This window comes from Sceloporus undulatus, chromosome 6 (genome assembly GCF_019175285.1).
Source record: "Sceloporus undulatus isolate JIND9_A2432 ecotype Alabama chromosome 6, SceUnd_v1.1, whole genome shotgun sequence".
Lineage (NCBI taxonomy): Eukaryota > Metazoa > Chordata > Lepidosauria > Squamata > Phrynosomatidae > Sceloporus > Sceloporus undulatus.
In genome coordinates, this window is record NC_056527.1 from 167677248 (window position 1) to 167747242 (window position 69995).

The 69995-nt window shown below is 44.4% G+C and overlaps 4 protein-coding genes across 7 annotated transcripts in view; 3 read left to right on the plus strand and 1 right to left on the minus strand.

The window, feature by feature from the left end:
- Positions 1-2073: 2073 nt before the first annotated feature.
- Positions 2074-7758, plus strand: INTS14 (integrator complex subunit 14). 2 transcript variants are annotated; one of them, XM_042472569.1, is made up of 12 exons: positions 2074-2204; positions 3266-3530; positions 3866-3973; positions 4151-4306; positions 4509-4627; positions 4784-4926; positions 5219-5311; positions 5406-5550; positions 5943-6076; positions 6391-6509; positions 6875-6940; positions 7393-7758. In XM_042472569.1, the coding sequence occupies exons 2-12, from the start codon at positions 3309-3311 to the stop codon at positions 7642-7644; spliced, it is 1557 nt and encodes a 518-aa protein (XP_042328503.1). In that variant the 5' UTR covers positions 2074-2204; positions 3266-3308; the 3' UTR covers positions 7645-7758. The 2 variants fall into 2 exon arrangements, with proteins under 2 accessions (XP_042328503.1, XP_042328504.1); XM_042472570.1 differs by lacking the exon at positions 2074-2204 and having other exon boundaries at positions 5409-5550.
- Positions 7759-8700: 942 nt separating this feature from the next.
- Positions 8701-19590, minus strand: HACD3 (3-hydroxyacyl-CoA dehydratase 3). Its single transcript, XM_042472571.1, has 11 exons — positions 19268-19590; positions 18413-18455; positions 17071-17144; positions 14947-15111; positions 13772-13823; positions 13109-13219; positions 12409-12536; positions 11569-11681; positions 11253-11359; positions 10965-11096; positions 8701-10603 (listed from the first exon to the last, which is right to left on the minus strand). Exons 1-11 carry the CDS (start codon positions 19358-19360, stop codon positions 10527-10529), a joined length of 1095 nt encoding a protein of 364 aa, XP_042328505.1. The 5' UTR covers positions 19361-19590; the 3' UTR covers positions 8701-10526.
- Positions 19591-20718: 1128 nt separating this feature from the next.
- On the plus strand, positions 20719-35434 carry DPP8 (dipeptidyl peptidase 8). The gene is made up of 20 exons (XM_042472568.1): positions 20719-20890; positions 21890-22164; positions 23255-23367; positions 24117-24290; positions 24396-24564; positions 25162-25272; positions 26320-26448; positions 26668-26729; positions 26971-27071; positions 27542-27719; positions 28052-28211; positions 28906-28985; positions 29778-29930; positions 30271-30406; positions 30954-31099; positions 31417-31563; positions 32478-32630; positions 33146-33288; positions 34349-34460; positions 35056-35434. Exons 2-20 carry the CDS (start codon positions 21906-21908, stop codon positions 35179-35181), a joined length of 2652 nt encoding a protein of 883 aa, XP_042328502.1. The 5' UTR covers positions 20719-20890; positions 21890-21905; the 3' UTR covers positions 35182-35434.
- A 3475-nt stretch (positions 35435-38909) lies between these two features.
- IGDCC4 (immunoglobulin superfamily DCC subclass member 4) overlaps positions 38910-69995 on the plus strand; it is a 55002-nt gene continuing 23916 nt past the window's right edge. Inside the window, exons 1-4 of one of the 3 annotated variants that reach the window (XM_042474492.1) lie at positions 38910-39210; positions 67795-68127; positions 68510-68651; positions 69258-69391. In XM_042474492.1, the coding sequence (XP_042330426.1) occupies positions 39138-39210; positions 67795-68127; positions 68510-68651; positions 69258-69391 (682 nt within the window). In that variant the 5' untranslated portion in view covers positions 38910-39137. Of the gene's footprint in view, positions 39211-56108; positions 56444-67794; positions 68128-68509; positions 68652-69257; positions 69392-69995 lie in introns of those variants that run through there. The other 2 variants (XM_042474491.1, XM_042474493.1) reach the window with 2 other exon arrangements.

The following is a 69995-nucleotide window of genomic DNA, read 5'->3' on the forward strand; positions in this document are numbered from 1 at the left end:
GTGCTGGCCTGGTGGTGCAGTGGTTAAATGCCTGTACTGAAGCCATTCACCAAAACCACAAGGTTGTGAGTTCAAGACCAGCAAAGGCCCAAGCTCAACTCAGGAGGGAGCTAAAATGAGTACCCAGACGTTGGGGGCAAATTTGCTTACTTGGTAATAGCTTACTTGCTGTTCACTGCTATGAACTTTGGAATAGCAGTATAATAAAAACAAATATTATTATTATTATTACGTGAATACCGCAATAAAACCAGCAAAACCACAAAGCAGTGTCCCCTTCCCTCCCAGCAGACGAAGTTGCAATGCTTACATCTCTCAGGGCGTGAAGCATTCAACCTCGAAATCGAAATGGCTTCCGCGTTGACAGTGATCAGAAGCATCACTCCAATCCAGAGAATCAGATACAAAGAACGCCGTAGATTCCATGAAGATCCCTTCACTGAACCACAGCAAGTAAAGGACTTGGATTGGACTCTGACCCTTGCACATGACCAAGCCATAGCAAGAGCATGACTAACCACCCACTATAGTCTGCCATGGTTGACTGCCAAGGCAAACTGGACACACATCGACCTGACATTGACTTCAGCTGCAGCCCCCTGTGAGGTCATGCTGCCTGTCTCCCAAACCCATGGCAAGAAGGTTATTGTTGTTTGTTGTTTTATTCACTGCATGCATTTCTGCCCTGGCTTTTCTCCTAGACTTCTGAGCAGCTTCTTGGTTCTCCTGGGCTGGGCTCTGAAGTCACTTGACTCTCGTTCCAAAGGAGTACAAGGCAGCACTCTGGACATGCCTAGAGACTACTAGAGAAAAGACTTCTCTAGGCCTTTGTAGGTCTGAAAGCACAATACCATTACAGTGGCCATTCAAATGGAATTAAACTATGGCAATACTAAAAGTGAGCCATGATGACATGGTTTCTGCAGCGCAGATGCAACCCTGGTTGCGTTTTGAGTGTGCTTATATTATATATATATAATATGCATGTGTATGTATATAATATTTGTGTGTGTGTGTGTATATATATATATATGTTCTATATTTTAACATACACACACACATATATACACACACATACATTCATATATATAATATATCAACACACATTTATATGTGTGTGTGTGCATAAGTGTGTGCAGATATTTTTATAATATATGTATGTGTATAGATGTAAATATGTTGTGCATATATATAATATATATATATATACACACACATACATACACAAACACATACAGTTTATATATGTGCTGGTGGGTGCAATCGGCGAGGCCTCTGCTTCTCGCGCCTGAGGCAACAAATGTGGATTATACATCTGTGTACAATAACAATAACAACATGTAGTTTTATACAGCCATGTTTCTCCATAGCTCTTTCTTCTTCTTACCAATTTGTTGGTAACAGGGTTGCCTGATGAGCCAGTCTGGAGGCAGTTCTCTGCAGAAAGACAACTTGGGTGAATAATAAATAATAAGATTCCTAATACAGGGCGCCCTCTTGTGGGAGACGCAGGGCACTGCAGCCTCTAGATGATCCAGAGAGGCCCACTGTGCAGCAAAACATGTGTTGTGTGGGTGTAATTATTATGTATATTGTGTATATATATATCTATATCTATTTATATAAGGAGAGTGTGTATATATAATTTATGTGTATGTTGTGTGTGTCTCTCTCTCTATATATATGACTGTATATTATGTTATGTAGTGTATATATATAAAATATGTGTAATATTATGTATGTGTGTGTATATGTGTGTGTGTGGGTGTGTATATATAAATACATTTATATAGTTGTAGTTGTATGTATGGCATTGTCCTACATTTTATTTTACATTTGTCCCGGTTTGGAGGTTGACAGTTATGGGCAACCCTATCTGTGGAGGCCCAGGGTTTCATAGGCGGGACCTGCAGCACTTAAACCGGTGTCAAAGCGTATTATTCCTACAGTGTGGATGCCAAAATGCAAAATGCCCTGCCTTTACAGAGCCAGAGAGCCTTTCAGGCGCGCATGCGCAGTAGCAAGGGCTTGCTTGGCAGGGGCCTCTTCCTCGCCCGGAACCAAAGGCTCGCGGCGGCGGCGGGGAAGGCTTCCAGGGTGGGACCCCAAAATGGCGGATGCCCTCCAACCCGGAAGTGAAACCCATCCTTGGCCACAGAGAGGCGTCTGTCTCCAGAAATGGCGGCTTGGCGTTGAAGTATCTGGTTTGTAATCGCCCCAAAGAGAATGAAAGGGAAGCTGAGGAGTTTGAGACCAGTTTGAGGCCGCTTCAGCTTCAGGGAATGCTGGGAAATGTAGTTTTTGGTGCGAGAACATTGAGCCTTCTCTGTGTCACAATAAACTACAGTTCCCAGCATTCCCTAGCACTGAGCCCAGGGCAGTTGAAGCAGTCTCAAACTGTTAATAATAATAATATTATTAATATCAATAATAACAGTCTCAAACTGCTTAATAACGATAATAATAAACTGGGTTATTTCTGCATTGTGTTTTGGACCTTGGTTATATTTCTGTTTCCAGGTTAAAATAGGTGATGATGGTGGCTCTGCTGGTAGTTTCTTTCCACTTTTAACAACTGCCTAATGATTTAATTGCATTTTATTGTGGGTGGGAGGGTTAGGGATATTATAATAACAGTAATAATAATAATAATAATAATAAACTTTTATTGACATCCCACCTACTCCGATTAGGAACAAGGCGGTTTACAATAAAATGACAAAATATAAGGAAACTTGCAGTTATTGTATTTTATGGATGTTTAATGTAAGCCTCTTCAGCCGTTTTGAGAAGCAAGATACGAATAAACTGCCCCAAACTTATGTTTTTAGAGTTAATGTTGTGCATTGCCCTTCATGAATTGCATAAATAAATGAATATTACATTATATGTTCCATGTATGTAAGCCACCTCAATCCACTGGGAGAGGCGGGGTACAAATAAACATCCTATTATTATTAATGTTTATCTTCTGTATATTTTAACTACATGGGAGTTTGTAAATCTGCATCCTTGGGGACAAAGTGGGGTATTAATGAGGAGGAAGAGGATGGGGATGATAGTGGCAGCAGTAGCAGTAGTGTTTCTATTAGCAACTATATTATTATTATTATTATTATTATTATTATTATTATTATTATTTATGATTTATACCCTGCCTTTCTCCCAGTTCAGAGGTTCAAGGCAGCTATGAAGGAGAGGGATGGGTTTACGTATATGGCTACATTTTCCTACCTGATATTTATTCCCTTTTCCTCCTCTGCAGTCTTTCCCTCTTCTCCGCCTGACAGAACGAGGAAGAAGCCGCCATGCCGACTGTGGTGGTGATGGACGTCTCCCTCTCCATGACGCGGCCAGTCTCCGTTGAGGGCTCCGAGGAGTATCAGCGGAAACACCTCGCGGCCCACGGCCTGACCATGCTCTTTGAACACATGGCTACCAACTACAAACTAGAATTTACCGCTTTGATCGTGTTTTCCTCACTCTGGGAACTGATGGTTCCCTTCACAAGAGACTACAACACTCTCCAGGTACAAGATCTAAAAACAGAGATATGCGTAGGTTAATTGTTTTTTTAATATAGTGTGTATTTTGGCTTAGAGTTTGAAGGATCTGGCAACCACGATCTTGAATACTCATGGAGGGGTGACTTCCATTATTTCCAATTTGGTGCGCCCCTGTGGTGCCTGCCTGCACTAATCACATGTGCCCCATTCAAGCCTGTGGGGCTTGGATATGCATGAGCCTCCGTTTTTGCAGGGGGGGTCCCAAATGGATCCCCCATGAAAACGGAGGACCAACTGTAGTCTGAGTGCAGACAGCTTGCCTCTGACCCAGGCTAACGGTGTGTGATTTATGTTCACAGGAAGCCTTGAGTAATATGGACGACTATGACAAAACATGCCTGGAGTCAGCTCTGCTTGGGGTGTGCAACACTGTGCAACAGGAATGGGGAGCTGCCATTCCTTGCCAGGTAAGGTTTCTGGGTTCATGTCTTGGAAAGTTCTGTGGTGTTCTGCCACTGATAACTTCTGTAGACATGCTAAAATAAAAACCAGTTAGTCTTAAAGGTGCTGCTACATTTTTCCATACCTTCCTCCTCTTTACGTTGTGGAGGTAATCTCTGCCTCTCTTGTTCCTTCTTCCTTAGGTTGTCCTAGTCACTGATGGGAGCTTAGGCATTGGCAGGGGCTCCCTCCGCCACTCTTTGGCTACTCTCAGCCAGCGAAATGAAAGCAACCGTTTCCCATTGCCTTTTCCATTCCCATCAAAGCTGTATGTCATGTGCATGGCCAATCTAGAGGAGGTGAGTCCATTCCGGTGGGCTTGTTCTGCAAGAAGAAGTAGAGGGTTGACACTGTATTAGCATTTGGCTCGTGTTCAAACTGTTGGCTGGGATAGACAGGCTTCAGGTTTACAGGGATCATTTCAGCAGCCTAAATTTAGGTGGTAATGTGCATGTTTTAGTATGTTCTGCATTATGAAGAGGTGCTTCTTTCTACTTACAGCTCCAGAGCACAGATTCCTTAGACTGTCTTGAACGTCTTATAGACTTAAACAATGGGGAAGGACAGATTTTTACTATCGATGGACCTCTTTGCTTGAAGAATGTACAGTCCATGTTTGGGTGAGTAAACCTCTAATAAGCATCTCTATGATTACACTGTCTCCCTCCCCCCCTCCCAGTTTAAGAATCATCCAAATTACTCCCTCATGCAGTTCTTCAAAGGAGTTCACCTGAATTCATTAACTGTCTTGTCCTAATGATACATTTATGTTCCAGGAAGCTAATAGATGTAGCCTATACACCCTTCCATGCTGTTCTGAAATGTGGCCGCTTGTCTTCAGATGTGCAAGCCTTTCCAAGGCCAGAGCCCTTTGTGGTAGATGAGGAAATTGATCCAATTCCTAAAACAATTAATACAGGTAAACACTTGCTTCTTCTTTACTGCCTTCTGCACTAATACCAGTTTGTCTTGCCCTCTATGCTTTCATTCTTTGACTTTAAATCTCTCCATCTAAGAGTCTTCCTTCTGTCAGAGTGAGAAAGGAGAAACCTTTCCATTCTGTTTTGATCCAACTCCTTTACTTGCTGGAGCCCCAAAACATCTGGAAGGCACCAAGTTGCCTACTCTAATATTTTCAACTGAGTGTTCAAAGAGTGATTCCTTCTTCTTACTTTTTTTAAAAAAAATCTTACTGTTGGCTTTCTTTCTAGATCTGGAAATAGTTGGCTTCATTGACATAGCTGATATCTCCAGCCCCCCGGTCCTGTCTCGGCATTTGGTATTACCCATTGCTCTCAACAAAGGTGAGCCTTTCTGCTGTCCTCATACCCAGAAGCTATCACTCTCAAAATGAAGAGGGAGCGTACCCTGATAGCCTTCACTTCTCCTTCCTCCTAGAAGGTGATGAAGTGGGCCCAGGGATTGCAGATGATGTCGAAGATGAGAATTCGGCTAACCAGATAGCGGGCAAGATCCCCAACTTCTGTGTGTTGCTGCATGGGAGTCTGAAAGTGGAAGGCATGGTGGCCATTGTTCAGTTAGGGTATGGAGGGTGACATGGAGGGTGGAGGACGCACAGAGATGGCACTGAATGGAATTGTATTTTGGGCCAGAGATTTATAACAAGTTTGTTGAATATGAATAATAACCTCTGGGGTTAGAAATATTTGTCCATGGGGGTGTCCTCTAGACCCTCTGCCAGGAGGAGGATTCATTTCAGTTTAGAAGGCATACCTAGCAGAGGACCAATTTTATAACTAAATGATTTCAGTCAGAGGCTTGGAGAAGTAACAAAGAGGTTGCTCTGTTTATTCTAAGACAGAGAAGCCCAGCCTTTTCCCTTGAAGAAAGGCCAGCCCTGGATGGGAAAGGATAATCTCTTCTTAGCAAAAATGTCTGTCGTTGCTATGGGTGTTCTTTGCTCTCTCTTTTCAGGCCTGAATGGTATGGGATGCTTTATTCTCAAGCAGACAGCAAGAAGAAGTCAAATCTGATGATGTCTCTCTTTGAGCCAGGACCAGAGCCTCTCCCGTGGCTGGGGAAGATGGCCCAACTTGGCCCCATCTCAGGTAATGGCCGCTACCGTGTGAATGGATCCATTCAGATTTCCCCATCATTTCAGATATGAGTCAGATATGAGGCTCAATTATTAGAAGCTAATGACTAAAAGGTTTCCGTTCTTGGTTTAACAACTTCATTCCTTCCTTTCTAGACACAGTATGATTGATGTGTTTGATTTATGTAAAACAAATGAATGTGACACTTTTGTTTGGATATTCTTGGTGTGGAACTTTTTCTTAAAAATAATCTTTTAAAAAGGTGTAGTGTGTGGGAGAGAAAACATGAAAACTCTCATATATATCTACGATCTGTTTGCTTTTAGATGCTAAGGAGAACCCATATGGTGACGATGACAACAAGAGTCCCTTTCCCTTGCAACCCAAGAATAAACGCAGCTACGCACAGAATGTAACTGTGTGGATTAAACCAAATGGCCTCCAGGTCAGTAGATTGTTTAAAGACTTTGGCAGGATCTACCTTTTCTTGCATATAAAGTTGGGGCTGTGTGAGATTATCTCACATTGAATGTTGTCACAGCTCTACTGGTGTAAAATATGGTAGTTTGTCGCATTGGGGTTGCAGCATTTACATTAGTTTCCTGTTGTCTTCTGGCACCATTCCAAGTTTTGCATGGAAATGAAGTTGTTAGACAAGTGTGTGTCCCTTATTAAAAGTGCTGCTGTGGTGGAAAGGATTTCTTTTTGAGAGTGGGATATTCCAAGGCTTTGGGCTTTATTGGATTTCCTAAGTGGGGAAAGAAACTTCAGATTCCCCCCCCCCCACTTTTTTTTCTCCTCTCTCAACAGACAGATGTACAGAAGATACTTAGAAATGCAAGAAAGCTTCCTGAAAAGACACAGACCTTTTACAAGGTAAGGAACACTGTTTCTTACACTTTGAAGCAGGCAGTATGGCACTAAGGACTGGTCTATAGATCCTTTCTCAAAGGAAGCACAGTTCCAGCATGTGTATGCTTTGTTAAGAGTAAACTTCCAGACATACCCATTTATCTATTTAGAATATTTATACTCTGCTCTTCAGCCACATAGGCTGCCAGGCAATCACTCTTCTGGAAGACCTAGAGATTCCTAGAGAAGTGTTTACTCTAGGAATCTCTATATCAGCCTGTTTGACTCTATGATCCACTTCTGCAAGAAATTGACCATAGGATCACTCTGGAGGTCCTAGAGATGCCCAAAATTTCACCTGCTTGGATCTTCCCCACTGGTGCTGTACAGTATGTTTTTATGGCTTCTTTCTTCCATTTTCACATTAATGCTTGACTGGAGGATGTTCCTCTTCTTTGTCCTCTTGTCTTTTCTAGGAACTGAATCGCTTACGAAAGGCGGCCTTAGCCTTTGGATTTTTGGATCTCCTGAAAGGTGTGGCAGACATCCTCGAGAGGGAATGCACTCTTCTTCCCGACACCGCACACCCCGATGCCGCCTTCCAGCTGACGCATGCAGCTCAGCAGCTCAAAATGGCAAGCACTGGCAACTCAGAATATGCGACGTATGACCACAACATCACACCGCTGCAGACTGACTTCTCTGGCAGTGGGACCGAGCGGATGTGAGGCCCTTCAGTTGCCAAGCCCTCCCTCTAAAGACTTGACTTGTCCATCCCCATCCCCATGCTTGCTCAATGAGATTGGACTGGACTTTCTCATTAAATTTTACTACAGTTTGTATTTCACTTTCCTTATTGGCCCAATGATCTAAGAGAAAGTATTCACAGCGCATTAAAATCTAAACCTGGCAGCAGTGCAGGTTACATCCATCACATGATTCCAGAGGTTTGGAAAAGGATTGCCAAAAAGGTAGAAAAATTGAGCCAATGTACCTGTAAAGAAGAGTTTTCAGAAAAGAAATAATGTTGTAGCCAATGGCCATGATTGTGATTCTGGTTCCTGGCTCATGGGGAGGAAACCCTGCTGTTCTTCTCTGCGAATCACACAAATGAGTTATTCTGCGCCTGTGCTGTAAAGCTCAGAAACTTCTGGAATCATTAGGCAAAACTACAGTTATAGGTAAGCAACCTGTCCTTTCCTCGTCTCATAGAGTTTCAGAAGCACTATCTTAGGCTCCAGTTTAGGATCCTAGTTCTCCATCTTTAAATAGCTGGCAAATTTTGAACTTCTTGTTGATGCATTCTCTAGTCTTTCTCCACTGGCTACTTTAAGTTGACTTGGACTTATTGCAACCCTAGTTTTGCCCAAAAAAATTGCCCCCCAAATTAGCCCATAAAAAAGGGACTTCTGGATCCCCCAAGTTAGGGGTGTCAAGGGCCACATGAACTACCCTCTGCCCATCCTGTAGACTTATATTGTATCCAGTTCCTCAGCACCACTCTAATACGCAAATATTTAACTGCATTATACTGGATATGTAATAATTTACTACTACTCTATATACAATGAGTAGCATTCAGTATTACAGTTATTGATTCATAGTCACTCCCCTCTGTTCTGCATCATTCCTTGTTTTTTTGGCCTGCTGGCCATAACCAAATAAGCTTATGCAAAGTGTCTAATTCGTTCAATAGTTCACCTTGGTAGAATAGCCTCCATGAGCAGAAAGGAATTGTTTTCTGTTCACTCCATATTTGATTAATAAAAATAGAAAGCAACCCATTTGAAGAGACGTTTTAAAACCTTTATATTAGAAATCCACATTCTGTTTGCCTTTGAAAAGACCAGCAAATCCAGATTCACGACAAAAGTGCCCGCACCCTAGACAGTGTTTTGACAGAGAGAATAGCAACATAAAGGCTATGAGCTGTTTTGCTACTATTAAAAGTGTTCTCTCCAAGTATAGCAACCCAAACATACTGTTTTTACCCACCTGGAGTAAATGGAAAAATGAAATATCACTCCAAACCAGCTTGTAATGAATGATAAAGCAAATAGGTTATTTTTCTCCCATTCCCAGGAACAATGTTGGGGTGGGGAAATCTGCTTTGGATTTTAGTCTCAATGTAAATGGAGCCACCTATGGTGCTGTGGCTATTTTGTGGACTGAGTTCAGCACCTTCAATAGTTTCTTTAGACTGTAGTTCAGACTACAATCCAGAGCAGATATCCCATCAATATAGAGACCGTGAGCATTCCCAGAACCTTTGGAAGCCCAACAAGCCCTAGAAGCCGACCCAAAAGGACCTCTTATGCAAGAAGCAGAGGAGTGAATATTTTTGGGTGGACGGGGGAATGACAAAGGTCAAGTCCAAGTTCATGAGATAACAATCATAGTTGGAAGGGACCACAAAGGTCATCCAATCCAACCCCATCTCACTCCTCATGGGAGACTTTTGCTCCAATGCTGTCTTCTGCAGAGATACAGTAGTTCCCAAAACCAATGGGGCAAATGCATGGAGGGGTTTACAAGAATCTTATTGGGACACACTATTCGTAAAAACAGGACAGAAAAAAAAAACTAGCTTTTTTTCACTGCAGGGATAAAGAATGGAGGACAGAACTGAACAAATCGCCTGCCAATTGCTTATCCTTGGGGATGGGATCATGCAACTCTATCCATCCTAAGTGTTTTTGTAGCCTCTGGAGTTGCAATAAGAAGCTGGATCTTCTCTTTCTGCTGGAAAACAAGGTGCAGCCAGCTCTTGTTTTAACAAGGGAGGATCGTTTTGGAGAAATTCAGGTTTCATGGGTTGGAATAAAGTTAGAAGGGGGGGGTCTATGGAAATGACCCAAGAACCTCTAAAGTTGATCACCCCAACTTACAGGAACAAGGATTTTTGCCTGCAACCAACACTGGAAGATTTAAATTGGGTGCGAATCATGCAGTCTTGCAGATGGAGCTGGACTGCGACTCCAGCCAGCAAAGATGAATGCTGGGAGCTGAAGTCTGACAAACATTTAGAGGACTGCTAGATTCCCACCTTGGCTTAAAACTTACTTTCAGTCCCAGCTTTAGAAAAGCCACTGAATCAATGGTATCTTAGTATGTTGGTTCCCTAGATCCAATGGGTCTACTCCAGTTAGGGCTGATGAAAGCATTCAGGCTTAAGTCTCCTCCTTGGGCTATTTCAAAACTTTATATTGAAATAAAAAATTAAAATACAGTATCTTTCCGCCTGGGAAACTTACACACGCTCCTATAACCAGACAAACGCCATTCAATTTTCCTCCCAAAGGTTTGCACTCATTAAGAGCTTTGCTTATTTCCCAGTATAATAAGAAACAAGGTTTTAATTTTTTGTCTCCACTGCTGTTTAGTTTCATCTTGATCAAAGAAAAACCAGATCTAGCTTGGGAAGAAAGGGAGAGGATGACCATTACCTGGAAACTCTTGTGTGTATGTGTGTATTAGGGAAGACACATGTCGGTATAACCATACAAAATTAGTTTTCAGATTAACAGGGCAAGTAAAATCATTAGGAATGAAAGAGCCCTAAACCGGGTTCCAAGGTAGATTAGAACATGAAATTATTCCAGTGCTGGGCTTAGTGCATTTTCCTCTTCTTTGCTCCAAGGTGCCTCTTCCGTTGTTTGTAGAGGTGACGGAAATTCACAAACGGCCCTGAAGAAAAGCAAGGAAGGAGAAAGAAAAAGTCTGAATTTCCAAGATCTGGAACCATCGCAAAAGGTGGAGTCTTGTAGCCTAAATGCCTCACCTGTTTACCTGATAGCAATCAATAGATCTATTGCGGCCACTGACCATATTCCAAAATTCATCCATAAAGTACATACATACCATCGACATTAGTAAAATACATACACCTACAAACATTAGTAGAATATAAGTGTAAGGGTACATATAAGTCATATAGAATATAAAATATAAACATGCAATATAAATGCACGCAGTCCACCTCCATCCCAATGTAACTTGGGAACAAAAAATTTTTTTCGAAAGAGTAAAGGTAGTACTCTAAACTCACCAAGGAATAACAACACAAGGTAGAGTTGAAGGAAGACTGAAAAGGGGATGGTGATGCTCAGTGGGTAGGGCAAGGAGAAGCTGAATCTCCCTGTGCTGTTGAAGACAGGAATGGCTTGGATCACGGACACGGCTGAGAAAAGAAGGAAAAGAGGCCACGAGTCAAACCCAAACAGCTGCAGTATCTGTGCAGCATCATTCGCCACCCCATCATTTCCAGGAACAAAAAGATAAGCATGCAGAGAACACTATAGAGCATGTGCAACAGGGAGCATCATCGGTAGCATACCTTCAGCTAAGATCCCTAGTGGGTAGAGTGGTATCCAGATGCTATATCGAATCCAGGTCAGGATCTTCCATTCTATATCGATACAGGACAGCATGTAGAACGGATACCTAGAACAGAAGCCATGCAAGGTGGACAATTCTCTTTCAAGAAGATTGCCAAAATGATGAAATGAAAGGAGAGGACTGAACAACACTAGGGAGCTTTCCTGGGCTTAGCTGTTATCTGGAACTACTGTAGCCCTAATGCCTCAATAACATGATGCTGATAGTGGCATCAAATGAAATGCTCTGAAATGGGAGAGAAACAGGCAAAGTACCTGAATATCTCAATCATGCTCCAAATGTAGAAGACAAAAAACACAACGGCTTTGCTCTGCATTTCTTCCACGCTTCCAAGGACAAGGAACAAAATAAAGTTCCTTCCACTGACCTGTTAAAGGTGGGGATAAAAAGAGAGAGTTCAAGAATTGTGTGTAATAGGGAAAAGACCTGCAAATTGCAAACTCTGCATCTAAGGGTCAAACTAAAGTACAGGTTTGGTATTTCCCCCTGACTCATCCAGCAGTGCTGCCGCAATGGGAGAAAGTCATATTGGTCATAGCATATATTTTTCTTATTTTAAGTGGTTTAAAAATTTTTTGTATGGTATTTATTTATTTCAGTAATTCAGTAATTCCTCCCGGTGTTTTGGACTCCAGCTCCCAGAAGCTCCCAGTCATCTTGATCAACAATCTGGGATTACTGGGAAGCAATGTCTGTGGTTTAGTGGTTTGAGTGTTGGACTAGGACTCTGGAGACCAAGGATCGATCTCCCTGGTTTGGCCATGAAAGCCATTTGGGCAAGTCACACTCTCTCAGCCTCAGGGAAGGCAATGGCAAACCTCCTTTGCACAAATCTTGCCAAGAAAACCCCAAGATAGGTTCGCCTTAGGGCCACCATACAACAGAAACTGCCTGAAGCCACACAACAGAGTTTTAAGGTGCTATTCACATTAATGAACTTCATCCTGAGAAATAGGTTAGGCACCCTAGAATACCTCCTTTGCAGTTAAAACTAAAGCTCAGAGCAGACTAACTCCCCTGCAAAACATCAGAGTCCCCAGATATTATGAATTAGTTGGCAACTGGCTTTTCTTGATGCCTTGAAGAAACGTTACCTGGAAAAGGACGGGCGCCAGAGGAGCTCGGATGAGACCGATTAAGGTGTTTACGATCTCCATGAGGGACAGCATCTGGCAGAAGTACATCACGTCTGCAGTTGTGTGAAATGTGTCAAAGAAGGAATCTGGAAGAGCAGACAGCGCTCAGTTTAAGCATCTCTTTTGACCGCAGAGGAAGAAAAAGAAGGGTTAGCTCATACTAGGACCCCCATCATCCCCCTTCAAACATATACTTGGTCATCTACTGAAGCTGAAAGATGGGAAATTCAGGGAAGATAAAAAGAGGCAGACATTCTTCACAATGTCATAGTTAAATTGTGGAACTCATTGCCACAAGATGTAAAGACGGTTACTCACTTGGGTCAGTTTAACATTCATAGAGGGATAGGGCCATCAATGGCTACTAGAATGGATGGACAGATTTCACCTCTGATATCAAAGACATAGTGCCTTTGCACATTGCAGCCTCAGAAGGCAAAGGCAAACCCTCTCTGTGCAAATCCTGCCCCAAAAAAGCCCTGTGATAGGTCTGCCTTAGGGTCGCCATAAGTCAGAAATCACTTGAAGGCACACAACAACAACAAGAAGTTTGGACTGTGACTCATTCCAAATTTTTAATCCAATTTTTCAGCATGCCAGGAGCTGAACACAATCTCAAAGGAACAAGAGCAGAAAGGAACGCAGGAGACCCACTTGCCTTTTCCCAGCATGAAGAGCCGAACCGTCATGTTGACGAAGATCCAGGAGAAGCCCAGGAACTGCACAAGGTTGTACATGAACAGGTATCCTCGCTTCAAGTGTCGGAAAGCTACAAGCCATTGCAAGAAAAGGTGAGGAGAAGGAAACAAGGGCTGGGACATAAGATCTCTCCCCTAAAAAATGGGTCATGCTAACTTAAAGGCAGGTTTTCCAATGGCTTTAAGCCAGTCTCTTTAACACAAGGAAACATGCAACCCACTGAGCAACAGGTCAGGACTGGCTCTGTGTCAAGTTCCAGGTTTGGTTCTAGGACCCACAATGGATACCAACATCCATGGATGCTCAAGCCCCACAATAGTGCAATAAAATGGTAACATTGAGGTTTGCTTTGGAGATTTTTAAGAAACATTTTCAAGCCATGCATGGTTGAATCCGTGGATAAATAGGGCCGACTGTAATGCACTGAGACTTACGCAGATCTAGCTCATGGCACAGGAAAAATAACTGTCTAATCTGATATGCTCATGTATAAGTCTAGAAAGTTTAGTCAAAAAATTGACCCCAAAAACATGGGTCAATGTAAATACTGTACTTTAACCCTTAGATAAAATGGAAAATTAAGATTTGCTATTTGGAGTAGCTGAAAAGGGCAACCACTTACGGTCTTTGGGGATCCTGTTTTCGATGTTGATTTTGTTAATTCTCTCTTCCTCCTAAAAATTAGGGAGAAAGGTTTCTGAGGGCATTACAGCCATTTGGAGCAGTTTCAGGTCACAGTACTGCATCACTGCAAAAACCAGCTCACATTTGATGCAAGTTAAACTCTCCAACACATTGCCTTGTAACCATGTGCGGCATAGTTCAGATACTTCCCTCCATCCATTTCAATCCTTTCTTTCCTCCAATCTGTCTGTGACCATTTATTTTCTTTTTTTTTAAATCCTTATATGAATTATGTTCTGTTTGCTGCCATGTAATCCTGGCACAATGTCACCTACTTGAAACCAAATCTGTCCCTTTTAACCAACAATGCTTAGCGTTTGGCTAGCACCTTCGAGGCATTCAATATCTTCCCAACACAAGCGCAAGGACAATAATTCTTACTGGTAAGGCAAATATTGATATTCTGGGTGTAGAGATGGCCAAGGCTTCAAGGCCTCTGAAAAGCCACTTTGTGAGTTCACTATTGATGGGAGATCTGAACTAGAGACTAACAATAGTAATAATATTTATTTATATCCCGCTCCTCTGAACGATCGAAGCGGCTTACATAAAAACAAATCAATAAAATACAATATCAATACAATATCATAACATTATAACCCAGCCCCTCCTTAACCTCCCATCAGTAATAGTAAAATACAGTTAAATTATCAATTGTTAAAACAACCATTGATAATTAAATAATTAAATAATTAGCAATTATTAACACCCCCAAACCTTGGTCCTCTGGGTGTTTTAGACTTCAGCTCCCAGAGTTCCTGACAGTTGGCCAAGCTGGCTGGGGCTTCTGGGAGTTGAAGTCCAAAACAGCTGGAAGACCCAAGTTTGGGAATCACTGCTGCAGATTATAGTCAGCCTCTGGAAACCACAAGCCCAGTACAATATGTGCAAGAAAGATAACTCAGCCACACCATTTGAACAACAGTCCACAGCATGAGTAGTGTTACTTTCCTGGTACTCATGAGTGGGAGACTTTTTTATAATGGTGCATTCCACTTGCACACTGACAAATACAGAAAGCCAGCGGCACTCCGCCAGTGAGCTCTTTTGCCCCACCAGCTTTCAAATGGATCTGGGCCAATACCGACGAACCCACAGACATGGGCATTTTACCTTGGCCTTCAGCTCCATCTCAGCATCCGATTCATCCAACCATCGGTCAAAATCAGGAGCGAGAAACAGCGGGCGCTTCTCCTGCTTGGTCAGCCGTTCCCACCAGTGGCTTTCCGCTTTCTTCACGGTGATGTTCAGCTGCCGGTGCGTCACTTTGTAGGCTGGCTGAAAGAATGCAATGCCAGTAGTGTTTTGGTTATGAGCCATTCAGTCGTGATCAACGGGAATCATGAAGCCTTCCAGATCTTGTTGGGTTCCAAGATAATTTTTTAAGAATAGTTTTTACTGGAGGAATCTAAGCTACTGCTGAAGAAGTCTGGGAGTTGCAATTCAGTCAATGCATGACTCTCACCTGGATACAGAGTCATACTTTGAACAAAAATTAAATTAACCGTCAGTAAGGAGCAGGATTAAACATGCTTCAGCATTGTTGTTCTTGTGTGCCTTCAAGTCACTTCCGACTTACAGTGACTTATGGGTTTTCTTGGGCTGAGAAAGTATGTCTTGCCCAAGGTCACCCAATGGGTTTCCATGGCTGAACAGAGACTTGAACTCTGATTTCCAGAGTCGTAGTCCAACACTCAAACCATTACCATACACTCACTCTTCTTTAGCATTAGAGAAATATGTTTTCACCATTATACCTACAAAAAAAATGTGGGTGCTGACAGCGTACAACTATAAAGCAAATATTAAAAGGCAACTTACAATGGAAGTAGGGCACCAGTTGCACAGCCAGAGGTATAGGAGCCATGGCTGACTGACAGTAATCAGGACATACTACAAATCTCTACAAATCTTGGCCCTGTGACCTGATAGTAAAGCAATGGACTTTGCCTGATAAGCCAAGGTTAGGCTGTCAAACTGCCAGTCAAACAGATGTGATGAAGCTCTGAAAGTAAAGGGAGAGACTGCCTTCTTCCAGTTTGCAAAATGGAACCAAATCAAAAAGCAAGGGTTGCATCACTGCCACAGGTTGTGTTGAAATTTTGCCCATTCATTGTATATTGCTGTATTAATCTGCGGCACAAAATTGGACATCTGCGGTGGGTCCAGGAGTCATCTTTGTTCCCATAGGATCCTCTGAGAACCACACAGACTGCTCAAAATGTTTACCAGAAACCCCCCAAACTTTGCAGTGATCAAGAGGTTTTTGGGGAAGAAAGAAACATTTTTTATGTTAAAACAGTACAAGGGGAACCTGCAACCCGTTCCAAAGATCTCCCGCTTCTGGAGGCTTTGAGGTTATCCATTTTTTTCTTTTTGTCTAGGAAAAGAATTGGGAAGGGAGGGAAGCTAGGCATCTGGAGGGGCCAAGGAATGTAAGAACAGTGGTTCCACGCAACTCCAAAACATTGGCTCTTGTAATTTCTTGTGTGCCATCAAGTCATTCCCAACCTATGGCAATCCTAAGGCAACCCTATCATGGGGTTTTCTTGGCAAGATTTGTTCAGAGGAGCTTTGCCATTGCTTTCCCCTGAGGCTGAGAGAGTAGGACTTGCTCAAGGCTACCCAGTGGGTTTTATGGCTGACCCAGGACTCAAACCCTGGTCTCTAGAGTCTTGGTCCAATACTCAAAACCACTATCTGTGATTACATTATTGCAAAAACCGGGTACCACATACAGCATGAAGGAAAGGAAAGTCCCTCGTTCCCTAACTGGCATGCCCACACCTTTCATCTTGGCATGAGAGATGCTACCTTGCCCAGCGAGAATTTCTAGTGAGGTTGCAATAACGGTTGAGCAATCCAACGCAAGTGCTTTCAACTACTAACCTGCTAGGCCATGTCGTAATTCCTTCTCCCAGCCAAATTGGGTGGCTAGGTGGCTAGATGCAAAGGTCCTTGGCCTCTATAGCGCTTTAAAGAGTATGCCAGCTCTGAGATTTGGTTCCATTTGGATGCTCAAGCCCCATTAAATACAATGGTACATTAAAATGGTCCAGGAACATATCTACTTTTTAAACTGGGGCATACCTATATATGACCGCACACCTTAACATCAATCCAAATGCCGCACACACTACAGTTCTAAACAAATCATGAACTGATTTGCCCCCAGTTTCCCCAAAAGCAAGTGTAAGATTTTTTTAATGGGCTCAAATAGGAAACAGAAAACCTTACCTGTGGTTTCACTGGTTCTAGGAACTCAATTTGAAACTCATAGATGTTGTCCCCCTTGGCGCCATGGCCGTGGGCTAGGAAAACAGAAATGCGTGTTTGTTTGTTTTTAGAATTCTATACAGTGATAACAGAATCAAAACAAGAGAATCATAGAGTTGGAAGAGAACCCCCAAAGGCCACCCAGTCCAACCCCATTCTGCCATTTGGGAAGACACCAAGCCCTCCATGCCATAGATGGCCATCCAGCCTCTGTTTAAAAACCTCCAAAGAGGGAGACTTCATCACCCTCCAAGGCAGCATCTTCCACTGTAAACAGCTCTTACTGCCAGGAAGTTCTTCCTAATATTGAGGTGGAATCTCTTTTCTTGTAGTTTGCATCCACTGCTCTGTATCTTATTCTCTGGAGCATCAGAAAACAAGCTTGCTCCCTCCTCAATATGACATCCCTTCAAATATTTAAACAGGGCCATCATGTCATCTCTTAACCTTCCTTTGTATATTATTGTCACATGCCTTCAAGTCATGATGGGTTACAGGGTTTTCTTGGCAAAACTGGTTCAGAGGGGGTTTGCCTTGGCTCCCATGTAAACGCACACATAGGATAAGGAATACAATTGCAACTCATTCTATTGGTGAAAAATTCCCATAAGCCAAAATGATGTGCCTCTATCTCAAGGTGTAGTAGCTTGAGCCATAACATGGAGCCATGGCAGTTAAAGTGGTGTCAGACTGCATTATTTCTATAGTGCAGATGCAGGCTAGATCAGGAAGCAATAATCTAATGCCATCAGCATTACTCTACGACAGTGCCACTAGGATTATTATGCTTAGTGCTTTGCAGAACCCCAGTTTGTAATCCTTTTGGGAATGTAATGCTTTTAATTGTAATCCTAAATGATTCTCCCCGCAAAGCGTTCACCAAAAATTCAGTCAGAAAATCTTGGATTACTTTCTCATCACATCACATATTATTTACATTTATATATGCGTATCATACTTTATTATTCTCTGTTTCATTTCCGATTGCCTCTGTGTCAATTTCTGGGGCTGTTGCCACACTGCAGAATCAATCCAGTTTGAAACTGCTTTATCTGTCATAGCTCCATCCTCTGGGATCCTAGGATTTGTAGTTCTCTGACAGTGAAGGTTAAACAGCTCACCAAACTACGAATCCTAGAATTACATAGCATTGAGAGATGGTAGTTAAAACGGTGTCAAACTGCATTATTCCTACAGTGTAGATGCACCCAAACTCTGCATCAGGTACTGATCCACTTCAGTCCAGTGCAGTTCCCTTCCCCAAAGCAATTGTGTCCTACAAGCAGATTGAAAATGGGCCTACCTTTGAAATGGAGCACATTGTCCGTAATGGTGATGTCGGGATTCTGCGGGGAAAAGAGAGTTTTGTGAGGAGCAGGTAAGATTTCATTGCTTTGTGGCCAACAGAGAAGCCCAGGAAAGCTCCTGCTGCCAACTTCTTTTTTCCAGTGAGTCTCAAAGGTGCTGCAAGATCTCTCTACATATATTTGGACATTACATTACATTATATAAATGCACCCGAGGAAGTAGACTTCAGTCTATGAAAGGCTCCTGCTGCCAACTTCTTTCTTCCAGTGAATGTCAAAGGTGTCACAAGATCTCTCTACATATATCTGGACATTACACAAATGCGCCTGAGGAAGTAGATTTTAGTCTAGGAAAGCTCCTGCTGCCAACTTCTTTCTTTCAATGAGTCTCATCAAGATCTCTCTACATCCATGTGGACACTGAGAGTTCCTGCATGGCCCTTGTGGTCTCTTCCAACTCTATGATTCTAGGATTGCATTACATTACATACATGCATCTGAGGAGGTAGACTGAAGCTGAGGAAAGCTCCTGCCACCAACTTCTTTCATTTAGTCTCAGAGGTGCTGCAAGATCTCTCTACATACTGATCCTACAGACTAATGCAGCTATATCTTTGAATCCCATCCCCCTGATCTGCATTATAAATCAAATACCAGCCAATCCTTCTCCCTGCCTGGCCAGGGCTGCTGGGACTTGCAGTCCAAGGCGTGCTGCTTGCTTGCACTTGCATGCACCAGAGGGCTGCGCATCAGGGGAGGACAAATGCTGCATCGGCAAGCCTTGCAAGCCAAGGAGGAGGCACAGGGGGAGGCAGGGGTCCTCCAAGCCTCCCAGACCCCCAAGGGCTCACCTGGACATCGCTGAGCTCCACTCGCAGGTAGAGCTCCTGGTGCCTCTGCGCCCAATGCACCTGCGGAGTCAGGCTCTTGGAGCTGGGCTGCATCCTTGCTGCTCAGGGCTAAGGAAGGGAAGCAGGGCGGACGGAGAGGAAGACAGGCAGCACCTCTCCTCCTTTTCCTGCCCTCTTCCCTCCGCGCCTGCGTCACCTTCCCAGACACCTCCCTCCTTGGCACAGCCAGTGGGAAGAGTGGAGGTGGAAACTACAACTCCCAGCATCCCCCTGTGTTGGGGAGGGGATGCTGGGGGTTGTAGTTTTCTGCCACCCACCTATCCAGGCCAAAAGATGCTTTTTCCCCAGGTGCAGACTAGGGAAGGAGGGGGGAATGCAGGGCCACAAACTGACCAACAGAGATTATTACAAGGTTTGCAGCTCTTTGGTTTGGGGGCATTTGGGTGGATTTGGCAGAGGCTGGCTGGGAGCAGAGCCCTGGAGAAGTGGCTTGGAAGGGAAAGGGGCCTTTTGTAAACGCAAAGGCCTCCTTCTGGGTCTTTCCTGCTTCAAATGGAGGCAGGGGAGTCCTCCTAGAGCAAAGGCCTCCTGGGACTTTGGAAATGTCTCCTGGTCTAAAGGTTCTGGGAAAAGGAGGCTGTCTGGTCACCCTGGACCAGATAAATGCCAGGCCCAAGGCCCTGCAAAATGGAAGACCTTCTAGCCAAAATGGAGGACAGGCCCCAATAAAAGCTCCAAAGACTGTTCTCAATCAAAATGCCTGCTTCTTAGCATTCCTCCTGGAGGCCATTCCTCCTGGACAAGTGCTTCTTCCTGGGCTTTTGGAAAGGCCTCCTGTGGCCAGAAGGCTAGAGGGAATATGGAGGACAGTCCTGGAACAGGAGGATATAGAAACACTTTTCAGTCCCAGTGTCAAAGCCTGTGCTTCTGAGTCCTCCTGGAGAGAAGAAAGCATTCCTCCTGGGCTTTTGGAAAGGCCTCCTGTGGCCAGAAGGCTAGAGGGATGGAGGACAGGCCCTGGGGAAGGAGGACTGGCTGGTTGGCTGCCCTGTGGCCAAGGGCCTGGGAGCTCAGGAGGAGGCAGGGAAGGAGGCCAGCTGTGCAAAGGCTGCGGGCTCTGGGCTTGCCTTTGGGGGCAGTGTGGGTCGAAGCAGGCGGTGCCTCCCTCCCTCCTTCCCTCCCTTCCTTCCTCCTGCAGCCGAGCCCGAGAAGCCGAGGAAGCGGAAAGGCCTCGCTTGGCAGCCGAGCAACAGCAGAAGCGCCGAAGGGCCCTCGCCAAGCCTTGCGCCTTTTGGAGAGGTGGCAGGGGGACCCTCTTTGGGCCCTTGGTGCCAGGAGAGGGCTTGAAGGGGGCACCCAGCCAGCCAGCCACTGACCCTCCGGACCCCCCGGGTGCCCCCTGCCCCCCTCTGCCCCCTGCCCTGGGCTCCTGCCAGCCCCCAAGCCCTGCGCAAAAAGGGAGCCCAGGAGAAGCCCCTCCATTCCTTCTGCTCCAAGGGCGCACCAAGGAAGAGGGCGAGGCGAGGCAAGGGATCTATTCTTGGGGGATCCGAGAGGGCTTCTTTCTCCACCAAGAGCAAGAGAAGGAGCAGATTTGGAAGATCCCAAGGCCCAGGCTCCTTGGTAAGAGGCAGGATTGGCAAGGGATTGGCAAGGGAAGGGAGGCATTGGACTCTCTCCTGGAAAGAAAGGGTGCCTCTATCTGCCCAGGAGCAAGGAGGCTGCAGGACACTTCTTGGGAGGGAGGTTTTTAAGTGTTTGGATGGTTCAGTTGGTGTTTAGACTTGTATCTTGCATGGTTTGGAGTGTTTTAATATTGGACTGTTTGAGATTAGTAAACCACTTTTAGTCCCTGCTCTGGAAGGAAGGCCGGATCTAAAGACACAGAAAATAATACAGTACTGTATATACTCATGTGTCAGTCTAGAAATGTTAGTCCAAAAATTGAACCCAAAAACCGAGGTCGACTTATCCATGAGTCAGTGTCAATACTATACTTTAACTCTTATTAAAAAGGGAACCGTCGGTTGGTGAAAGGCAAGAGTGCAATCTCTCCTAGAAGCACTGACCGTCCAGCGTTTAGTGTGAGCCAAAACCTTGATGCCTGCCAGAATGTTGTAGGTTCATTGTTTTCCTTGGCTTTAGATCCTTGGTTGCATGTCCCTAAATTTTACCCTCGACTTATCCAAGGGGCATATCAGAATCCATAATTTTGGCCCTAAAACCTGCCCTGGACTTATACATGAGCTCGGCTTATAGTTGCGTAAATACAGTAATAATAATAATAATAGTTTTTTGTGGGTTGGTTTTTGTGTGTGTGTGTGTGTGCTATGTGGCCATGTTCTGGAAGAGTTTTTTCCTGATGTTTGGCCAGCATCTGTGGCTGGCATCTTCAGACGATGCTGGCATGGAAGAGAGTGGTGTGTGTGTGTATAGTGTAAAACTACAAATCCCAGGATTCCATAGGATGGAGCTACAGCTCTTCAAGTGGTGTCAAACTACATTATTTCTACAGTACACATGGACCTTCAGACCAGGGGAAATACTGGACTCAGGCTGCATAGGATTTTATGGGTCATAACCAGACCTTTGAATTGTGCTCCTTGGGTCTTCCCTTTCCAGAGACGCAACATGCAATATGGCAGCAGCGATGGAGACTGAACAGCCAGGCTTTGAAATCTTTGAAACAGCAGAGAACGAGGAGAATGTGGTCCCGGAAGAGAAGGCAAAGTTGGAGCCGTACTACGTGGAAAGGTACTCCTGGAGTCACCTGAAGAAGTTGCTGATGGACACAAGGAAATACCACGGATGCCTGATGGCTAAGGCACCCCATGACTTTACATTCGTGAAGAAAAATGACCCAGAAGGGCCTCATTCAGACAGGATCTACTACCTGGGTAAGTAAGTTTACTGGTTGGAACTGTGTCCTGCTTCCAGCATTCCCAAATAGTACCAAAATGTCAATTTATAGTGTATTGTTTGGGAGCAAACTCCAATCCAGATGAACTTGTTTTGGTTCCTGCCTCTGCCATTGCAATTGTTTTTCGGTCATAGCTCCCATATTCAGTGGATTGACTGAGTCTCCCTTATCTGAAATGCTTGGGACCAGAATGGTTTTGGATTTTGGAGGTTTTCGGATTTTGGAATATTTGCATATACATACTGAGATGTCTTAAGAGATAGGCCCCAAGTCTAAACGTGACATTCATTTATGTTTCATATATACCTTTATACACAGAGCCTGAAGGCCATTTTATACACAATATTTTTAATAATTTTCCATAATATTCCATTTTCAGATTTTGTCAGTTCTGAATGCAATGGAAAAGGGTTTTTTTTGCATGGTCTTAAAGGGGAGGAAACAACCAACCTCCTGCTTTACCACTGGAGTAAGAGAGCAATATATTTTGTTACAGTGGAACGAAGCTGTGCTCACCTAGAAGAATGCATGTTTTATAAATGCAGATGAATTGAGGCTTTCATAATTTAAAGCAGGGGTAGGCAACCTTTTTGAGCCAGGGGCCGGGTTGCTGTCCCTCAGACAACTGGGGGGCCAAAGCCAAAAAATAAATAATTAAATAAATTTTTAAAAATTTAAATAAATAAATAAACCGGGAGAAATGTTGGACAACATTTTCAAATGGTGGACACTTTTTTTAAAAAAATGGAGGACACGCAAAAAAATTTGCTGATTTTTTAAAAAATGTTAATATAAATGCATGTTTCTGAGGCATCTATAGACAATTGCCCCCTTGCCCTGCGCGCGAGAGGCCAAAAGGCCCCAGCGGCAATCGGCGGCAGGACCGGGCGGGGGCCGGTCCCAAGGCCTCGCCGGGCCGCATCCGGCCCGCGGGCCGCAGGTTGCCTACCCCTGATTTAAAGTCACCTATTTTGACCTTGAATCGGGTCTTCTGTCGTATTGCTCTGCACAATGTTTTGCTAACAAGAAAATCCCATATGCAATTTTTGTCTGTTTTTAATATTTAGCTATGTCTGGTGAGAACAGGGAAAACACACTTTTCTATTCCGATATTCCCAAGAGCGTAAACAAGGCCGCTGTCCTCATGCTTTCCTGGAAGCCTCTCTTAGACCTTTTTCAGGTGGGTTGCATCTTCTACATTTCAGTCCTTATTTCATTACAGAAAACGAGAGAAAGAATACAAGAAGTCTTTGAGCAATATTCTTTCCAGTGCACATTTTCCCCCAAGGCCTCGTCTGAGTGAGCTACATTTATTAGAGGACGAGAACCATTAAGCAGAAGCTAGAATGGAAAACTTCGTGGCTCCGATTACTTTCTTGCCCAGCTGTGTTCTTCAGTGATTAAAAATTTAAAGCATTTTCCACTTTTAAGATGCTTGGCTTTGGTGCGTTTTGCAAATGGCCTTCTGTTGGGATACATCCTCTTATCCAGCTAAAGAGCATTTTACTGTTGATGGCCTTGGACTGGAGGAAAAGAATGCAAGACGTCCTTGAGCAAAATGCAGCCAAAGTTAGTTGTGATGCAAGTCCTCTTTCAATTCAAGCAGGCTGCATTTGCACTAAAGAAAAAACCCAGTTTGATACCATTTTAACTGCCATGGCTCCATCCTATGGAATCCAGGGATTTGTAGTTTTGCAAGGTATTTAGCTTTTGCTACCAATAAAGTGTTGACACCTCACAAAACTACAAATCCCAGGGGTCTATAAAATGGAACCATGGCAGTTAAAGTGGTGTCAATCTGCATTATTTTCTACAGTGTAGATGCATCAAATGTCAGTCTAAGAAAACAAAAAGCTAGCCCTATTAGTAACACAGAGACGAAACAGGTTGTAGTTCATCCTTTCTGAGACTGTCTCCTTCCTATATCAGGCTAGCTTGGACTACGGGATGTACTCCCGCGAGGAGGAGTTGTTGCGGGAGAGGAAGCGGATCGGGACGATAGGGATTGCCTCTTACGATTACCACCAGGAAAGCGGGACGTTTTTGTTCCAAGCGGGGAGCGGGATTTACCACGTGAAAGATGGCGGCCCCCATGGGTTCACGGTGAGTTGGAACAGGTTGGTAGAAATGAATTTTGGGATCCCCAAGGGAGCAAGAGCAGCTGAGCCCTTTCCAAATGTCCTTTTCCTTTCTTGCTCACATTTGCAGAAACAGCCTTTGAGGCCCAGTTTGGTGGAGACAAGTTGCCCAAACATACGGATGGATCCCAAGATATGCCCAGCCGATCCCAACTGGATTGCCTTTATCCACAGCAGTGACATCTGGATCTCCAATCTGGAAACCAAGGAAGAAAGGAGACTGACCTTTGTTCACAAAGGTGACAGCACTTTAGGCTTGTTGGGAATTGATGAACACTAACCATGGTTTGTTGCCTTTCTTTGGGATCCTTAGTTAAGACCCCCCAAATGTACATTAAAAACATGATAGGACTTACCTTGACCCTATGAATGGATGATAGATAGACTCCAGCAAAACCTGGAGGAAAGGGCCTTAACCATGATTTACTTAGTCCTGATACAACACTTAACCCTAGATAAAGCAAATCATGGTTTAGGAGCCCACTTCAAACATATTGGTTTGTGACCAGTTCTTAACCTCCTGTTATTAAGAAGGAGGAAAGCAAGCCCTGCTTAAGTGTTGTGCATGTTTGCCAATAACATTTCTATTGATGAACTCATGTTGTTGTTGTGTCACTTCAAGTTGTTTCTGACTTATGGCAACCCTAATCATGGGTTTTTCATGGGAAAGTTTCGGGTAACTGAAATGGGCCCTAAGCGTGTTCGATAGCTACTGAATGCAAAAGAAAAGAAACACAGGACTCGGGAGAACCACTGTGTGATGCTGAATTTCCTCCCCAAAGTTGCCTTCTTTACTGAAAAAACAAAACAAAACATTCCTTGCACTGTCTGTATAGAATTTGCCAACATCGAGGAAGACCCAAAATCCGCCGGGGTTGCTACGTTTGTGCTTCAAGAGGAATTCGATAGATACACGGCATACTGGTGGTGTCCCAGGGCAGAGCCAAGTGAGTATGCAAAAGCACCCAGATCCCAGGATTTTTGTGTTTTAAACTGGTGTTGTGTGTTGTATGTTTGTACGGTGGGGACCTTGGCACCAGACTGTAAAAATATGAATGAAATTGGCTCTGCTGACTCAGGCTGCTGGTTAACTGCAGTTCAACAACATTGGGAGGGCTTTGCTTTTGCTACCTCTGATTTAAGCATTCAATTGAACTGCGGTTTGGAGTTCTGATTACCGTATGTATTTGACTGTAAGCCGAGGGCAGGTTTTGGGGCCAAAATGATGGATTTTGATATGACCCTTGGATACGTCAAGGGTAAAACTTAGGGGCCTGTAGTGAAAGATGCAAAGGTCAAAGCAAAGGAAAACTTTGCAAAGAACTTACAAAATTACAGCAGGCACAACTATTTATATTCATACTAAAGGCTGAATGGACGAGAGAGTAGAAGGGGGTCAGTGCTTATAGGAAAGCTTAAACTCTTGCCTTTCACCAGAGGAATATATATATACTCTCTCTCTCTCTCTCTCTCTCTCTCTCTCTCTCTCTCTCTCTCTCTCATCCTTCCATATTTGCAGATTTGATATTTGCAGATTTGATTAATATGTTCTGTCTAGGAATAGTTAGGTCCTCCAGTGCAACTCTGTGGTAACATTAACTAAAGGTTGCACTGAAAGACCTAGAGATTCCTAGAGAGAATACTCTACTAGGCATAGTAGCTCCTCCGGTGCAGTTTCTATGGTCAGTGTCTGTTGGACGTTGACCACAGAGTTGCGCTGGAAGACCTAGAGATTCCTAGAGAGCTGTCCTCTCAGGTCAAAATATGGCGTTTTTGTTATTTGTGGTTTTTCCATATTCACTGGGATTTTGCACCCCAAACCCTAGCAAATATGGAGGGACAAATGCATATATAAATATACAAGTTGAAGTACAGTATTTACATTGACCCACGGATAAGTCAACTCAGTTTTTTTGGGTCAATTTTTAACCTGAGTTTCTAGACTTATACGTGAGTATATACAGTAAGTAAAATTGCTCCGTCTTTCTTGGCAGCTTCTGGAGGAGGCAAGATCCTCAGGATTCTTTATGAAGAGAATGATGAGTCGGAGGTGGAGATCATCCACGTCACGTCCCCCATGTTGGAGACCAGAAGGACAGATTCCTTCCGCTATCCCAAAACAGGTGAGGTGTGATCCTGCCGTGTTTTAAGTACAAGCCAGTTTTGATCCTTAGTGTATGAACCTGCATTGAGAACGAATGAGTGGGCGAATCTCTGATTCAGACAACAAGCAGAATGAAGCATCATTGGGAATACAAAATTATCCTTTCCTGCAAGTAAAACTAAAATAAAATAAAGCTTGTGTCAACTAATTCCTTTTGCGACTGTCGCTTCCATTCTAGGCACTGCAAACCCCAAAGTAACTTTCAAGTTGGCCGAAATAATGATCGATGTGGACGGCAGAGTAAGTCAAAATGATTTTGGCTATTAGGCATTCTGTGAGAACTGAAACATTGTAGAGAAAAGAAGGAGAGTCTTTCAGCCTTAGAAAGCCTTTTGGGGAGTTATAAGTGGTTTATTCCAAAATGTAAACATGCCTGGTTTAAAACCTCAGAATCGACAAAACAGTGATACTTTTATTGGCCAACCAAAATGCCCTCCCAATGCAACTTTTCTGATCTATGTTTCCCTTCTTCTTCTGGCAGATTTCTGATGTTGTCGACAAAGAGCTCGTCCAGCCCTTTGAAATCCTGTTCGACGGCGTGGAATATATTGCCAGAGCAGGATGGACTCGGGAAGGGAAATAGTGCGTATTTTCCCTTGTCTCTTGTTTCCACAGCAGCTCTGGGTTCGAATTGGGACATTCTAAGCCCACCTTAGTTCACTCCTGGTGACAAACTTTTAAAGCCATTCCTTGCATTGCAGGGCTTTAAACCATATGCAAAAGAATTGGCCGAGTTCACATGCATTTTCTTAAAAGTGTTGGAAACTGCCTTATAATGACTCAGAGACCCAGGGATCTTCCATCCCTATCTCTACCACCAAAGTGAGAACTTACTCTCATCTCACTGCTATGGCCACCAAATGTGGGGACTTTCATGGTGCATATGTGAGACTATAGTCGTCTTATATCTGTACTGGGCATCACCATCATCATCAGTTCTAGGCACTTTCTTGGAAGTGATTTCCATTGATATGAATGGGCTTTTCTTGCCATGAAACCATATTGCTCAGTAGTACCTACTGCTGTTTCTGATTTTCCTTTCTTCCTTTCAGCGCTTGGGCCATTTTGCTTGACCGCTCCCAAACACGGCTCCAGATTACGTTGCTGCCCCCAGCGTTGTTCATCGCTGTGGAAGATGATGCCATGGAGAGGCAGAAACTGATTGATGCTGTGCCTGACTCTGTCACGCCATTGATCATTTATGAAGAAACTACAGACGTCTGGATAAATGTAAGAGTTGAGCCTCTTGAGATCCAGCTCTTGGCCATTGCTACTTGGTTTGCTGCTGTGATGTTGTAGAATATTTTAAAAGGTCTGATTGCATGGAAGGTGTCAGGTCCAGCAGGATACTTAGTTCAGAAATCCAGGCTTTAGTTGTCAAAACTCAGAAGAACTTCATTAAGAAACTAGATCCACTCCAGGGATGTTTATTGCCAGAAATGACCAACAAGCGTTAATATTGCCTAGTGAAGTTATCGGCAATTTCAAAGTTTCAATAAGGAGGGATGGGTTTCAACCATCATACCCCTGGCTTTCGCTCTCAATCTTTCTTTGTCCCATAGATCCATGATATCTTCCACATCTTCCCTCAAACCCATGAGGATGTGATCGAGTTCATCTTCGCCTCCGAGTGCAGGACGGGATTTCGGCACCTCTACAGAATCACTACCGTTTTAAAGGAGAGCAGATACAAGCGGTCGAATGGAGGGCTCCCTACTCCAAGTAAACAGCTGCGGCCGTTGTTGTTGTTGCTTCAGAATCATGGGTGTGCACCATGCGCTTGGGCAAAAAGTCCCCAAATCTGCTTTGTGTTAGACCACTGAACGCCCTCCAATATGCGCATTTTTCACTTGCTTGATGGCCTTTTTTCAGTTTGCTGCTAACTTTTATTGGCAGGGTTCCAGCTTGTGATGAGAGGTCAGGACCCACCAGCATTGATCCTATATACCTTTAGCCTGCATAGAATCTATACATATTTAATGTATAGAGCCTGGAAACTTTTAGCCTATTGTAAATGTACACCGGGGTAGGTGTCTGTCATCCCACAGTTGTGAAAGCAATTGTGAAGTAGGCCGTGATCTCCCCTATTGCACAGTAGCCAAATCACTCCGCAACCACCGCATCAAAAGTGTGAAAGAGGTGAGTGTGTAGGTGCTTGCAGAATGGTTGTCTGCATCACACTTGTGTACTTCCTACACAACCATTTTTGCACTGGTGTGATGCATCAACAGGATTCTGGCTTTTGTTGTTGTGAGATGTAAGTGTAAGTGCTGTCTTGGGTAGAATGATCCCTAAGAAAATGGAAGCATAGTTGCCCATGCCTCCTAGTATTTTACTAATGGTATGGGGAAATGGACGTTGTGCAGGAGAATTTGCACAGGGACCTGTATCATTTTAATCTCTTTCTCTTTTGCAGGTGATTTCTTGTGCCCCATTAAAGAAGAGCTTCCAATTACTAGCGGGGAATGGGAAGTCCTTGGCCGGCATGGTTCCAATGTAAGCCCTTTTGTTTTGCTCTTCTCTGATGTTTGGATGTCTCATGTTATAATAAATGCCCGTTGTTGTTGTTGTTGTTGTTTGTCTCCAAGTCTTTTTTTTTTTTTACTTAAGGCGACCCTAAGGAAACACTGTCATGGGGTTTTCTTGGCAAGTTTCTTCAGAGGGGAGATTAAACTCTTGCCTTGAATTATATTCTGAAATCCAAAATATTCTAGAATTGTCCACATGGCTGGATAAAAAGTGACACCTTCGCTTTGTGATATTTCAGTGTACGCAAACTTTGTTCTTTGTGCAAAATTACTAAAAAGATAATAGCATATAAAATTATCTTCAGGCTCTGAGTATAAGGTGCGTGTGAAACGTAAATGAATTTTGTGTTTAGACTTGGGTCCCATCTCCAAAATATTGCATTATGTGCATGCAAATGTTCCAAAAAGGTCTGGTCCCAAGTATTTCAGATAAGGGAGACTCAGCCTGTAATAACAAGTGGTTCTCAACTTGTACGACAGATTAAACTCTTCATTGTATATATATTTAGGTATATATGTGCTAAAATACAGTGTACTTGCACTGACCCATGGATAAGTCAACACAGGTTTTTAGGGTCAGTGTTTTAACCTGGACTTATACATGAGTATATACAGTATATCTTTCAGCGAATTAATGTCCCCCTTTGGCAATTGAAACTGACGAAACATGAAGTCAATTTCAGCTGATGAAATTCAACAGATGTTTGCAAACTCGGGTCATTTCTGGTTTTTTTTTTTTTATGTGTATGTTTCCTATTAGATCCGGGTCGATGAAGCTAAAAAACTGGTATATTTTGAAGGTACGAAGGATACTCCCTTGGAGCATCACTTGTACGTTGCTAGCTACGAAAACCCAGGAGAAGTCAAGCGGCTGACGGAAAGCGGTTTCTCACACGCCTGCTGCGTCAGCCAGGTACTTTCCCAGCCTCTTTGTGCCTTTGTCTTGTTTCCCTCCAAATAGGGGAAAGTAGTGTGATGCCATGGACTTGGGTTAAGAAATTTGGTTGCATTTATTGATTGTATACAGATTGAGTACTGCTCAACATTGAGCAGTAAACACCAGTAATGACATTTATGGCTATTGGGTAGTAAACACAGCATATCCCTCTTATTTTGCTTAGGGAAAATTTGTATTTTGTTATTATTAGGAAGAGGGTGGGCTTTCAGTGTCCATTTTGTTCCTTTGGAGGGAATTGTGCATACAAGGCGATATCATTGCACGGTCTGTCATGGCTTCTTATCCTTTTCCCCAGAACTGTGACATGGTTATTTCTAAATTCAGCAGCCAAAAGACCCCGCACCAGGTGTCCCTTTATAAACTGACCGGCCTGGAAGACGACGTTGCCAACAAGTCAAAGGAATTTTGGGCCACCATTTTAGATTCTACAGGTAACCTCCCTGTTATACTTAATGCTGCGGAAGAGATCGAATGGCATTTGTCCCAGATCCAGCAGGAGTCCCAAGGTGCTGCCGCATTGCAAAATTAATGCACTTTGACACTGCTTTAACTGTCTGATGGAGCAGGAGAAATATCTCACAAAGCTACAAATCCCAGAATTGCGTAGCATTGAGCCGTGGCAGTTAAAGTGGCATCAAATTGCATTAATTTTGCAGGGTTCTTGTTATCCATTGGGGTTTGGTTATAGGATCCCCCTTGGATAACAAAATCTGTGGATGCTCAAGTAAATAGAAAGGCAGAGCAAAATAGTGTCCTCTCTATAAAATGGCAAAATCAAGGTTTGCTATTTGAAATTTATTCTTTCTTTGAATATTTTCAAGCTGTGGATGCTTGAATCCATGGATTAAAAGATCCATGGATAAAGAGGGCCAACTGTATTGGTAGAAGTCTGTGGGTATTCAATCCCGGATGTGAGCACTTGTCCCTCTGCTCCTTCCTTCCTTGACAACAATGGACAACTCCTTTCTTTTCCTGTAGGTCCTCTCCCAGATTACATTCCCCCCGAGATCTTCTCCTTTGAGAGTTCCTCAGGATTTGTGCTTTATGGGATGATGTATAAGCCTCACAATCTACAACCTGGGAAGAAATATCCAACGGTGCTTTTTATATATGGCGGCCCCCAGGTAAGTCTATTGCAGGGGTGGGCAACTGTGCGCACAACCAAATGCATAAACACATACATACACAGTGTACAGTATACAGCTGCATGCACCACCTTGAACTGAATGTGGGCATTTTAGACCAGACCCTCCATCAGGGAACTTACCTATAAGATACCAATATATTACATCCCTATCTTCTTCTTTTCACACTTTCCTCTGCCTTTATTTCGGTTTTAAAGCTTTTATGTTAGGTACTGTATATGTTAACTTTGTAAAGATGTGAATTTTTAGCACTTCCATGTATGAAACGGAAGGTTTTTTCCAATGTTTCCTTCTAGGTGCAGCTGGTGAACAACAGGTTTAAAGGGGTCAAATATTTCCGCTTGAACACGCTGGCTTCCTTGGGTTACGCTGTTGTGGTGATTGACAACAGGGGCTCTTGCCACCGAGGTTTGAACTTCGAAGGTGCCTTTAAACATAAGATGGTAAGTCTGCAAAATGGAGGTTGAGCTGATGTGGGCTTTGCAATTTCTCAGCAGAACGTAGAATAAGTTTTTGGGTGAATAAGGATGCTGGCAATAACAGGAGACCATTTTCTTGTTTAAACTCAAGATCTGGGCACATAATGTTGGGCTGCAAGTCCCATCACTCCAACTCAGTGCAGGGATGATGGATGTTGTATTCCAGCCGCCTCAAGAGAGCCACCAATGGTTCATCCATATTTCAGTTAGCTGAGTGCTTAGGAAATATTTAAAAACGATTATAAACTGTCTTACACCAACTCAGTCCATCGACTTGAGTGGCCGAGATCCGATTAGACACTAGCAGAGCATGAAGCTGCAACAGCACACATGTGCTACTGATCAGAATTGTACGATGAAGGCACAGACTGCCTTGGAGTTGCCTCCAGACCAAGTCTATGAAAATTCATGCTACAACTTCTTTCATACAGTTAATCTCAAACATTCTGCAAGATCCCTTTAAATACTACATTCAGCAAGATCCCTTTGCATACTAAATTCAGAGACATGGATACATCTGAATTGTATCTGCATGTGCAGTGCATACATTTTTGCAGAACTCAGTTTATGCAACCATGAGCTGAATATATCTGTGGCACAATAGTCATAAATAGTGCAGCCACATGTATAAGAGAATGTATGTGTGAATATAACACCAGCATGGTTCCAACCATTGTTGAATCCTATCTACTAGTGATTCTTAATTTCTCGGCCTTATTGCCTGGCAGGAAATCTTTTGAACTGGAGATTTCAGGGGATGAATGTTGTCTCCTATGTTCACAAAGCGAGCCATCTACACTTTGTGTATAGGGCTCAGGGATGGACCACAGCACCTCCACCAAAAACAGGTTCCTTACAAAATGTTATTTTTCCGCCAGGGCCAAATTGAAATTAGTGACCAAGTGGAAGGTTTGCAGTACTTGGCTTCCCGGTACGAATTCATCGATTTAGATCGGGTAGGCATTCACGGCTGGTCCTACGGCGGGTACCTCTCTCTCACCGCGTTGCTTCAGAGGCCAGACATCTTCAAGGTATGCTTGTCTCGGGGTTGGGAAAAGAAAACAGTTTCTTGCATTCATGTGTGGGACTAAATCAGAAAATTTAAGTGACAAAATGTGGTTCAGATGTTGTCAGTAATAATTGTTCTTTAAAAAGCGCTCTTTTAAAGTAAATTGTTTTGGTTGACCTTAAGTTAATTGAAGGGCTTGTCTCGGAATTGCATTTCTTACACTGTAAAATGAAGCTATTAAATCATTGATTGTGTCTTCCTGCCTGGCAGAATGGGGTTGGATGGCCCTTAGGGGTCTCTTCCAACTCTAGGATTCTATGAAACTATGATAGGATTTCCCAATGTATTGATTAACCTTCCAATCATTGATGGATTGTATCTTCCTGCATGGCAGAATGGGGTTGGATTGGGCGGCCATTGGGGGTCCCTTCCAACTCTAGGATTCTATGAAACTATAATAAGATTTCCCAATATAAATTCTGGGATCCCAGGGTTCAGTCCCAGCAGCTGATCTTTTTCTTTTTAACTTCCTTGCAGGTCGCTGTGGCCGGGGCGCCCGTCACGCTGTGGTTGTTCTACGACACCGGATACACCGAGCGTTACATGGGCCACCCGGATAACAACGAACAGGGCTATTACCTTGGCTCTGTCGCTATGCAAGCAGATAAATTTCCTTCCGAGTAAGAGCTTGTCCTCTCTCTTTCTTCCCCTTGCCTTCTTCTCTGACGTTTGAAATCCCACCCGAATACTTCATTTCCTGCCTCATTAAACGCTTAAATAATTGTATGGTATTTTTTAAAAAAACAAGAAAAGCTTCTTCATAAACCTGAATGGGCATTTACATAATCAGGTCTCATTAGGAGTAATCTCCTTGAGTCTGATTGTCATTAAGGTATTAACTTTTGGCTTGGAGATATTAACAAGCAGACCTCCCTTTGACTCAGATTAGGTAATTAGGCCTTGTGTTAATTAAGGGCATCAGTTAGGTGGGCCACCCAAGTAGATGGGCGTGGGTTAGCCTTGCTTCTTCCCAGAATCCATCTGCACTGCAGAAATAATCTGGTTTGACACCACTTTAACTGCCATGGCTCAATACCATGGTATTCTGGGCATGGCAGTTTGTTGCAATGCTCTAGTGCCACAGCAAACTACCATGCCCAGATTTCCATAGCATTGCTCCATGGCAGTAAAAGCGGTGTCAAACTGGATTATTTTGGCAGTGTGGATACAGTCCCAGATGAAGATGAAGGGGGTTATGTTTTATATCCTGGGATGTCTAAGAGAGGTGCCCCAAGAGCAAAGAAATGAAGGAGGTGCGATAATTCAATTGACCAGCCTTGCTTTGTTAAAAGTTTTCCTATTAGCCAAAATTAGAGGAAAATAATTTGCTTCACCTAAGCAAAGTTGTGCTTTATAATTCACATCCATATCCAAAATGACTCAAGAACACAGTAGGATATATTTTCTCAATATAATATAACATAACATAATCTCTTCCAACTCAGTGATTCTGTGATTCTAATATCTATTAAGCAATTCATTTCTAGACCTGATCATGTTTCTGTTGCAAAACTTAGTTGTGATATGGGAAGCTTTCCTTCTCCCTTGGCTATCTTACTGCTTGAGATGTGGATTGCAATGCACTGTATTGGTTGAGATTTCAATCCACCGTATTGCCCTTAAGTCTAAACAGTTCAGAAGTTTTAAATTGATGATGTGTTCTCCTGCTTGTGTCTCTAGGCCCAACAGGTTGCTGCTACTTCACGGGTTCTTAGATGAAAATGTTCACTTTGCACACACTAGTATCTTGCTGAGTTTTCTGGTCAGGGCTGGGAAGCCCTATGATCTGCAGGTAAGGAGGAATTCATCTGTTAAGTGATGTAATGAAATACAAATGACATAGATAAAATAATTATAAAACAGTTAAAACGGGCAAATAGAGTAGGCCATTAAGTTCTGGGCACCTCATTTTAGGAAGGATATAAGGTGCATCTGTACTGTAGAAATAATGCAGGTTGACACCGCTTTTACATCCATGGCTCAGTCCTGTAGAATTCTGCCATCTATATACTGTATATACATGTACTGTATGAGTCTAGAAATTTTAGTCATGAATTGACCCCCAAAATGAGTCTGTTTATCCGTGGGTCAATGTAACTTGTTGTTATTGTGTGCCTTCGAGTCGTTTCCAGCGTATCGCAAACCTAAAATGAACCTATCATGGGGTTTTCTTGGCAAGGTTTGTTCAGAGGGGCTGAGAGAGTGTGACTTGCCCAATGCCACCCAGTGCGTTTCCATGGCTGAACTGGGAATCGAACCCTGGTCTCCAGAGTCACAGTCCAGTACTCCAGCCACTACACCTCACTGGCTCCCTGTATCAATAAATACATTAAAAAACAGATATATAGAGTGACTAACACTCTTCTTTTCTTTTCTTTTCTCTTAAGATTTATCCCCAGGAAAGACACAGCATCCGAGTCCCTGAGTCTGGAGAGCACTATGAACTTCACCTCTTATATTACCTCCAAGAAAACCTAGGATCGCGCATGGCTGCGTTGAAGGCAGTGCCGTGACGTCCCCCTCCTTCGAAATCCCCCCTCCGCAGACGCATAGAGCTCCTTAAGACCCTCGGGCCGAATGTCGCGTTCTGGTGCCTCCCCCTCCTCTGACACAGTTAGTCGAATCCATACACAGTCTGTCTTTATGACCATTGCTTTTATTTTTGGAAAAATCAACCCGGTGCCATACAAGGAGGAGACAGCTGTACAGGAATAAAAAGAGAGAGAGTAATTTTAAATGTAAATATTAAAGTAAACGTCTGTGCTACCTTGCAGTATGGGATTTTTCCCCTCTTAGGGCTAGTTCCTGCTTGCATGCATCTGTCCATATTCATCCCTCCTCTCAATGGCCAGAAGCCTACACTGCTTCAGCATGTTGTAAATATTGGTGGGACAGTTGTTGCTGACTGCTTCGACTTATGGCAGCTGTATGGATAAAAGACCTTTAAGACACCCTGACATCTACAGCCATGTTCAGGTACCACAAATTGAACTCAGTCATGGCTTTTTTGGTGGAGTCCATCCTTTTGTAAGGCAGCATTCCTCTTTTGCTACTGTCTTCCACCAAACCAAGCATTGGTCAAGCATATCTTTGCAATCCTGGTACTGAATACCAATGTAGCATGAAGTATCTGGAACAAGAGTCAGTGCAAACATGACAAAAAGGCAATGGATAGAGGCAATGCACTTCCACATCCGATTCTGTATACTATAATGTCCCACTGTATGCTCACAGCTCTACTTAATACTGTTATTAATACTGTTATCTGGATAGGTCCACTGGCACCTTGTCCCAAAAAATAATTCCACATAGACAGCACCACTTTAGTTACTATCAGGAAGCTTGCAACTCAATGTATGACCAGCAAAACATTGCCTTTGCTGCTTTAGGGAAGTCTGAATCTCAGATGTTGGTGGTTTAAAAGGCCATTCGTTCACAAGTTCCAGATATCACTAGATCTCATTGAGTGGTGGAGCATGCATGTTTGAAAGCAGTCTTTGAAAAGAACTGTGTATCTCTGAGGGGTCCTTGTTTTGGGGGGACACAGTTTTTCATATTAAAACTCTTGGGGGAACAGGTCAGCCAATAGCTGCTGCTCATAATAGTTAAATGGCATCTCCATTCACAGAGCATGTATCTATGTTCCCAGAATTGCCATGGTTGGCAAAGATCGCAGATAATAGCGAACACTGTATTTTGGTGGAGCATAACTATTTGTGCTCATCCTAAAGGCTGGATGGAGGAGGAGAGAACAATGGTCCATGGTAGCTGTGCAGTGTGTGGGGAGGCAGCTGGGTACATGTGGGGCTAAGAAAATGCACACGTGTCAAAAAGGGTGGAAAGGCAGAGCAAAGCAATATGGCGATTGCATTACCAGCCATTTCAGACAGCTTTGTCTGATTTTAACCCTGAATGTCATGGGCCAGGAGCTGCAGGACTGGGACCTGGAGGAAGAGTCCAATGCAGAGACTGAGGAAGGGACCTAGGCAAGTCTTCCAGATGGAGAAGAGCCTGCAGCTCTCCCTATTGCAGAGCTTCAGCCAGCTCCTCCTGGTGAATTGCAGCCTCAGCCAGGAAGACAAGGGCAAGACTCAGCTGCAGCTGATGAAACAGATGACACAGCTGGACTCTTAAGGCCTCCATCAAGGAGGAGGAACAAAAGGATCCAGCCAAAGATAGAGAGAGCAAAGATGCTCAGCCAGGTTAAGCAGCAAGCAAGCAAGCTCTGATTAGAGCCAGCTGGTGCCAGGCTATTTAAGAGTTGAGTTTGCTTAAGGAGTTGCTGGAAGTATGTTATTTGTGTTTAGACTCCTGCATTCCTAATTCAGACATGGCTTCTTTGACCTTTGGACCATGTTGACCTTTGTTCTTGTTGCTTCCCTTGACTTGGGCTGCTTGACCAACACCTATCTCTTAAGGGACTCTCCCAGGTGAGGATGCTTTGTAGCTGCTTGTAATTCACTGCCTCTGCCTGCATTATCAGTTGGAGGTTCCCTCCCAGCCAGCCTTTGCAGGTATTTGGTGAACCAGGACACTGGAAAGCTGACAAAACATACATAAATGTCTTATTCAGGCCCTTCAAATACCTATTCTTCTTGGCACTCCTTTGAAGGGGAAGCACCAAAGAGCTGCCACCGCTGCCATTTTCCTTCCTAGGCATTCAAAAAGTGGCACTGCAGCAGAAAGCATGTCATCTATAGGATTTATATTCTACCTTCTTCCCAAAATGGGGTCATTAGAGAGGGTTGGTGCTTCTTCTCGGTTCTTCCGGGATGCACTAAACTGTCGCCTTTCACTACTACTCCGAGAATAAGAAATAAAGAGATAAAGTACAATACTTGCACTGATCCATGGATAAGTCAATCCAGTTTTTGGGGAGTTCAGTTTTGTGATTAAAATGTCTAGACCTATACATGTGTGTATCTACAGTAAATGGAAATGGGGTCTCCCTTGCACCAAGAGTTCAGTGGTTTGCATTTTCTAAAAAGAAAGAAGGCAAAAACTGGAGGTTAACCACATTTTGTTTTGGCACGCCACTTTCATGAACCGGTTTGCATCGAGAACAAAAGCTGTGTGAAAACACTGTGTACCCAGACATGGTGAGATGGATTTACCCACCTACACTTTCTTGAAGAGGATGTCTGGGTGCGTTCCCCCCCCCCCCCCCCCCCGCGTTGTTCTGCACCAGCGAGTAGACGTCAGGTGTTAGGTTTCAGAACATAAAGTCCTGCTGTTTTGAAACACCTGGCGTGTAATAACCAGGCTGCAGGTCTCCAGTGTCTTCTCTATACACACAGACACAGCCAGACAAAGACTGATACACCTGCCTTCACTCCTAGCCTTATGCAAAAAGAGAACTATGCCAGTTGCATTGAACCATCTCTTGCAATACTAGGACTAAAACAGTAAATTAACTAAATAAATCATGGGTTCATCTGTATTTGCAGCTTTGCAACAGAAGGATAGAAATGCACTGTTAACGCTGGTTAAAAATTACACACACACATATACACATATACATGCTGCTATGGGTGCCAAAGTCATTTCCAGTATATGGCAACCCTAACATGAACCTATTCTGGGGTTTTCTTGTCACGTTTCTTCAGAGGGGGCGTGCCATTGCCATCCTTTGAGGCTGACTGTGACTTCTTGCCAAAGTCCCCCAGTGGGATTTTATGGCTGAGCTGGGATTCGAACCCTGGTCTGCAGAATCATAGTCCAACACGTAAACCACTATGCCATGCTGGCACTCATATACAGTACAGTATATGGTAAAAAGGTCAGCAATACCTGTTTGAATTCTCTGCCTCTCTAAGAAACTGTATATATACATATACATTTAAAACTGCAGATAACATAAATACTGGGAACATCCTTTCGCTCTCTCTGCCACTCATCTACATCCATATTTAGTAGCTGCTTGGAGAAGAAATGACAGTCATAGGCTCTGTATGATCTGTTTTTACTCTTAACTGTGACTTGAAAAGGAGTGCCTTAGATGCCAGCAGGGGATGCTGTAACACAAGATAAGAGCAAATGGAAACTGAGCTAAACTGTGGCTGCATCCGCACTGCAGATATAATCCAAGTCGACACAGCTTTGAACTGCTATGGCTCAAAGCTATGAAATTCCAGGAACTGTAGTTTTGTGAGACATTTTGCTTTCTCTGTTGGAGATCTGTGGTGCCGCAACAAACTACAAAATCCCAGAATTCCATAGCATGGAGCCATGGCAGTTAAAGTGGTGTCAAGCTGAATTGTTTCTAATTTTTCCCACTCTCAATGCAGTTTCTTGGTTACTTCCAATTTTGATCCGAGTCAGTGAGGACTGGATGCCATGACGCCACGGTCTGAGCTTTCTTACTCAACGCGTCCAGCGAGAAGAATGCGCATTGTGTTTCCTTAATGCCAGTTGCTTCTTCTCTGTTCTCAGATTGCGCAGTCACAGTCGAAGAACAACAGTTTCCATTATGCCGACTTATGCGCTGCTGCTAGAAGAGAGAAACCTAAGCCTCCTCAGCCTGGCCCACGCAGCTTGGAAAGGTGAGGGGCGCACTTAATCTCTATGAGGCTTTGGTTAGAAATGCCTGTCCCTTTGAGCTCCAAAGGACAATTATCACCTTGTTTTGCTAATTGTTTTGCACTGGGTATAATGCCGACTGGGAACAGGGAGCATCTTCCAAAGGGAAAGGGCTGTTGGGTTGCAGCTGCAGGGAAAGGAAAGAAATGTGGGGGTCTTATGGGTACGCTGTGCCACTTTTTCCAGGTTTGTATAGCAAACTCACCTAACATTGCCATTGCCCTTACATTTTTGATGGACACCATGTCTATGGTGAAAACATCTCCTGGTGAAAGGCAAGAACATAATCTGTCCTGATAGCACTGATCCCCATTCTGCACTTTATTCTCTCATCCATCCAACCTTTAGTGTGAACACAAAACAATTGGAATTTTGCAAGTTCTTTGGCATCATTTTCATCTGCTCCATCCTTCAGATCCTTTGTTACATGGCTTTCATTTTTACCCTCGACTTATCCACGGGTCATATCAAAACCCATAATTTTAGCCTCAAAACCTACCTTTGACTTATACATGAGGTCGATTTATAGTTAAGTGTATACAGTAGTTTTGCTGGTATAGCGCGCAATCCTCTCCAAGTGTCCCAGTTTGGCAAGGAGTGTCCTGATAAATCCTCTGCTGTTCCAATTTTTCCAGCAGCTTCTATAATTTCCCAGTTTCTTTCTTCTCCTTCCAACTTTATCCTCAACTAACTTCGATGGCTGCAAACTGAATTCAAGGTGCAAAATGAGTTTGAACTCAGTTCAACGGAGAGGAGAGGAGAGGAGAGGAGGAGGAGGAGAAGTCTTGCCCTTCTCAATTGCAAGAGGCTGGGTAACTCAAGGATCATTTCCACCTATTTCTTCCAGTACTGAGTAGTTCAAACAGACACACCATTATGTGCTAACCAAAATGTTGCTGTTGTTGTATGTGACAGTATAACACAGTAATGCACACAAAGGGACTTTGAATGACTTCATTTATTGGGTGAGAGCCAATGGCTGAATCTGCACTGCAGAAATTAATGCAGTTTGACGCCATTTTAACTGCCATGGCTCAGTGCTATGGAATTCTGGGATTTGCAGTTTTGTGAGAAATTTAGCCACAACAAAGTACAACAGTAAGCTGAATATGAAGAGGGGCAAAGAGGAAGAGGAGAGAAACCAGGACATTTTAAAATCAGCTGAAAAGATGGAAAAGCGCAGGATTAATTGGGTCTTCCCTGCCAAATCGGGACAGTTGGAGGGCATATAATAACTACGAAAAAAGGTTGATAGACTCTCATTTAGAATTCAGAATGAATTTACTCGCCGTAGTTTTGTGCATCTGACATAGTGGGCTGTGGTCCATGAAGTTCATAAAATAATAAATCTGTTGATCATGGAATAGTTCTCTTTCTCCACTTAAGGGCTGGGTTTCTATCGCTTCTCAAGCAGTTTTGGATTGCACCCAGTGTGTAACCTTAAAGTGAAACTACATAGTATGGACTCCAGGGCAGCCATTTGGGCACTTAAACCAGTCAAAAACATCCAGATCCTCCAGCTGTACCATAAAAACGTTGGAAATTCCTGCTGCCTCCAGGGACCTGTTGCAACGAAATGGTTTCTCTGCCCCGTCAAGTTGCGGCTGTCTTTCAGAAAAGTTATTTTCAATGACTTCAAAGTCGTTGGCCTGAAGGAAGGCAGGCTTCCCAAGAAAAGTTTCTTGGACCTGAGAAGACATCCGCATCCAAACTATTGGCAGGCCGTGTCTGAAACAAATATGCAGACATTTGGGATTGATCCCACTGCTTTTAGAAATTGGAGCCGTGAGCGAGTGTGTTAAATGCATCCAGAAAGAGCCGGGAGGATTCAGGGAATCATAAAGGCATGCAATTTATTAAATAACATTATTTTTCTCACCCTCTCTGTGTCCAATGAAAGGCAAACCTCTGAGCAAACCCCATGATAGGTTTGCCTTAGGATTGCTATAAGTCGGAAACGACTTGAGGACACACAACAACAACACCTTCAATCTAGCAATAGCTCCGTTCTTGAATCCTGTTGTATTCTATTACAATGGCCAGGTTGATTTTTGGGGGGGAGAAATTGGGAAGTACCAAAGATAGATGAGTGGGTATTAAAGGTTAACAACGTAGTAGAAATGGATAAACTAACTGGTTACTTGAGCAATAAAGATATTGAAGAAACGGAGGAGGAATGGTCTCCAGTAGCGGAATGATGTAAAAAAGAAGGGACTAAATAAGCAGGGATATATAAATATGAAATGGTGGGCAAATTTAGGAGGACTGTTTAGAATTTTGTTTGATGGAAAATCAATGAAAAGGAATCTAGAAGAACCTCATTCCCACTTACAAATAAATCGGTTTGCAATCTGAATCGATGAATCAATTGGACAGCGGAGTGTGGTTTCCGCTACATTTGCCCCGATCACATTTTCATGTTGCTAGCGCATGGCCCCCATCTCCAAATTGCTTCAGCAGTTTGAGTGTGAACCATGGTCATTTAACCATCGGTTCAAACTGATTTGCGATCCGGTTTAAAAGGTAGTGGGAATGAGGCCGGAGTTTGGGGGAGTAGACACAAACTGAACTTTTGGGAAGTTGTATCACATAGACATGTCTAAATGCCGTTATTGGTACTTGTGCAAATGATCACAGTTATTGTACAGTATATTCTTGTTTTGTAAATCGTGGTTTTAATTATTAATGAAAACTTGATAAAATAATGATAATGATAATAAAAATTAGGGACTGAAAGAAAATTTGACCAGGAGGGAAAAATCTCCTTTGGAGAGCAGTGCCCTACTTCTGCATCCTCTCTCGTTGCATCCTACCACTTCAAGAAGAAGAAGGAAAAACCCATTAGCTTTGCAGGGCTGGTTTTTGGCCAAAGGCAAAACAACAGGGAAGGGGTGAATTAATCTTGTGTTCTGTAGCTCCTTTCCAAACTCTGTGTGTGTGTGTGTGTGTGTGTAGGGAGGGAGGTTTCAGCCTTTCGGAGGCGAGGATCCATTTCCATTTGCCAGGCGAAGGCGAACTCCCTGCCGGAGTGCCCTGCTGCCAGCAGAGAGACTGTGTCCAAAGCCCTTCTGCTTTGTATTCCCCTGTTTGGTTTGCTTGCTCCCAAAGTGTCTTTGTCTCCCTTCACTGGGTTGTTTAGGATCATTAGTTTCCCCAGTGCTATTAAATGTGCTTTCTTGGGAGTTTTCCTTCATGTCAAATGGACAAGTAAACACCAAGGGCCTTTTCCAGGGAAAGAGAGTCTCCCTCTTTTCTTTTCTTTCGTTCTTTCTTTTTCATCTTCTGGTTTTCTTTTTCAGAAAATGGTTTCCCCTTCCCCAGCTGTGATTCACAGGCCGCTTCTCCGCTCTGCTTGTTATAAAAAGAAAAGGACTCTGTTTCGCTCTCGCCTCCCCTCCTGCTCCCCCCCAGCAGCTGTTAGACAGCCTTCGTGCCCCATCTCCGCCAGGCCTCTCTTCTTGACCCACAAATCTGTTGCCCTCCATTGATCCGCCGAGTGAAAACTACGGCTCAGATAGCCAGCCTCAGCCAAAAGTGTGGAAAACTTGGTGAAGAAAGGTGCAGCGGATAAGTGGGTGCTTTGGAGCAAGAGGGGTTTTTGGTGGGGGACCCTGCTTTGCTTTTCTTACATTGTAATAATAATAATAATAATAATAATAATAATAATAATAATGATATTTGCAGATTTGACTATTCACAGATTTGATTGATATGTCCCCTCAAGGAATAACTAGGTCCTCCAGTGCAACTCTATGCTCAACTTTAACTAAAGGCTGCACTGAAAGACCTAGAGATTCCTAGAGAGAACACTCAACTAGGCATTTGTAGCTCCTCCAGCACAACTCTATGGTCAGTGTCTGTCGGACGTTGACCATAGAGATGCCCTGGAGGACCTAGAGATTCCTAGAGAGGTGTCATCTCAGGTAAAAACATGGCGGTTTTTGTTATCTGCAGTTTTTCCATATTCACGAGGCCTTGGGCCCCTAACCCTTGCGAATGTGGAGGCACAAATGTAGTAGTAGTAGCAGCAGCAGCAGCAGTAATAGCAATAGCAAGTACATTTCTATACCGCTTATAAGTGAACTTAAGCACTTCCTAAGCGGTGTACAATGTGTGTAAGCCAATTGCCCCTAACAAGCTGGGAACACATTTTAGCGACCTACGGAGGAAGGATGCCAGGCTGAGTTGACCCTGATCTCCTGGCTGGTATTGAATTCACAACCTTGTGGTTTGCGAGTGAGTGGCTGCATTACAGGCATGTAACCACTGAACCACCAGAGTAGTAGTACCAGTAGTAGGAGTATGGTCCTAGTTTTCTTCAAAGCTTCCCTGGGTATTGCAGTTTCCTGAGTATTGCAAATGGCCCTCGCTTTCCGTGAAGCATCCTGAGTGCTGCAGTTTTGTGTGAGAATTAATCAGAAAGACCAACCCAGCCAACCTTTGTCCTTTTTCCAGAACTACATTTCCCAGTTGAACACGGCTGGACATCCATCACAATGAGCTGCATGGAAAAACACCATCTCTTGTCTTGAAAACTGAAAATAACTTCTCCCAGCAGATGGGACACGCATCCCTTAGCAGGGGAGGAAAGCCCTCGACCCATCATTGTTCGGGCAATTCAATCCCCCCTTTTCCCACCGTGCATGAGGGCCTTCTGGGCGGACAATGGGGCAGCCCTTGGCTCCTTTTCTCTCCCTTGTTTGCTTTCTCACATCCCCCTTGCTCCCCTCCCTCCATGAATATTCAGAGGGGCCTGGCAGTTTGGGCGGCTATTGAGAGGACTCTTGTTAACACTCCTGCTAATGATGGGACCCCCTTCAATGGGGAACAAAAACGGAGATAAGAGCTTGTTAGCAAGGGAGTCTGGCTCTCTACCTAACAAGGTTTCCATTGACTCGGGGCCCTTGTGGCGACAAGCGCCTTCCTTCCTCCGAGAGGTGTCTCTTTTGATCCGTGGCCAGCTTTTACTTAGGCCATTTCTCACTCTCTTGTCTCCGTCCCTTCTCAAAACACACTGAAAACCCATTAAGGCAAGGGAGAATAGCCTAGGGATGGGGGCCATAATTTAATCACTCTTCACTTATTGTATGGATTTTACTCCACTTTTTCCCATCTCCATGTGCGTTGTGTGCCTTCAAGTCATTTCTGATCTATGGCGACCCTAAGGCAAGCCTCTCCTGCATCATTTCTTGGCAAGGTCCGTTTAGAGGAGGGTTGCCATGGCCTTCTCCTGAGTGTGTGCCTCTGCCCAAGTTCACCCAATGGGTTGCATGGATGAGCAGGAATTGAACCCCGGTCTCCAGAGTTGTAGTCCAGCCCTCAAACCACTGCGCATGCTGGCTCTTATTTCAAATCTCTGCACATTTGGAACAGAAAGACCCCGAGAGTAAAATGATACAAATGTGGGAAGAAGCAAAACCTGACAGATTAGTCCATCTAAGGGCTGAGCTATTAATACTAAACCCTTATTGGAATCTTTGTCTCTCCATCCATATGAGTCCTGAGTGCAAATTTTTGTTGTTGTGCGCCTTCAAGCCATTTCTGACTTATGGTGATCTTAAGGTGAACATATCATGAGGCTTTTATGGCAAGATTTGTTCAAAGAGTGTTTGTCCTCCTTTGAGACCGAGATAGTGTAACTTGCATAGCCCATAGCCAGAGGGAATTCATACATTTGCAGATGATGGTGAATGTTTTCGTTACTGACTTTGGATTAAACTCAGTTTAACTCAGATTAAACAGTGTGATGCAGCAGCTAAGAAAGCCAATACGATCCTACTCTGCATCAATAGGGGTATAGTATCTGGATCAAGGGAAGTAATAATGCCACTTTATTCTGATCAGACCTACCCTGGGATCCTGTGTATAGTTCTGGGCACCACAATTCGAGAAGGTTGTTGAGAAGCTGGAGCGTGTCCAGAAGACAGTGACCGCAATGGCAAAAGGTCTGGAAATCATGCCAGAAATCATGCAGAAAATACATGACGCAAGCTTTCAAAGCTCCATTGGCTTCTCCATCAGGCAAAGGGTTTTTGTAAGCTTGCATTTTGGTTGGCCCATAAAGGCTGTAGATTGTGGGTGTTATTACTTTGCTGCGTGGCCAACGTGGCTTCCCTTGGATACACTTTTTGGATAAGATTACTTAGTGGGCTGGATGCCGCTCTCATTAAGAAACATCTCAGCGATCTCTTGCACCCACAAGGCTTCCCGGTTTCACATGGAGTAATTAATGCGTTTTTTCTGACAGCCCCGTATTCATGCTTCATGTTCCTTTCCCCCTGATTCCTTTTTGATCTTACCCAGGGAGGGCTTTTGATGAGCTCTGGCCCATCGTTTCCCAACACCGCCATCCATTCTGGGTTCATTATTAGCAGTGACCCGGCTCCTCCTGCCTTTGCAAGGATCCCGGCCGCATTGTTTGTCATCCTCCTGTCAAGGTGCCTTAGTTCCTATGGTTACGGCTTAATTACATTCCAGCTTCCATAAATGGACACGCTCCCAATTAAGGCCACTCCAGGCTGGAATTTCTTGCAAAGAGGAACTTCAGTGCAATGTTCATAAAGGATCCGCCCTCACTTCCCCAAAGGAGGGTTATTTTTGGTCATTGCCGTTATTCACTCTCAGGTCAGTTGCAGTGGTGACTGTATCAATGAGACATCTCCAAAAACTGTCCATCAACAGTTCTTCTCAGGACTTTGCAAACTCAAGGCAGCAGCCCTAGCGTCCATGATGGACTCCATCCACCTGTAATGAGATGGTCTCCTTTTCCTACTGCCTTCCATGTTTGCCAAGCACGATCGTCTTTACCATTGAGTCATGTTGTCTCATGATGTGTCTGATGCACAATCATTTAATTATCTTGGGCTGCATTCCCACTTACAAATAAATTGCTTTGCAATCCAAATCAATGGATCTGTTAGGCAGTGGAACATGGTTCATGCTACATTTGCCCCGATCACATTTTCTTGCTGCAAAATAAAATAACCCACTTGCGGTTCACATTGATGAATGGATCAATTCAAAATGGACCCGCTCCAACTGGCGGAAGGGCAAATTGAAATCGATTCCAGTCCGCATCTGGTTCACACTTGTGCAGACTCAATTTATTCAAAAAAGATGTGGGGGAAAAATCAGCATCAAAAAGGTGCGGGTTAAATGGGTCTAGCGCAAGGCTCCCCTTTCCGCTCTGGGCCCCACAACAAACTCCAGCTCTCAGAATTCCATAGCCTTGAGCCAGGGCAGTTAAAGCGGTACCAAACTGGGTTATTTCTCCAGTGTGGATGCAGCCATGGTGGCTCAAGGGCAGCTGCATCTGTGAAAAGGCCTCTCATGCCCAGCCTTGCAGCCAGGGCTTCAGGGAGAAGCAAAAAAGCAAGAGATGCATAATCTCCATGATTTACAGTCTGTCTCTTGAGTTTAAAAAACATTCAGCTCCGGCTGTTAAATTCCTGGGTGGGACCCCCTCATCTTTGCAACAGAGGCCAGTCAGGTCACTTCCATTAATGGGCCCATCCATCTTCACACTTATCCGCCCAGCTTTTTCAAACGTCAGAGGAAAACTATCCCTGTGTTGTGGAAGGTGGCAACCTTTAGGAAGGTTTTTTCTTGCAAGGAAATCTTTAACATGGGCGACCGAAATATCTCAGAGTGCATCCATACTGCAAACGTAATACAATTTGACACCGCATTAACTGTTCTGGCTCCATGCTATGAAATCCTGGGCTTTGTAGTTTTGTGAGCTATTTAGCCTTCTTTGTCAGAGAGCTCTAATGAACTACACATCCCATGATTCCATAGCATGGGGCCATGACAGTTAAAACAATATCAAACGATATTATTTTTGCAATGCAGATGTGGCCTCAGTCTCTGCCAGGGACCAAGATATGGAAATATTCCCCCTGGCCAATGAAAAGTGGAATCCATTGGTAGAAATTAATATGGACTCCAGATATTACAATGGTATTAGAAACCTTACATGAGTATTGTTGATCTAGGATAAACTAATTTATTGGCTGCCCCCCCTCCAGAATCCTTTTCATTTTATAAAAGAAACTGGTATTTAATTAGTCTGATATACAGACCTTCAATGGCTTGGTTTGAATAAGTCCTTTCTGATCGTTGTAATTTAAATGAAGGCAGTTGCTGCTTAATTAATTAGATGGAACAGGGAAATGAGCCAGCGCATGATTAATGCCACAGAGGAGAGTAAGCATCACCGAAGGACAGGATTACTCATGAATCTGTTTTGATGCAACTGATCCAATGGGGGAAAACCAAAAGCTGGTTTAAGCGACAGAGTAGCGAGTAGATTTCCATCAAGATCCTCCATCAGCCTTGTGTTGTGTAAATCTCCGCTTATGAGCTGTGCATGAATTGTGCTACAAAATCCCTTCTTTTGAATGCACCTGAACTGAGGCGTCATTCCCACTACATTTTAAACCAGTTCGCAAATCAGTTTGAAGTGGTTTAAATGACCCTGGTTTGTGCTTGAACCAAATCGTTGAAGTGATTTGGCGAGGGGGGGGGCATGCGCTAGACCCATTCAACCCACGTCTTTCTGACGCTGATTTTTTCTGCGTCTTTTTGGATAAATCAATTCCACTCAAGTGTGACCCAGATGCGGATTGGAATTGATTTCAAAAATCGATTTCAAGAATCGGATCCATGAATCGATTCAGTGTCAGTGTGAACGAGATGCAGATCAGAATCGATTTACTATGACGCAATAAGGGGTCGCCGGGTGGGGAAGTGGAAATTGGCAATCTGTGTTCGCCTGCTGTTTGACCTTCGTATGGAAGTACGTAAATGCGATGGTGTCAAACTGCATCATTTCTACAGTGCAGATGCACCCATGGGACGCCTCCCTCCCTCCCTTCTCTCCCTTCCTCCACTTTTGCAAATATTCTGCCTGGCAAAAAGAGCCAGCAATCACCTTGAAAACATGCGCAGATCTTTGCACCAACCACAGAGCAAAGACTTTCGCAGCACATACCTTTGGCCCAACTGGCTGTTTGATGCCGGAACAACCCCTGGAACACCTTTTACCTGTGACCTTTCTGTTTGTTTTACGATTGCAAGGATATGTACCCTGCCCCAGGTGCTTTAGGGATAAAGCAGAAAGGCAGGATATAAACCTTTCAGTTAATAAATAATAAAGAACTCGCAGCTAGGCCCATTCAAGCAAAAAGCCTGCAAGGTTTTTTTGCAATGGTCATCCAATCCCGCTCTGCCTGGTTCTGCTGGATCTCCTTCCCAGATTTCGCTGGTTGCACTGAAGCTCCAATCACACGGCAGAAATAATCCAGTTTGACACCACTTTAACTATGATGGGTCAATGCTATGGAATTCTGGGAACCGTAGTTCCTTTAGCTTTCCGTAGCTTAACTATAGAAACCTTTAACTCTAGCTCTCTCTATCAGAGAGCTCTGGTAACACAACAAACTACAATTTGCAGAATTGCATAGCACAGAGCCGTGGGAGTAAAACTGGTGTCAAACTGATTAAAGGAAAGCCAGCATGATTTGAGTGTTGGACTATGACTCTAGAGGCCTGGGTTCGATTTCCGCTCGGCCATGAAACCCAGTGGGTGACCTTGGGCAAGTCATACTGTCTCGGCCTCAGGGGAATAATTATTATTATTATTATTATTATTATTATTATTATTATTATTATTATTATTTATACCCCGCTCTTCAGCCAAAAGGCTATCAGAATGACGTGGCAAACCTCCACTGACCGAATCCTCCCAAGAAAATCCCATGATAGATTTGCCTTCAGGTCATCATAAGTCAGACACAAACAACAATAAGCTTAAGAACAATAAGTTTAACAAGACGCAATGACAAACAATAATAAGTTACTAATAAGTAAAAGTTCTCTTGTTTTTAAAGTATATTTTGTGAGCCACCTTGGGTCCGGTTTAGAAGAAAGGCAGCATATAAAATCAATGTGGTTTCCTGGAATCTTATAGGGGGGGAAAAGGAAAGGCCTCCTATCTTCCAAGTCTCCCTTGTCTTTTGCCTTCTCATTCCGTTTTGTGTTCTGCAATGGAGTTTATCACACTGGGGCTAATTTCGGCATTAAAGAGATATTAAACCGCATTGAAAGCATTCCGCAAATAAAGAGAAAATGGTGAGTAACTGGACAAATGATGATCACACACAACTGTGCAAATATCAGAAACGCATTGTCACTGAAATCCTGAAAGTAAAAAGATGTACGTTAATGCTTCTTTGTGACCACTTTAATGGCAGGTTTTGTGCAATGTCATGTCTGGGATATTCATGGGATAAACACCTGATCACCTTCATGTGATAAACTCCAATGATTCCTTTTGTCTCTTGTAATGTTCACAAACCTGATTTCCGTTGTGTGCACCATCTCTCAATCTCTCTTTCTGCACATGGCTGTGTGTGTGTGTGTATGGGTGTGTGTTTGTGCATTCCATCTGTCTGACACACACAACCGTACTTCATTTTGGGAAACTTAAGAATGAATGGGCTACAGACCAATTAGCGGCGATGATCTCATTAGCAATTCTGCCCCATCCGCTACAGCAAGACAGCTGTAAGACAATAGCTTTGTTGGGTGGGAAATTTAATTGGACAGTTCAAAGGGAAGCTGGTGAACCTCTCAGAGTTGCTCAGATGGCATGGAAACTTTGGGAGCGAAGGTCTGAGGGCTGCTGGATTTGGGGATTTGGGGATTTTGGAGAGTGAGGAGGGATCTGTGCATGGAAGGTTGCATGGAACAGTTTTTCCAAAACACTGCAATCTATAATCAAGGCTGGCCAAGAGAACATTTCTCAAGACAAAGGTGCCTTCTCTCCACTTTCCAAATACAGTACAGGTCTGATTCCCACTACCTTTTAAACTGGATTGCCAATTGGTTTGAACCAGTTCAAATGACCCTGGTTGAATTGATTCGCTTGAATCGATTTGCTGGGAGGGGGGGGGCATTTACTTAAGCCAGTGTCATGTAGTAGTTTGACTGTTGGGCTATGACTCTGGAGACCAGGGTTCAAATCCAGGCTCGGCCATGGAAAACCGCTACGTGATTTTGGGCAAGTCACACACTCTCAGCTGACCTCAGAGGATGGCAGTGCCAAACTCGCTCTGAAAAAAACCTGCCAAGAAAACCCTATGATAGATAGGGTTGCCATAAGTGCCTTCATGCCGTTTCCGTTTTAAGGCGACCCAAAGGCCAAACCTATTACTGGATTTTCTTGGCAAGTTTCTTCAGAGGGGGTTTGCCTTTGTCATTCTCTGAGGCTGAGAGAGTGTGACATGCCTAAAGTCTACTGCTGGATTTTTGTGGCCAAGCCGGGACTCGAACCCAGGTCTCCAGAGTCTGACGTTCAAACCATTATACTGTGCTGGCTCTCCAGCGCATTGTTTTGCATGCAAAGATTTACACTATGCATCCCTGATGTGGGCTCTTGGCCTTTATGCTTCTAAATGATAGGTTTGTCAAGTTAAGATGTGGCCTGCACTGAACCTGATAGATGATGATGATGATGATGATGATGATGACTGTATCCTTTGAATGTGAGGTTGCATTGTTTTTGTTAGCTGATTGCAATCCCTTGGTCTCTGGCTTTGCAGGGCTAGATGGAGCAATATGGCTGGAGCAAGACTGCACAATAGTGCCTTATTTATAGCTGCTTGAGCATTGGAGGGCAGGGCCAGGGGACAGCGCTCCCTTTCCCTGGAGCCAGCCATCTATAAATACACATAGCTATCTCTCTTTAGGTTTGCAGAGTAGCCGCATGCCTGGGAGGGAGCAGCTAAGCATCGACAACGAAGGAGATGAGGATATGGCAAAGTTGCATTTGTTCCTCTGTGTGTGGATATTGTAAGGACTTGAAGCAAAGGGGGGGAACTGCAAAGAGTTTAACAACAAGAGTGCAGAATGAAGGCAGTTTGACACCGCTTTAAATGTCACGGCTCCATCCTATGGTGTCCTGGGATTTGCAGTTTGTTGTCTGTTGGAAAAGGCTAAATATCTCACAAAACGACAGATCCCAGGATTCCTCGATAGCGTTGAGCCACGGAAGCAGTGTCAAACTGCATTAATTCTGCAGCACAGATGCAGCCTCGAATGGTAAAGAATGCACTCTTCATTTTCAGTGTTTGGTGCTCTTTTAATTTTTGCTTCTGAGTCTGCCTACTATTTTCATGGCTTAAACGGAACATGGCTTTCCAAATGCCAAGGTCTCAGCCTTGGCATGCCAGAAACCACAAGGCCTCAAAGCTCAGAAGGCACATCCTTCTTGCTTGTTTTTATCATGAACCCTATTTGCCTTAGACAATAAGCTCCAGCATTCCAGCAATAAAAGCTTTCTTGTTGCTGCTGCTGTTGTTGTGTGCCTTCAAATAGTTTCTATACCGACCCTATCATGCGGTTTTCTAGGAAAGTTCCTTCAGAGGGTGGGTTTGCCATTGCCATCTTCTGAAGCTGAGAGAGTGTGACTTGCCCAAGAGCATCCAGTGGCCAAGCCAAGATATGAATCCTGGTCTCCAGTGTCCAGTGCTCAAACCACTACACCACACAGGTCAGGCACCAAGCTATACCCTGGTAATCCCATTAGAATAAATGCATTTCATCCAGTATTTCACAGATAGAAACTGGGAGCCGTGTAGCAAGCAACATCAGACTGTGGCCAAGATGGCAGAAGGACTGAATGAGGGGGAACACCAGAAGCTAGGAGCAGCTGCAGCAGGTTGCTTTTGCCTAAATGTACTGGGAAATCTATTTTCCTCCTTGTTGAATTACTTGAGTGCAGACTGCTTTTGCATATTGAACTCAAGTTTATAGTGACGGAAGTAAGCTGAGGACAAAGGAGGAGGAGAGAGAACCTGGGACCTTTTAAATGCAGCTGCAAATGTGGGACCACAGATCTGTCCTTGCCTGATCAGGACAGTTGGAGGTTATGTAAATGGCACTTTGCAAACAAAAGGAGCCACGTCTCTTTTTATTCTGCCCAACTCCGCAGCTCCACAGTCCAAGGAAGCAATGTCCATCTTGCAAAAAGGCCTGAATGAAAGGGGCTAAGGGGCGGTCTGTGGGTCTGAAGTGGGGAGCCCATAATGCATCCAGCCTCTGCTCTCCAAAGAGCAATGAGAGCTTGCGTTCAATAAATATTTATGAGAATGGGCATAATGAAATGAACGTATTATCCACACGCTCCCCGAGGGCCTGAGCATTTAAAGGTTTTCCTTCCCCTCCCTTTCGCTACGCGGAATTGCCCCGATATCTCATGAGTTGTTGAGCAAATTGCATATTTTGTTGTTCGCTTATATACGATGCTGGCTATTAAATGCAGCCAGCTGCTCCGCCTTGGCAAGGCGCTTTCAGACAGAACAGGCTGCTGGCGTGTGCATCTCTCTCTCTGTGTCTGTCTCTGTTTGTATTTGTTTCTTGTTTGTGAGTAAGTTTTGTAATAGTTGGTTATCCTCCTTATCCCTCCTTTTTGGACCCAGTTGGCTTGGCAAGGTAGCATGCATTCAGACTGCAAAAACTTCTCTGTCGCCCTGCTTGCTATTTTTGTGACGTCTGCCAGATGTTTAGGCCCAAGAGTGGTCCAAACTGTGCTCTAAAAGAGTGGTGTCTGGTGGATTATCGAATTTGCAGATGGCACCAAATTCATAGGGCTAGCGAATGCCCCAGGGAACAGGATCAGAATTCAAAACGACCTGAACAGATTCGAGAGCTGAGCCAAAACTAGGAAAATGAATTTCAGCAGGGAGAAAAAAGTCCAAAAATGCAAGCAGAAGTTTTGTTTTGTCTGTCTGTAAAGTTTCTAGCAGGTTTCATCTCCCTGCGTAGTAGCTTTTTTGTAAAGTGAATGGATCATGTTCACTCAAGATCAAGCTTCTCCCAAATAGATCAGTGCTACTCAGAGCAGTGGTCAGAGTAGTGGTCAAGAAGAAAGAGATCAGTGCTACTCAGAACAGTGGTCAGAGTAGTGGTCAAAACCAAATAGATCAGTGCTACTCAGAGTAGTGGTCAGTCGTCAAAGTAGTGATCAAGACCGAATAGATCAGTGCTACTCAGAGTAGTGGTCAGTGGTCAGAGTAGTGGTCAAGACCAGATAGATCAGTGCTACTCAGAGTAGTGGTTAGTGGTCAGAGTAGTGGTCAAAACCAAATAGATCCATGCTACTCAGAGTAGTGGTCAGTGGTCAGAGTAGTGGTCAAGACCAAATAGATCCATGCTACTCAGTGGTCAGAATAGTTGTCAAGACCAAATAGATCAGTGCTACTCAGAGTAGTGGTCAGAGTTGTGGTCATGACTTTAAACAGATGCTAGATGATCATCTGTCGGGGGTGCATTGATTGAAAGTTCCTGCATGGCAGAATGGGGTTGGACTGGACGGCCCTTGGGGGAGTCTCTTCCAACGCTATGATTCTAAGAAAAATCGAAATGCATAGCTATAGGATGGGTGACTCCTGGCCTGACCACAGTGCAAGGATCCCTTCCCTTAGTAGACCACAAGCTGAACATAAGCCAACAGTGCGATGCGGCAGCGAAAAAAGCCAATGCGATTGCAGGCTGCATCACTAGGAGTGATAGTGTCTAGACTGAGGGGAAGTAATAATGCCACTCAGAGCAGCTTTGCCATAAAATGTTGGGAAGCAATTGCGATGGGTTATAGAGTAGAAGCAGATACGGCTGAGACATGACGACTTCAGGCGCAGGTGCGGAGATAAGATCGGAGGGAGGCAAGCCGGAGTCAATCCTGTTCAAGGCTGTTTCTGTGCAAAGCATCAGGCTTTCACAACAAAGAAGGGGCTAGAATGGGAACGGAGGGGGAAATGTGTTTATGGATGATAACAAATGAGAATTAAACCTGCCAGGAATTTTGAAACTGCGCCCAGTTTATTTCGGCAATGTTGACGCTTGTTGCTCAGTTCTGCCAGTGAATTCCTTTTTTCCTTTTAATCGAGTGTTTTTATTCGTTTTATAACAGCGATACAAAAGAAACCATTAATCCATAAACAACTAATAGCCTTGGAGGTCTGTATGTAAACTTGCATAATAGCTATCTTTGCATAATAGCTAACAGCAGTTAGAAAGTCCTAAAGACATCGCAGTGGATTTCTCTAGACTGGATCTGTAGCTACTGAATAAAGGTTTTCTGAGTTTTAGCAGCTTGAGTTTCTGAACATATAGTGTCCTGCCAGTTTTGACATAAAGGCTACCAGTTGTGAATTGTGTTGAGCCACACGATGAAGATGTTGATATTAGTGAAAGGATTTGATAGTTGTGCTCATACCCTACAACTAGATGTTTAGGAGGAGAAAGTCTGGTTTTGTGTTGCCTGTTTCTTGAAAGCCTGGTTTCAAAGTGTCCTGAGAGCCATGATGGAAAGAGTGGCCTGAAAAGTAATCTGTGACTTTCCAAGTCATTCATATCATTGTGCCTTGGCTCTATGGTTGTCTTGGGACCAAAACGCACTGCAGAAACCATCCACTTTGGCACCGCTTTAACTGCCCTAGCTCAGTGCTAGGGAATCCTGGGAAATGTAGTTTGCGGTGGCACCATTGCTCTCTGATAGAGAAGGCTAAATGTCTCCCATTTGCTAGCATTCCCTTGCATTGAGCCAGGGGCAGTTAAAGCGGTCTCCAAGTGGATTATTTCTGTAGTGCGTTTTGTCCCTTATTCCCACTTACAAATAAATCGGTGTGTGATCCGAATCGATGGATCAATTTGAAAGCGGAGCGTTTTTGATGGACAAAGTATCATCTTGTTTACAGGCCTTGCTTCTTGGAGTGAAAACACATTTACTTATGGACTGGATACTCTGTAGCTTGCATTGACCTCAACGAGATAAAAATTTGGGGTCGAGATTCAACAGAAAGGAGTTACAGTGTAACGTAACACTCCTAGGTTTATGTAAGTTTTGGTGCATTGAAACACTGTGCACAAATATAAAATGCACACTTGCAGCATGCGATGGCACCATGGATGCAATGGCTTTGTAGGCAGCACATCCCAAATGAGTTGATTTTCCTCCTATGCTTTCTTGACTGTCCGGCTCTCACCTCCATCCATGGGAATGGGGAGTCTGGCTTCTGTGCTGAGTTGCATGTCTTTGCATTTTAGGATTCTTTTTAATTCTTACATAGTTGGTGACAAACCCAAATCTCCCCTGCTCTTTCCCGCAAAGCCTGAAAAACCTCCACCTGGGCACAGGTGGGCACCACTTCTGCAAATATGGAGGGCACCCTGTATAGGGTGAAACAACCACATCTCCCCTGCTCTCTCACCTGAAACCTATACTAAGACTCTGCAAGGACAACTTCCAGCTGGGTACGGGTGGGCACCACTTCTGTCTCTCAGTGAATGTGGAGGGCACACTGTATTGGGTGCCCAACCCAAACCTCTCTTGCTCTTTCCCCCAATGCCAGGACTGAGACTGGGTACAGGTGGGCACCACTCCTCTCTCTCCTGTGTCTCAGCCAATGGATGCAAAACCCAGTACAAAGCCTCTGCAAGAAAAACCTTCCCCTGGGCACAGGTGGGCACCACTCCTGGTCTCTCAGCCAATGTGGAGGGCACACAGAATAGGGTGCCAGACCCAAATCTCTCCTGCACTTTCCCCCAAAGCCTGTGCAGCTGGGCCCAGGGGGGCAGCCCTGGTGCCTCTCCATCCCAGACTAGGGAGCGCTGGCTGATGCCAGGGGTCCCTGCTTGGGCATCCTTCGCCCCTGGTTTGGTTTCTGGCAGAGTAGAAAGAGGGCGAGAGAGAGAGAGAGAGAGACCCGCTCCGGAGGAGGAGGAGGAGAGCAGCCCAGCAGCAGCAGCAGCAGCAGCAGCATCTGGGGCCAGTCTGGCAGAAGAGCAGCAGTGCCAGCAGCAGCAGCAGGAGGAGGAGAGGCAGAAGAAGAAGAAGAAGGGAAGGAGAAAGAGAGAAAGAGAGAGAGAGAGGGGAGAGCCAGGGCTGGAGGGAGGAGGAGGAGGAGGGGGAGGCTCTCTCCTTGCCAGGGAGCTGCCAAAGCCTTGCCGGACTTTCCTCTCGCCTTGCCAGCCTGCTCCTGGTTTCTGGCTGCTGGCTGGCCTTGGGTCTTCTGCCTCCTTTGCAAGATGGCGAGGATGGAGAGCCCCCTCTGAAGGAGCCCATGGCCGGGGCAGGGGGCCTCTGCCTGGCCTTCCTTGCTGCTGCTGCTGCTGCTGCCCTCCTGGCCCTCCAAGGTAACGTCCCCCTTTAGCACCCCTTTCCTGGGCAGGATCCGTCCCCTGCTGGTCCTCCTTTGGTGCCACGCGGGTTTTCGCCTCCTTTCTCTGGGTGGCTGCCTCCTCCTTCCCTGCCTTTTTCTCTTCCGGAGCTTTCCTTTGCAACAGAGAGGAAGATTTGGGGGACCTCCCAAATAAGAGAGAACCAAGGGGGGAAGGGGTCCCCTTGGGAAGGTCTCTCTCTCTCTCTCTCTGCTCGCCTCCCATTGTTGTCTCCTTTTGCACGCCTGCTTCCGCACTGCACCACTAATCCGCTTTGAGACCGCTTGGAATGGCCCACCGGGCATTGCTTAGGGCACCTCCAAATTCTGCAAGCTGCAATAGCCCAGGATTCACTAGGCAGCTTTTGTTCCAAGCGGTGCCAAAGCGGATTAGTTCTGCCCTGCGGACGCAGGCGCTGGGGATGGTTGCAAACAGGTGGGTGGCTCTTGGAAGAGCGATCGGTGCAAAGCCCCCTTCTTTCTGCCCTTCTGGAAATCCTGGGCTTTGGGTGCTGGGGGGTGTCTTTGGTGTTTTGGGGGGCAGGAAAGGGGTCAACTCTGACTGGCAGCAGCAGATCTCTTCATCCTTTCCTGGAGGATCCTCTCCCAGCCCTGGGGGATCCTTGCAGAAGGGGCTGGGAAGCTGCCCTTGTGTGAGGTGACAGATTTGGCTCTTCCAGACCAGTATTGCCAGCTCTGACTGGCAGCAGCCAAGCTCTCCCTCTTTTCCTGCCCTTGGAGTTGCTTAAACAGGAGGCTGAGAAGCTGCCCTTGGATGAAGCCACAGGTCTGGCCAGTCTGGACCAGTATTGCCAACTCAGGCTGGCAGCAGAAGAGCTTGCTCTCCTTTCTTGCAAGGATTCGCTCCCAGCCCTGAGGAATCCTAGCAGAAGGTGCTGAGAAGCTGCCCTTGTGTTGGGTCACCAGTATTGTCGACTCTGGCTGGCAGCAGCCAAGGTCTCCCTCCTTTCGTGGAGGATCCTCTCTCAGCTGAGAAAATGCTGAGAAGCTGCCCTTGCACTAGGGCACCAGTAGTGCCAACTCTGACTGGCAGCAACAGAGTGCTCCATGGAGGATCCTCTCTCAGCCTTGGGAGCTGCTTGCAGAGGAGGGTCAGAAGCTGCCCTTGCGTTAGGTGACAGATTTAGCTCTTCTAGACCAGTATTTCCCACTCTGACTGGCAGTGGCAGACCTCTGCTTCCTTGCATGGAGAAATCTTGCAGAGGAGAATGAGATGCAGCTCTTGGATTAGGTGACAGATTTGGGTCAGTCAAGACCAGTGTTGTTGACCCTGACTGGCAGCAGTCAATCTCTTCATCCTTTCCTGTAGGATCCTCTCCCAGCCCCGGGAAATCCTTGCAGAAGGTGCCAAGAAGCTGCCCTTGTGTTAGGTGACAGATTTGGTCTGTCTAGATCAGTATCGTCCGCTCAGATTGGCAGCAGCCAAGCTCTCCCTCCTTTCCTGGAGGATTCTTTCTTAGCCCTGAGAGAGGCTTAAACAAGAGGTTGAAAAGCTGCCCTTGTACTGAAGTCACAGGTCTGGTCTGTCTAAACCAGTATTGCCAACTTGGGCTGGCAGCAGGAGAGCGCTCCCTCCGTTCATGCATGGTTCCCTCCCAGACCTGGCCGCTTCTTGCAGAGGATGCTGAGAAGCTGCTCTTATATTAGACCTGGCTTACTTAAACCAGTATTGTTGACTCAGGCTGGCAGCAGCAGAGTGCTCTGGCTTTTTATGTAGGATTCTCTCCCAGGCCTGGGAGCTTTTGCACAAAAGGTTGAGAAGTTGCCCTTATATTACTATCACGTTTGACCAGTCTAGATTACTATTGTCGACTCAGGCTGGCAGCAGCGGAGCTCTCCCTTCTTTGGCAGAGGTATAATATCTAAAGGCATCCAAGCTGCTTTTTGGCACGAGGTGCAGGAAATATTTTAAGCCCTTCTCTCCATCTCTAGCAGGAAAATGCAACAATAGCACATTAAATGAATTAATACATTTCTTTCCTGCTCTTTTGTGATATCCAATGTCTGTCTGAAGCAGCTGCTTCACTCTGTCTAAGAGGAGATCTGGGATGGATAAGATCCAAGGAGAGAAGAAGGGGCTTAGCATAACGTCACCAAGACCATCAATATCTTAATACTGTTTTTTCTTTGTACTGGGCATTTCTGACTCTTCTACCAGGGATGGGAATTATATGCCCTTCTCCAGATATTGTTAGATTGCATCCTCCATCAGCCCCAGCCAGCAAAGCCAGTGGTGAGGAATGCTGGGAGTTGCAATCCAGCCTCCCTTCAGCAATATGTGGAGCTGTGGCGCACCAATGCCACACAACTCCCATGCAGAATAGCAACATTGCACATCACACATCTATCGCTGGGTTGCTGTTGCACAGTGCCACAGTTGCAACCGCAGGGCTCAGTGTGCAATGGCAATAGACAGTGCAAGCAAGCGAAATGGCAATACACAATTGGAAGCGCAACGGACACTGTAGTATAATTCTATGAGCGATATTATAAAACAGATACATCTTTGGTTCTGCCCAAGGAGTCAAGTTAAAAATGTTCTTGATCAATGATTTTGCACTTTGAATTCAGTTTGCAGCAATGGAAGTAAGCTGAGGACCAGAACGGAAAGTGGAAGGAGGAGAGAGAAACCAGGACACTTTAAAACCAGATGTAAAACTAGGATGGTTCTTACCAAACCAGAGCAGTTGGTAGTAATGTGCTGCGGTTCTTTCTTTCTTTTTTAATGTGCATTTTAGAAAGTTTCCTTGGGATGCTTCATTGAGTGACAGTCTGTGCAAGGTTTCATTATTGCACTTTTAATGCTCCATATTGCTCTTTGCTGCATTGCACAAGCGATAGTCCAGAAGAGCGGCTTGCATATCCTCAATTAATAAATGAATGAATACAATCGGAGCTTCCTAGGAGGAAAGTTGGGCAGCCTTGGCCTGGAGTTTGGCGAAGCGTTTGAAAAGAAAAAACACTTCATTCCTCTTTTCTCACTCTTTCACAAGCTTTAATTGTGAACATGAAAAGACTGGCCAAAGTGTGTGAAGGGATAAGCGTCTTTCTATGAAGTGTCCAGAGGCATTACTTTTAGGGTAATTAAGCGTTGCTGAAAAGTGTTGCTTAAACTGTAACAACCAACTTTTTTTCCCTCCCTTAAAGCGCCCCAGCTCTTGACTGGATAAAATGGGGAAATCTTTCTCCTATTCCAGCGTTTGGCCTCTGTGCCAAAAGGAAAAAGCATCAGCTGGGAAACTGCGTCTTATGCCCAGCAGGCTGTTCTGAGAGGCAGAGGAGCAGGACTGGTTCAAAAAAGGTGGCAACCTTAATTTCATGGACTGCGAAAACAATCTGCAATGTGGCAACCTGGCTTTAAGATGTAGCACTTATTGCCAGAGCTTAGCTTGAAAACATTCATTCTCCTCCTCAAAGCACCTTTCTCTATGTCTCTGTTTCGATCCTTGGATCATGGAGTGTAAAAGTGTGCAAATGTGCATTGAAAGCAAAAGCGCGTAACTGCAAATGTGTCTTGGAACCAAATTAATTTATAGGTTTTATTTTCCCTTGCTCTGTGCAAGCGATCCTATCCACAGCAAAGCCTCTTCCTTTGTGGATTTGCTCTTCGTCGGAGCTGCCAAAGCACTTGTCAGCAAATACATATATTCATACACACACACACACCTGGTGATATGCCTCTTGGTTTTCCAAAGGGTGTGTATGTGTGTGTCTCTGTGTGTATAGGCAACTTGTGTGGCAATGGGGCCCTCTAAAGGGACAGCATTTGCTCTGGGAAAAAAGGCGAAGGGCTGGGAAAAGCCGCCTTTCCAGCTCACTGATCCGATTAAATAATTCTCAGTTTATGTAGTTTGTATCAGCTCTCGGATCCCTTTGGCGGATTTTCTCCCTTGACTTTAAGGCTGTTTTTGTTGCTGACATTTATTCTCTTCCTTCTCCTATTCATTCATTCATTCTCTCCCTCTCTCTCATTCCCTTATTCCCCATTGCATTTGAATGGACTTGGTGCTTTCTCCTGAGAACTGGGGTCTGCCATTATCCGCACATACCCTCATGTGTCCTTTCTCCTTTTCAGTGGATCACTTGCTTCCTGGGATGTTTTTAAAGGACTGGATCACCTGCATGCAGATTTCGCTCAGTCGGTCAACCCCAGGCACAGTATTGTTTTGGGAAAAGTACAGAGTCCTATTCAAAATGCAACTTTCTTTCAACCGCCAAGGCTGGCATAGTGTTCAGCAGTTATTTGTTGCTGTTGTTATGTGCTTTTAAATCATTACTGACTTATGGAGACCCTAAGGTGAACCTATCATGGGGTTTTCTTGGCAAGATTTGTTCAGAGAAGGTTTGCCATTGCCTTCCCTGAGGCTGAGAGAGTGTGACTTGCTGAAGATCACTCAATGGGTTTCCATGGCTGAGCAGGGAATCGAACTGCCACGGCAGCGCAGCTACACGGCGCTTCTTTGGCGCTGCGTTGTATGGATGCAGTGCAGGTGGAGCGCCGTGATGTCACATGCCATGTGGAGCGGCGCATGGGGTTGTGGCACCCTGGAGGCGGAGCTGGGACGTGCGTCGGTCTTTACAGGGCCATAGTTAGCCTTATTTGGTGCCACCACAAATTATAAACCCCAGAGTTTCAAAGTAAGGAGCCATGACAGTGAAGGCAGTGCCACACAGCATTAATTTGGCAGCATGGCAGCAGCCTTACACATTGCAGCCTTACCATGCTGCGGATCCGCTTTTCTGCTGTTGGTGTTTGCCGCTGCAATGAACTAGTTTATATAATTAAGCGAGGGACTAATTGCACTGTAATTTGGTATTGGCCCGGATCCCAAAGTTTTCCACGACTCCATATTTGCTTTGGAAATGGATGGGAGGGAGGAAATGGGAAAGCTTAACGAGAGTATTGTTGTTTGGGTAGCAAGTTAATTTTGCATGTTGGGGTAGTAGAAAAAGACTATTTTGGGTTCTGGAATGGAATTGCATCTTGTGGATGAAAAACAAAACAAAACAAAAAATGAAATCACATTTCCATGTAAGAACTGTTGGATCAGATTGCATTGGATCCTGCATCTACACTGCAGAATTAATGAAGTTTGGTACCACTTTAACAGCCATGTCTCAATGCTATGCAATTCTGGAGTTTATGGTTTAGTGAGATATTTAGCCTTCTCTGTCAGAGAGCTCTGGTGCCACAACAAAACTACCAACCCCTGGCTTCCATAGAATGGAGGCATAGCAGTTAAAGTGGTGTCAAACTGCATTAATTCTGAAGTGTAGATGCAGCCCTAGCCATTTGCTTCTTTCAGGGGGCAGTGAAATGCCTCTGGGAAACTTCAAGCAAGGTGTAGTTGCCATCCTTATTGTTTCAGCTGTAGCTTCAGGTTTGTTGTTGTTGTTGTTGTTGTTGTTGTTGTTGTTGTTGTGTGCCTTCAAGTTGTTTCCAACTTACGGTGACCCTATGGGGTTTTCTTGGCAAGATTTGCTCAGAGAAGGTTTGCTATTGCCTTCCTCTGAAGCTGAGAGAGTGTGACTTGGCCAAGGACACCCAATGGGCTTTATGGCTGAGTTGGAATATGAACCCTGATCTCCAGACTCATAGTCCAGCACTCAAACCACTATGCCATGCTGTTTTTTCCATTAAAACCAAGATACATGTGGCCAAGCGGCATCAGTGTATGGTCAAACTGGCAAAACATATATTAATGAAGAAGTTCACATAAACTAGGAGAGGGTGCAGCGGTTTGCTTTTGCCTGAACCTCCAGGGAAGGGCAAGACTCCAGTCTTTCCACTCATTTCTCCATGTTGAGTTAATTGCATGCACACTTCTTTTGCACTTTGAACCCAGTTTGCAGCAACTGAAGGAAGCTGAGGGCAAAGGGGGAAGTGAGAGAAACCACGACATTTTAAAAGCAGTTGCAAAGTGGAACAGCAAAGGATTAATTGGGACTGTCCTTTCATGCACCTGTCCTCCTCTCTTCCAGATCCTGCTTTTTCAGCTCAGTGCAATGGCATGCTCAGCGCAAAGCATGAATACATGTTTCTCCTCCCTTGCCCTGGGGATGCTCGATCTTTTCGCTGATCTTTAAATAGTCAGTCAATAAATAATTAACTTAATTGGTGTGACCAAGAAGGCCATTAGCTGGCTGAGTGGATTGTTTGTTTTTATTTATATATTTCCCTCTGGACTTTGGAGAAATTTGCACTCGGTGTGTATTTGGGAAGGAAATGGAAGTGCTGTGTTCTTATGACATGTATTCTTTATCTTCCGATTCAACTTTCGATGGCTTGAAAATATTCAATACACACACACACACACACACACACACACACACCAAAAAGCAAACCTGCAGGCTTCAGGGGTTGCAGAAGTGAACAAGAAAATCAAAGTGCGCAAGTGTGACCCATCTTTGACTATAGATATGAGGACTGTGCAGGAGGAAATACAAGAAATAACATAGGAAAATACACATCCTCAGAGGCCCAAACCCTTTATGGTACACTGTAGCATAATAGTCCTGCAGGTGGAACTACATGTTGTTGTTGTTGTTGTTGTTGTTATTATTGTTATGCGCCTTCATGTCATTCCTGACTTATGGCGACAGTAAGGCCAACCTATCATGGGGTTTTCTTGGCAAGCTTTGTCCCAGATTTGTTCGGCTTCCTCTGAGGATGAGAGAGTGTGACTTGCCCAAGGAGACCCGATGGGTTTACAAGGATGCCAGCTGAAAGGTATCAAAGCATTGGAAAGACTAGATGTATGGCAGGTGAACTGGATCCAATATGGTGGCTCCGTTCTGCAGGCTCACCCTCGGCAGCAATAGGATTTTGGAGCGAGGCGAACAGAAGCATATTTGAAAAATGCAAAAGCGGTGCAGAAATAGGCCAGAAACTAATATCCCGTGGAACTGGCAGGTCTGGAAATTTCACAGTATGATTGTTTGTTAATGGCTTTGCCAAAGCCGAACTAATTGGATATTTGGGAGGGAGCAGGCGATTGGATGTGTTTTTTGCGTAAAGAATTTGCTAAAAGGGAGGGAAAAAAGAGAAAAATATGTGATTTGGATTATCCCAGCTATCTTCGGCAATAGTTGTACTTCTCAGATTTGGAAAATGGGAATGATTATAGGACAGTGGTTAAGAAATCAGCTTTAGACAGTAATACACTGTAAGCTCAATTAATAGAAATCCTTTCCCAGCGAGAGTGGAAGTCTGATGAATCCAATTGTGGACAAGTAACAAGTTTTCCTCCTATGCAGGGCTCCTAAAAACCTGAAAGAAAGAAGCTGTAGGCTAAGTGCATACCCTGCAACTCTCCCAGTTTGGCAAAGACAGTCCCAACTAACCCTCTTGTTATCCCACTTTTTCAACTGCTCTCCTCTTCCCACTTTCCCCTTTGGTCCTTGGCTTGCTTCAGTTGCTTCAAGCTGAATTCAAAGTGCAAAAGTAGTTGGTACTCAGTCAACTCAGAAAGAAGCAGTGGCATCACTAGGGTTGGCGTCACCCGGCATGGTAACGCATGGCGTCACCCCTTGCATTGCTCTCCTTCCATACCACACCATACAGAATCCTTAGTCATGTTTTTGGTACCACGTTACTTGTAAATCACCACTCCTATATATCGCTGAATGTCATGGCAATAGTTTTTCCATAAAGAACTAGCAAAATGAAAATTGTGCCTTTAAATTTCAATACTATATGTGCAGCCTGAATGTATTTACCTCCCATGGATATGAAAAATCCATGGATATTCAAGCTTGCGTTGCCCCCAATAGTGGCATGTGCATGTGGCCGGGCCGCCATTGGGGCAATGGAACGTAATGGTGGCATGGCATGCACCACCACTGGGTCAACATGGGCTTACCATCTTCAGAGAAATGCTCTCGATGCCAACCAACGCAAATCAATTTTCATTTTTTCCAGAAAGTCTGAGCTTTCATGTTGAGCATTGGGCAAGAATTACAGCTAATTAGTTTTATTTTTATAACAGCCGTAATGGGCAGAAAACGGGATTATAGTGTCCTGGCAACCATATTCCTTTTTCATAAATCATTAATGGAAAAAGCCATCAAAATTTAATGGTTTGAGGGCACTGGTGTGAGCCACATGGCTCTGTCTATCGTAAAGGACTGTGTGGGGCCATCTGTTGATTCAGATTCAAAACTCACTTGATGTGGCAAATGCGTTGGGAGAAAGACCGCATCTGCCCACCCATCACACATAGGCTGAGATCCTACAGTGAAGTTACACAGCATACATCTCTGCATGCGGAATTATACACCGATTGTGCTATGAAGTCTTTGTGTTGAATGGCAACGTTGCACAACTGAAAATGTACCTAAATGTGCAGCTAAATGTCCATGTGCATCACATGGACATCCAGAAGTTCATGTATGTGCATTACATTCATATGTGTATCTGTAAATACATCAGCATGGCATGTACAATACATGTTCTGCATTGGATAGCCTTTCTGGTGGCCTGATTTATGCTTGTGAAATTCATCTATGGCTAAAGTCCAACTGGAATTGATACATATGATCTCAAGGAAACTCAACATAACTTGTGGCTAGTGGCTTCCATACCCACAAATTTTGCATTTCTATGGCTATTCAAACAGTCTGATTATGGTCCTTTTTGGATGCCATTTCACTCTGTGCTTCTGAGGAAGGAGACCAAGTCATGAAAGGCTATGCTACTATTTCTTTCACACACTTAGTCGCAAAGGTGCTACAACATCCCTTTGCATACTGATGGCTTCCGTGTTAGTTTGGAAAGTGCATGCATGCACTCAGGTTTTAGCCACTATCCAGGCACTTTTCTTTACCTTTGCAACAGTAGGTGCAAGGTATAATCCGTCGAACAATTGTGTGAATTAAAATGCTGCATTAGCAAAAACTGGAACACCTTGGAAGCCAGACAGTGGGGCAGAATGTGACAGCCGCACATGCAAGAAGAGATGGTCAGTGGTTCTTCAGTGTGGCTGCGCATATATCATTGTGCAGAGGGTGAAGCCAGGCTAGATGACTTCCTGAGATACCATGAAGTTGTACAATGCCAGGAGAGTGCTAGCCATCAGTAGAAGCCATAAAATGCATTGGTAAATGGTGCTTCTAGAAATGAAGCCATGCTATCATGTGCCGACTCATTAACTTGATGGATCTTTGCTCTTTAAAGTCATTTACATAATTTGCATGCGCTTGAGGCTTGAGGTCCCTCGGATTATGGTAGCCCATCAGCATACATTAATATGCCAGCAATGGCTCTGTCATGGTATAATTGAAGGCCTCTGCCTCCGGTGATGCTCTCCATTTTGCTGTTTAGCAGTGTGCCTTGAATGCCTGGGACCCAGTCCTGGGCTCCTGTTGGCGTACCTTAAATGTGCATAGCTTGGTCTGATGGGTCTGCTCAGGCTTGCCAAGAAATGGCTTGTCTGAAGCTAAACCCAAACTAGACTTTTGTTGTTGTCATTATGAATCAAGGTCCTCGATCGCTATGGTTGTAATTGAAATTCTGGGATAGAGAAATGGAAATCTATTGAGTTTCTAAGGGGCTTTGACGTTTCTGATCTCTTCAAGTGAGAGCTGGGCAAGCAGAAATTGACTTTGAATGAGTCAGGCAGACTCGAATCAAAATGAGAATCATGATCAGATATATAACTGGCTGTTGTCGTTGTATGGCCTTAAAACAGTCTTTGTCCAGTGCTAAAACCACTGCGCCATGCTGTCTCTACCTTCCATTTTACCAAGTCTCGTTGTGTCGTCCAACAAGTCATGTTTTCTCATGATATGTCCAAAGTATGATAGTAGTTTGTTGTTTTACTCACCACTTTCTTCCTCCTTGGTAGAGTCTGTCTTTTCCTACTCACTTCCACCTCACCAAGCTTTATTGTGTTTCCGTGTTTTCTCACCATATGTCCAAAGTACAATAGCAATGTGTTGTCATAATCACTCATAATGCATTTTCTTCTTCCTTGATAGAATCTGTCCAGCTGTGATGTACTCTTCCTCTTGTCGTATTGCACTATTGTGTTTCCTAATGGTTCATGTTTTCTCATGATGTGTCCAAAGTAGGAGAGCAGATCATTATTTTATGCACCAATAATGCATTTTCTTCTGGCTTCCCTTTTGCTTCTTAACATCAGGCAGTTTCTCTATGTTAAGGCTGGACATGGTTGCTATTCATTGCATGCTCTGAAGCGTGTTGTCCCCTACTCCCATTCCTTCCTTTCACTCCCCATCCCCACAAAGCCAATGGATGGTTTAATAAGGTGCTTGAAATTGCTATAAAATTAATCTGCAATTGGCACTGGGCAAGGAGCCACTGGATTCATAGCCCCTGCTGATAAATGCGTTATGGGGCCAGGAGACATTTGCTGTTGGAACAGTGACAAAATCATTTGGAGCCCAGTTGTCAATAGTGCAGCCAGTGTGCGTTTGTGTGGGCTTGAGCACAAAGGAAATGGCAATGGTTATACATTGTCTGTTGACCCTTGAGGACAGTTGTAGGAAATGGCTTGGCAGTTAGCTCCCTTGTTACAACAGCTTCACTGCCGCCTGGTTTGCTAATGCGCCCAATTAACCAACAAAGTAACTGCTGGTTATGATCTATAAAATCCTATATGGCTTGGGTCCAAAAGGATCATCTCTTCCTATATGACTTTAAGTTTTGAGATCCTTGTGGAAGGGCTTTCCTTCCATCCACCATCCTTACAATCTTGTTTGGTGAGGACACAGGAGAAGGCCTTTTTGGTAGCTGCTCCCAGGATGTGGAACTGGCCTGGACCATTTCAAATGGCTTTTGGTGATTACTTGGTTGGAGCGTAAAGCTCCTTTAACCAGGCAGGCAGCTGTACTTTTCTGCGTCACATTTTTGGGTCTCTTCTGCACTGCAGAAACAATGCATAATGCGCCTGCATAATCCCAGGACCTCTGGTGTTTCTGGTTTAACGGGGGCCTGACAATGTTTTGCATGGATGAATAGGCTGCCCCCAGTATCTTATGTCTGAGGCTTTTGCCTCATTCTGGGGGGAGCAAACAGTCTTTCCACACACAAGTGCACAACTGATTCACATCATAGTTTGTTAAGCCATGAATCCTGGCTTAATGTGCTTTGGCTTGAATTTTATTGGTAATCCCAGGTAGAGTAGACTCATTGAACCCACAAAATTTACACAAGTGTTGGCTCTCTATGCAGCATTTGATTCAGTGGGTGTATTCTAATAGAATTTAGTTTGGAATAGATGTCAGAATTTCCTTGTTTGAAAAAATACCTGGTTTTTCTGACAGACTCGTATGTTTTTGCTGCAGGGGTACCATCTTGGGCACATTCTCTGGAGTTGAGCTGTGGTCTTGGCCCTGGCCAGGTGACGCTGGAGCCAAACCAGACACTGGAGCTGGGCTGCAGTTTGGCTCCCGTCGAGCAGTTCCTCAACGTTACCTGGAGGAAGAATGGACTTCCGCTAGTGGATGAGGACAACCTCCATATTTTCCCCAATGGCTCCTTGTTTGTCTCACCAATGGATGCTGCTTCAGAGGAGGACAGATCTCTAAGGACAACCAGTGTGGATGGCAATTACTCCTGTGTCTCCCATGGCCCTTTTGGTTCGGTCGCAGGACAAACTATTGTGCTTCGTGTGACAAGTGAGTATCGTCTTCCCCCTTGCATTGGAGGCAGAAGGATTACAATCCTAGTCCCTTTCTTCTTCACAAGGAAAGCAAAGAAATAAAGAAAGGGGGCTTATCCAGTTTCAAAGGTGTAGACTTGAACACGAGGGCTATCTCTAGTGTTGCCAGACCTTCTGGGAAGATGAAGGTCTTGACTTGAGGCTTGAAAGCAGAGACTTGAGATCTGACTTGAGACCTGGACTAAAAGACTTGACTATGTCACTGGGTATGGGTGGGACATTCATGATCATGGCAATCATTTGCGGAAAAAGACTAGTGTGCAACGCATCTTCTCTAAACTCCCTCCTGTTCCTCTCCCTTCCACTCTCTACCATAATCCTTTCCCTCCTTCCTCCAGGTTTGCCTCCGTTCTTTCAACATCCAGAGTCCCAAACTGTGGAAGAGAAAGGCATGGCTCGCTTTGAATGTCGGATTGAAGGACTGCCTCCACCAGTGATCTCCTGGGAGAAGGACAGTGTGGCTCTGCCTCCAGAAGACAGGTAAGATGCTCTAGGGATACCAACATAGCCTTCAAGGGTGTGTAATAGACACACTTTCAACCATGAGCTTATAGGTAGATTTATCAATTTATTTATCTATTTTTTTAAAAAACCTTTTATATGTTAATCTCTATTACACTTCTGTGAACATTCCTGATCTAAGAAGCTAAATTGGGCCAGCTCAATGCTGTGGAATTATGGGGACTTTAGTTTTGTGAGCTATTTATCTTTCTCTGTTAGAGAGCTCTGGTGGAACAACAAACTGCAGATCCCAAGATTCCATAGCATTCAGTCACAGCAAGTTAAAGTACTGTCAGACTGGATTATTTCTGTGATGCAGATGCAGCCCCAGATATCCAGCAAAGACCTGATTATGTGAACAGGCCACTTCATGTAGAACGATTTCATAAGACTTCAGACACAATATTATCATTATCTGTAGTATACATGCAGATCATTTTAAAAAGTGCAGAGAGGTCAAGGGACAGGTAATGGATTTGCCAACCTGAGAATGGGTCTGTCTGCTGACCATGCTACAGATGGAAGCTTTGGTTTGATTCCATGGTGGAAAGATGTTTCCTGACCCACGTGTTTTGTTTTCCTCAGATTTATTGTTCTCCCAAACGGTGTCCTTCAGATCATAGATGTCAGGGAGAGCGATGCTGGAGTGTACCGCTGTCTGGCGACCAACAAGGCTGGGAAGCGCTATAGCTCTGGAGGAGTCCTCAGCCTTTTGGAAGGTAAGATACCAACATTTGGTGTGGCCTCATCTCCTATTAATATCTGGATGTTACGGTAGATCTTTGATATCCGCTGAGACCTGGTTCCAGGGCCCTTTGGAGGTTTGTAAACAGAGGCTGGATGGCCATCTCTTGGGGGTGCTTTGATTCTGTGTTCCTGCATGGCAGAATGAGGTTGGACTGGATAGCCCTTATGGTCTCTTCCAACCCTTTATGCCCCCTCTATGGATACCAAAATCCATGGATGCTCATGTCCCATTATATACAATGACGTAGTTAAATGGTGTCCTGTAAGGGTTTTCTTAGGCAAGGAATACTAAGAAGTAGTTTTTCTTATCTTCTGCAGTGTAGCCTACAACATCTGGTATCCATTAGCAGTCTCCCATCCAAGGACTTATCAGGATTGACTCAATTTAGCTTCCACGATCAGACGGGATCTAGTGGTTTGCAGTATTTAGGTGCTGTGTTATATTGTTTGAGTTTGTGACCCCTGGGAATTTTGTGGCTTATGGTGACCCAATGAATTTTATAGGGTTTTCTTAGGCAAGGGAACCCTGGAAGTGGTTTTGCTGGTTCCTTCCTCTGATATACAGCCTACAGTTCC

Excerpts from the sequence above, each read along its gene's own strand:
- INTS14 (XM_042472569.1), top strand. The coding sequence starts at position 3,309 with ATGCCGACTGTGGTGGTGATGGACGTCTCCCTCTCCATGACGCGGCCA. Across the intron at positions 4,307-4,508 it reads GCATGGCCAATCTAGAGGAG|CTCCAGAGCACAGATTCCTT; the intron begins GTGAGTCCATTC and ends TTCTACTTACAG. Across the intron at positions 5,312-5,405 it reads ACCCATTGCTCTCAACAAAG|AAGGTGATGAAGTGGGCCCA; the intron begins GTGAGCCTTTCT and ends CCTTCCTCCTAG.
- DPP8 (XM_042472568.1), top strand. The coding sequence starts at position 21,906 with ATGGCAGCAGCGATGGAGACTGAACAGCCAGGCTTTGAAATCTTTGAA. Across the intron at positions 23,368-24,116 it reads CTCTCTTAGACCTTTTTCAG|GCTAGCTTGGACTACGGGAT; the intron begins GTGGGTTGCATC and ends TTCCTATATCAG. Across the intron at positions 24,291-24,395 it reads GCGGCCCCCATGGGTTCACG|AAACAGCCTTTGAGGCCCAG; the intron begins GTGAGTTGGAAC and ends TCACATTTGCAG.
- HACD3 (XM_042472571.1), bottom strand. The coding sequence starts at position 19,360 with ATGCAGCCCAGCTCCAAGAGCCTGACTCCGCAGGTGCATTGGGCGCAG. Across the intron at positions 11,682-12,408 it reads TGGCGCCCGTCCTTTTCCAG|GTCAGTGGAAGGAACTTTAT; the intron begins GTAACGTTTCTT and ends CACCTTTAACAG. Across the intron at positions 10,604-10,964 it reads CCTTGTGTTGTTATTCCTTG|GGCCGTTTGTGAATTTCCGT; the intron begins GTGAGTTTAGAG and ends GCTTTTCTTCAG.